The following is a 69,951-nucleotide window of genomic DNA, read 5'->3' as shown; positions in this document are numbered from 1 at the left end:
TCAAGAGGTGCGGCGACGACACGTACCTAGGCTGGCCCAATAGTGCAACGCAGGCCGAGACCAAGATCTGGCCACCGACTAGCTCCTCCGACCAGGAGGCCAAGTCGACACCCCGACCAGAAGGGTTCAGTCGGGGGTGGGATCACAGTCCGACCCCGACCGAGTTTCCTCAACTGGAAATGCACCTTACCGACCACGCCACTCCCCCCAATCGGCACGGTCGGGGCCGCTGGGACAATCGACCGGGGACGCCAGCTCGGTGCGGGCCCGGGGAGCAGGTGGAACGAATAAGAGGAAGTGCCCAAGTCAACTACCGTATGAGGAATCGTACCGCGCCACGCCCTGCGCACGCCCCGCACTGTGCCACCACAACCTACCCGCTACAACGGAGTGGCCTGACGAGGTGAACAGGGACCAAGGACAGTGGCCATACCGTACCCGATGAAGTGAGCCTCAACAAGATTAGGCAGCGCCCGCACACACACACACACACTCTCTCCCTCTGACTTGTAAGGCCGTCCCCTTTTACTATAAAAGGGAACGGGCCCTCCCCGTCTGAAGGGGGTGAGAGGTTCGATAGGCAGACACTTCTACTCATTCTATACGCGCACACACTCTCGAACACATAGCGCACGTTCGAGCCTCCGGTCACTCTCTCCTACTCGGACCAGAGCACGACCAGGTTTCGGACACCCCCTCTCACCCCTCTCTCGTTTGTAGCCCCACTACAAACTTTGAGAACCTAGGCTCAGGAATATAGTCGACCGACCGACCCCGACTGGACGTAGAGCCCGTTGTCCGAACCAGTATACATCCTATGTTATTGTGTGCTAGGCCATATCTGATCTAACGCACGGCAAAACTACAATATTTACTAGTTAGCCAGATTTCGCACCGACAACCGGTGATCGAATCTCTCGGATCAGATGCTGCGAATCTTTTTCCCTTGTTTGAATCCCGATGTTATTCTCATGGAGCCAAAGTTGACCACAAAGGTTGGGTGTAAGTACCACTCGGGAATGTGACATACTCCATGAGGGTCAAGCTTGTCCCCATGAAAGTGTGCTTTGCGTGCTGTCTTAAGCTCAAGGGTCTGGGTACATGCTCGAAAGGGTGGTGCCATGATGGCTATGTATTTTACCCTCGAAAGGAATGGTAAATATTTAACTTTGAGATTCGAGGGGCTACACCCAAAGGGGGCACCAATTTGGTGCACACCATGGTCTCTTACAAGGATGATGAAGGCTCAAGATTATTGAACCCTCAAACTGATTAATATACCAAATTAGTCCGAGGCTCGGGTGCCACAGCCAATGGGTGAACCTAGTTTGTTCACACCATTGATTCTTCAAAGATGAAGCTCTCTACAACTCTGCAGCCTGAAGGAGATCTTGAAGATGGCACTTGGACAAACCTGTAAGCATTCGTTGAAGTTTCAAAGAAAGCTGTCGTTTGACTATGAAGCGCTCAGGGGATATGACCCCCGGGTATCCTCAGTATAGACCTAGATAGCTTCACAACATGATACAATGGCCAACAAAACCAGGTGGATGGTACACATAATAGGTCGGCGTGTACTGCAAGGCATTCAGAGATAGGGATGGAAACTAGTCGGTAAATAGGAAATAGGTAGTTCTAATAAAAAAAGGTCTTCTCTATCATAATTTTGTAGGATTTAGATCTAGAATCAACTTATAACCCTATCTCTTGGACTATATAAGGTGGGCGACCCCCCTCCAAAGAGACCTAGACGACGATCCATCATGCACCATACAATAGAATCCACCAATACGCTATTTAGGTGACCTGAACCTATCTAAATCTTGTATCCCTTTGCTCTTGTGTGTTACCATCTTGCTTTAGACCTGATGAACGTCTCCGAACAATCTGTGACCTTGGGCACATCCCTATTTGGACTACCGGTATGAGCGCCAACAATATGCTTGACTTTGCTCGTTTCATATCAATAACTAGAGTCTAAATATTTTTTTATTGTTATCGGCCTAATATGCTTTGAGTAATCAATTTATGTGGTGCTTGCAACCTTAGAAACTATATCAACAATATGAGAATATGGCCAAAAGATTTGAGATTTATCTTTGGGGCATGCCTACATATGATAATTTGATAATTAATCTTTTTGCTATTCTATGCAGGGCAATGTGTGTGATGTGTGCGGGCATATTGGTGATGAACGCCTCCAAATATGTCGCAAAGGCAGCGAGGGATCTAGTAGACCTCAGTATGCTTTCTTTTCACCATAAAGATTTGTATTAAATAAATATATGCTATGGTCAGACTTGGAATAGACAGTTACTAGGCCTAAATGTTTTTTTAATTCTTTGACTATGAATTATCACTTTGTCAAGAAAAATATTGCCTGCACCTTTGTTCTGTTTTGTTAATTCTAGATCTATGATATGATTGTTATTGGGCACAGTATAAAATAAATTTGTTTCCTTATGGAAAATCTATCACAAATCACATAAAGTATGCTATCTTTTGTCATTTGATTGCGTTCATATGACTTTGCTTCATTATCCTTAAGAGTGTGAAGTGCATGGATGTTCGACAAACTTGTCATAGAGTGTCATCTAGGTCCATGAACTTTCAAAATGCATATTCGGGTCTATAAACTTGTTAAAATATGCCATCTAGGTCCAAAGTGCCTAAAATGCCACTAAGATTCTGACTTGTCAATGTGTGATCTCTACACCGACACGACACATCAGCAATTCTGGGGTATTATGAGAACTTTGGATCTAAATGCCATATTTAACAAGTTTGAGGACCTGAATATGCATTTTCAAAATTCATGGACCTAAATGACATTCCATGATAGGTTTAAGGACTACCCAGACATTTCAATCAATCGTTTAAATGTATTTCAGGAGAGAATGAAATAGTAGTTAGCCTTTTCTTATTATAATTTTACACTGTGTAGGTACTATTTGGACAAAGCTAATTATGTTGCATCAGAAGCAGTCTCGTTGTGTTATGAATGCCAACAAAGGCAAAATGAAGTAAAGAAGGTGCCTAGCCCTATGATCGTGTGCTGCTTGGGGCACAAGTTAGGAGATGTTGACATCGCGAAAGCAATGCCACATTCAGGTCGCAAAGCAAGGAAAAGGCCGCGACAAAATCATTGTAAGTATACTGTACTAAAATTCCTTTTCCTTCTGATATTTTGTTCAGTTGAGCATGTATTGTTGTTATGAATTCTGCCTACTTTTAAAACTTTTGCCGACCCATCTGCTGAGGAGGGTGGCCTCAGACAGTCCAGCTCTGCCGCAACAGAACCTCACTCAATAAAACTGTTTGGGGTGTCAATTGCAGGGAGGCAAAGAGCTCAGCAGCCGAACCAAGTGATGCCTAGTGAAGGCAATCTTGCACTGCCAGAAGAGATGGTGGCAGAGGATTATAACGCAGGTAACAGTGCTGGAATTGGAGCTGGACGGAACCCTTGCAGCGATCGCCAGATTCTGCGTGAGGAGGGTGGCCGTGGACAGTCCAGCTCTGTCTCAGCAGAACGTCCCACAATAAAACTGTTTGGGGTGACCATTTCGATAGGCCCTGCTGGTGAGCCTGAGCCTCCTCAGCCTGATGTGGTAGCTTCAGATGGGATTGGCCGCCCCTGAGGTCGAAGCTAGCAACATGGAAGTGGATATTGAACTGAGCCTTGCCATGCCAGCTCCTGAGGTTGAAGCCAGAGACATGGAAGTTGATCTCGAACTGTGCCTTGGCGTGCCACCGTCGTGCATTTTGTAGCTGTGAAGCTTTGCTCCCGAGGATTTCTGGCCAGTATTCACTTTGATCTGAAAACCGTATTACAGTTTTTGTCTTCCATATATGACAGATGAATGCTTTCTTTAGTTCCTGCCGGTGTCTTTTTAGCTTGTGATAATAAGTTTGTAACGTCGTCTGCTAAGGAGATTTGCATTGCTTCTGAGTTCTTTTATAGATACGTCCGACATGACGGATGAACATGTTTGGTGGATTAATTAAATATGGTTAATGTTTAGCATTTATGTTTTGACCAGACTGAATCAACTGTAATAGGGCACTGTTTGTGCCCTGTCCAAGTGTGGATGGACAGGATATATTAGTAGCTTAATGTGAAAAATGGCATGATGAGAACCTGAGGGAGTCCATGGCAAGCATATACTCAAAAAATTCCAACGAAAATTTGTCCTAAAATTTATTGGGTGACTTGTTTTTTTTGGACCTGTTGTCATCAATGTACTTACGCGGAAAAAAAGAGAGACAGGAATGAAAGGGCTTCGTTGCTTGCTTCGATTCATCAACCTGTTAAAATCTATAGCAGAGCATGCCATGAGGGATCAGTGCCTAACTCCTATTCAGTACAATTTTTTATTGTCAAGATGAAAAGTTTCAAACTTATGCGACTTTTCGTCACAGTTTTTATGCAGAGCAGGACGGTAAGTTCAAGTATATTTTACATTTTGTGACAGCAGCTTAGCTGCTGCGGCTGCTTTAACAGCGCGTCAAGAGGACTGAAGGTAGTCGCAGCCGCTTCTTGTTCAAGTAATGAAGGCTGCAATAATCTTCTAACTCTTTCAGTCTACTTGGTTTTATCCGAACAACTGGTTATTTTTATAAAATTTTAATTTGCTTTAAATTTTTTATAATGTGGTCCTTCTTTCTTAAATGACCTAGGTGGTTAAAGATATGTTTAAAGAGTTCCCCGTTTTAGAGAATCTCTCATAATCCTATTAAATTACAAAGATGATTCGAAATTCCTTAGTGCCCATTTTGTACTTTTGCAGTCTGCTTGTTCAAACTTTTGATTGGCATATGTCGATGTTATCCTCACGTTCTTGGGTTCGACTAAACTATATGGGAAATTCTTGGAATTCCCTTGCATTCAAAATCATTCTTGAAATTCTAGGAATGCCAATAGATGATAAGTATGTGTCACACACTTGGACACCTTGTGTGCAATTATCGGTTAGAGATCCCAACTAAGAATTGGAACCTCTCATTGTAGTGATACGTAGAACGCTCGTCCGGGAGGGACCGACGTCGGGGTGTGCACACTAGCAGTTTGCTCTAGTCTTGTCAAGCAAGCTAGGGCATCCTCTAATAATATTATTGAGACGAGAGAAGAACAACAATTAAGTTTGGTAAAGTAGAGAAAGAGAAAAAGATAAAAGAAAATTGTATTTGATCGGTCGTGTGAACGGGCCTTAGCCCTTGTGTGTGTGTTTTTTCAGTCGAACAGTCGGGAAGGCACTACACCAAACTTGAATTGGGCCTTGTACTTCTTAGCCAAGCACTATCTTACTATTACTAATTGGAGGCTCCTTTTAAAGCCTCCAGGTGAAGCCACCTAGGATTCCTAGGTGGACACTCTAGAAAAAGAGAGAAATCCTAGAAATTCTCACAAAAAAGCAAAACATCCGACCATTGATCGATAGATTCAAATCATCATAGCCATTAAATCTATTATGTTTTCTAAAAAATTACCCACCTATGCCATTATGAAAATAGCCTAAAGTAACCCCTAAATCTATATATAAATTACCCACCTCTGCCATTATATAAAATAAATTAAAGTAACCCCTAATCTTCATCAAAATTGCCCACTTATGCCATTATAAACAATATTTAAAATAACCCCCTAATTTGAACTAAATTGCCCACCGCTATTACTTAAAAACTTAAAGTAACCTGTTAAATTTGCATCTATATTATCCACACATGCCATTATTAAAAATAACATGATAACCCTACGTTTGAATCAAATAACCTTAATTAAAATATACAGCAATATATGATTCTAAATCATCTATATTTTGCACTATTGGTATATGATATAATAATTAAGGTCTATACACGTGATGTGTCACCATTTATAAAGATATAGAGGAAGTGATGAGAATATAGATTTCTATGTTAAAACTGTATTACAAACTTAGGGTTCATTAAGCAAATTCAAGCGCATACCTGCGATGCAAAGTGAAAAGTTAAAGATTATAAATATGGATGAAAATATTATAGAGTAATTACTAACTAAAATCTATCACAATTGGATGAAGATAATAAGTATATATCTATTGTGTTTGAATATTTAACAAACGAGAGGTAGCTTATGGTAATTTTTTTAGCAATGTAGTCCCATTTTTTTTCCATTGGAGACTCCGCATTAGTTCCCATGAGACAAGCTAGAAAAAAGAGAGATAAATTCTCATAAAAATCAAAAACATCAAACACCAATCCTGTAAAATCTAATAATCATAGCCATTGATCTATTATATTTTCTAAAAAGTTACCCACCACTATCATTATGAAAATATTCAAAAATGAGCTCTAAACCTATATCTAAATTACCGAGCTCAGCTATTATAAAAAATAATCTAAAGTAATCCCATAGTCTTCATCCAATTTACTAATACATATCATTATAAAGCATAACTTAAAATGTCATTCTAAAATTTTATCTATATTACCCACGTAAGTTGTTATTAAAAATAACCTAAATTAAACATCTAAATCTTAATCTAATTATCTTCATGTGCATCATACATAAATGTCAAAAATAAACTAATATATGATTCTAAATTACCTATTTATGTCATTATTAATATAAAAATACTAAGTTAAAGTATATACACATGATGAGTGTCACCATTTAGACCATTTATACATGTACGTGAGGAATCGATGAAACATATTGATTTGTATGCTAAACATAATGTATGGAGGATTGGAGGTGCGATACAAAATGGAAAAAGTATGAATATGGATGAAAAAGTGCATATAGTAATTATTAATTAAAAATCAATCACAATTGGACAAAGATAGGTACATATCTATATAAGTATTATGTTGACGTATTGAAAAAAATAAGAGAGTAGTAGGTAATCAATTTTGATTATTAGCTAGGAGTTTAATTTCTAAATAATTTTCAAATACAATAGCTTCTAAAAAATATTAGCCCGTGCGGGAGCACAGGTTGATGGACTAGTTAACAATATTGTAATGGGACTGAATTAATCAAATATCGAATTAATCAAATTAATGCATTATGACCAAATATTATCTACGCTTCAAATTTGACTATTCGTTGTTCACGGAAAAAGTGACTTAAGCCAAATTTAAATGTCCACTGTATGAAGGGAAGCTTTGGGAAACAATCTGCCAGGAGATTGGTTGACCACTTGCTATCATTCCAAGTCATGGACAGGTGTAGTGTGGGCAGGTGAGAGAACTCTCAAATAATCCTACGTGCGTAGACGCCCTGCTCTAGCCGTACAATGCATGTGCGTGTCTCACGCATACGCTGCTGGGGTTGACTTGACTCGTTTGGCGTTTCATCTTTAGGATAACATCCGGCCTGCTATATTCACTCGGTGAATATATACAACCAAGGGTTATAAAGAGTCTTAGACTCTAATCCTAGAAAAAGAGGAGCTTAAAAACACGAGAAAGAAAACTCTAAGATAAAGAAAGATAATGAAAAGATTAAGCTTCAATCTTCTTCATCCATGTTTTAACCTTGTGTTGTCTTTATACAGTACCAATCTATCACATCTCTCATTTACTTAGAAACTTGATGTTGGACTCATCTTGCCAAATCTTATCGCGCAGATAAAGAATGATGATCAGAGGACCTCCAAGGCGACGCCTCCAAGGAGAACATGACGTTGAAGATGCCGTCACCACCCATCCAACGAGCTAGAGTAAGGTTTTCACTTGCTTTTGCTTTATTCGTTAATTTTGTTGAATGCAGCTGAGTCGTTCCAGATTCAATTGTACTCTGAACCCTTGTACCTCCTTCCAAAATTGACTTGGACTGTAAGCGATTCGCGTGTTTGTGGTCCCTGTAGCGTGAATCTGTTGTAGCTGTCGGTGTTCCTCGGCCTTGCAAAATGCCTGTGCACAAGATGCGTGCTTAGGCCATACTGTCTCTGCTTCGTGTCATGCTGCCTGAGCAGCCGTCCGAATGTGGCCTTGCTTTGGCGACCACAATATTGTTTTAACTTGTAGAGTTTTGGAAATTCAAAAATGTAGTCTCAAACCGGTAGTTTGTTATCAGAGAATGTTTCCATAATTACTGAGCTAATATTGTGAAAATCATTCAGCCAATACTGAGCTAATTACTTGGAGAATGAACGGGCCAGCGAGGGAGAGCGGAGCACCGCGTCATCACTGCCGCCGTCATTGGAGAACGAACAGGCCTGCGAGGAAGGGACCACACCCAGCCTGGCGTGCACTGGGCCCCGCGTCTACGAGGCACCGCCCTGCCCCGCCGTCTCCAGGAGCTAATACGGCGGATGATGAGACGATGAACCGTGATCTCAAACCTTTGCGCAATTTGTAGCCCGTATGGATTCCGCCGAATCATCCTGGCAGTTGCCAAACACCGTGATGACCAGGGCATGCGCAAGCTCTTCCTCCCTCCGCGCGATACTGACCGAGCGGTCGATGATCCTCCGGGGCCTCACCCTGGCACCAGGACGGTCGTCATCGCTTCAGGACGGGGGGACAGTCTCGACCGCAGACTCGCTGGGAACGTCATTGATGTCAGCAGGCGGTGCCCGGCCACCACCAGCAGCCCCACCACGCCCACGGCTTCGACATTGACGTCGACTGCAAGGAGCCTCTGCCACCTCGGTAGCCTTGTCCGCCATGGCCTCCCGTGATAACTTGTAGAATTTCTGCACCAGAGTTGATGTGGCATTGTTTTAACTTGTAGAATTTTGGAAATTCAAAAATGTTGTCTCAAACCGATAGTTTGTTATCAGGGAATGTTTCCATAATTACTGAGCTAATATTGTGAAAATCATTCAGCCTCAAAATAATTTCAAGGCCACAAGCTCTAGGTTTGCTTTTTCTATGAATCTCACTCCCATGTGCGGCCCGTTCCATTCTAGCCTAGCTCACGGCCTCACGCTTCATACCCAGATCAGCCAAGGTGCATTTTCCATCAGCCTATAACTTCTGCTTACCTGAATGCTGAGCTCTTCAAGCTCTGGACTCCAATTTATTCATGACAGGGTGGAGGTGGAGAGTATGTAGACATATATTTGGACAGGCAACACCGTTAGCGCCCTGGAGTGGAGGAAATTAAGCAGCCATGCATCCAAAGATTGTGTTGATGTCAGAACTGAGGATGGTTGGCCGACAAACAAATTCATTAATGAAAGCATCCCAGGTTCAGCTTACTAGTTACTACTATAGCTAGCATATAATGTTTGTGTAGCACTCAATAAATCTAAAATAATAAATCACTGGCTATTCATCGAATTAAGAACATCGAGCTTTCATTATTAGTCAGAAACAGTCATTTTCCTTCCAAACGTGCACATGATCTTAAAATGTATCTCCCTACTCATATATAATTTATTATGAATTTAAAGGTCTTATTTACCACTCATGTTGGTCAAATCTGAAATAATTCCAATAAATAGGCAGGATTATATCTAAACTATAGAAAATATATTATTGCATAAAAATGATGCTTAAATTTTTACATAAGCAATGTAGGAAGTAAAATGTTAAAACTAATTGACACGTTCAAAATTTAAGTAAATTAACCACCTCAAGTCTTGCTAGTAACGAGATGCATGACTATGAAGTTGTATTGTCAAACAAACAACAACGGGAAGGAAATGATTTACTTAATTTTGATTTTCTCGGTGAAGCCTTTTTAGAGACATTATAACAATGTTGGTTGGTACCCTGCCAATATTTTGTTATTTTTTTAGAAGTGATATTCAACATTAGAAACTATTAAGTACCGAACAAAACTAGATTCCAAACCATTCCAGCATTTGCATTTTTTTCTTTACAAATTTGCATATGATTTTAAGATGTATCTTTGTACTCATATATAATTTTTTAATTGAAATATCTTATTTACCATTAATGTTGGTAAAATCTAAAATAATTCCAACAATTAGGTAATTAGTTTTCTAGATAAACACCATATGAAATCAAAGTTAAATAAGAATGTCAGATTTGTTTCAGTGAACTCTCAGTTTTGGAACTATGATGTTTTTTTCATGCAAATGATGCCATCAGTTTTGAGGAGGGTGATCGCGGGAGGGTGGCTGGGTGCAGACTACAGTCCTGACACCCACGCAACAAGGATCATTTGCACACCTTTATATATCTCAGTATTTATAAGAGTCCGATTGTAACTCTACCTTGTACTGCTAGTTATAAGTTGATGAAGTCCCAATGTAAGTGGACTCACATCTTTAGAGAGACAAAGATCTATTAAAATCAAACAAGGTTGGACCATGCATAAAACCAAAGTTGGACCCCCTAGCTTGTTTCTGTCACAGCATGGTTGAATGTTCCACATCATTACAATCCAAATACATGGAGCCTGCTGCAAAACAGAGTCTTAAATAATCAAATTATGAATAGATATCCCCAGCTTTTGAAAACAGCGGCTCCTTCACATCCCTCAGAAAAGGCACCCCTAGCATAAACAGGAGCATCTTGACATGAGTGACAAACTCGCCACCTGTCGTTAGATGCTTGGCGTGGAATGCGGCGCCACAGTTGCACGCTATGTAACAAAGCATCTCTAACCACACCGCAACGATCAGCTCCCAACAGTCGGCCGCTTCTCCCATCTTAAGCAAGTCCGAGGCAACCCGACGAGCTCGATCCAGCACGGGGTAGTAGTTTTCATGGAAGAAAGAGCTTTCTTCATCACGGATGTCCTGAATCACCTTCCTCCTATCACAACTCGCACTCTTCTCAAGCAGCCAGCGCGACATCTCGCGCTTTCCCCTAATGACCACGTAATGCCCTTCACTGCCAGCCATGGCACCGCAATCTGCGATGAGGTACATAATGTAGTGTGACAACTCTCGAGCAATGCCTCTGAGCCCGGAGATGTTATCTACATTTTCATGGTGAGGTGAATCACCATCTAAATGCACCTCATGAGAGGAGCCGCCATCTACATTGCCGTGGTGAGAAGAACCTAAATGCAATTCATCAGAGGAGCTCCCATCTACATTCTCATGGTGAGAAGAACCACCATCAAAATGTGCTCCATGAAGGGAACCGCTATGTACTTCCTCATGATGAGAAGAACCACCATGTACTTGTGCTTCATGAGATGAGCTTCCGTCGACATCAACGTCAGCAGAGAGCAAGCATATGTCTGTGACAATATGCCAAAGAAGCACGCTTGACACAAACTCCAAACCTTGGATGTTGCTTACCTGGAGCACCTGCTGAGCTGCACTCTGGTGATGATCTTGCTTTGCTTCAACCACCCATTGCGCCCATTGGCCACTGAACTTGCCAACACCAATATCCCATTCATGCACACGTGGAGTGGCTGCTATGTCCAGCAATTTATCTAGGAGGAGCTTCTTGACCTCAGCTGAGATGCCTATATGTGTGACAGCCTGTTGGCCGATTCCGATCCAACTCATCGTCCGTCGCAACAAGCCAGATTCTTGTTTCTTCTTGATGCAATCTCCGATAATGCTGTATTGCGCCATCTTTGCCGACCACTCTCCTTGTTTTTCTGGATGGAGATGCCTTGCAATGCTCACCATGGCTGCAATTACACAAGGAAACATTCGGCACAGTGGGCATGTTAGTGAACACGAAATGGCTGTCTTGTAAGCCCAACATGACGAGATGAATGCCACAAATATAGAGCACGTCTCCAGTACGATGGCACCTACAAGTAGCACGTAAGATATAATAACAACAGCTGCATCGTGGCCCTTCTGACCAGCCATGCCCTTCACGAACAACCCAAGCGCCGCTGACGTTAGTGCAAGAGTGGCAATCCGGTGGAAACCGCTACAACCTGGGGCAATGTGGAAATGTCGTGTACCGAACTTAGTGTACAAGTAGTCATAGATCAACGAGAGATTGATCTCGGCCAACTTGTACGCCATGTGGACTATGTTCTCCGAAGTTTTAAACACCTCAACGGCCTGCTTGATCTCCTTGATATCATCAGGAAGAAGAGAGATTGAAGGGGTCATGTCCATCAGAAAGTGCAGGCTTAGTTTGAAGCCCTCGACTGCCACATTCAGGATGACCTCAAAATTTCTCTCCTTCTTTTTTGAGATAACAGAACACAGCTGACCGTAAAAGCCCTGGGTGTCCCAGACGGCGTCACTGGATGCACGAGAAACAAGATTCGAAGTCGTTCTACTTGATCCAGGTGCAACTGAGCCAGCCCTTCTAAGTGCCCAGATCCTCTCAGCATATTTAGCTGTCCCGGAGACGAACACGAGCACCATGGGAGCCATGAGCAGTCGATCATCTCCACGCAGTTGCTTGCTGACAACGTAGACGGCCGTTGGCACCTGTGTGGCAAGGCTGAGAAGGTGGCGCTTCCAGAGCGAGTTGTCATCCATGGAGAAGGCCGTCATGGTCTCCTGCCCACCGAGATGGAGCAGCAGGAAGGGTGCCCAGAAGAGGGCAAGCTGATTGCCACCCCCATGGAGGGTGAGACGGCCGAGTATGAAAACCGCGAGGGGGTTGGCGGAAACGTAGGCAAGCCAGAGAAGCACGCTGAGGATGCGGGAGCCGTGCCGTTTGCGGAAGCCAGAGAACAAGAAGAGGAAGACTTGCAGGGAGAAGCTGGCCATCACCATGCACTGGAGCTCCCACTCGTTAAAGAATTCTTGGGCACGTGATAGTGCGCTGATGCAGTGGAAAAGTAAATCAGAGAGTTGAGAAGAAAAATAATTAAACTGACATATATTTTTTTAAGTTTGATTTATTGGCCATTCTGTTTGCAAACAGAACATAAATTCCTTGGCTATAGCAGCTGTCCTCTCCTTCCCATCCCCCCCCCCCCCCCCCCCCCCCCCCCCCCCCCCCCCCCACACACACACAAACACACACACACCATCATCTCCTCCATCATCGACCGCTGCTGCTTCGTACACCTATGTCAATGTCCCCAACGCGCGCGCAGGCTGAGAAGTGGGTCGAACACTGCACTATGATGACCACAAGTAGGTGTGACCCCCGCTGCTACTTCATCCTCCGCTTCCTTGCTGTCCGTGTGCTGGTTTCACCGTGTTTTTGGCGAGGGTATGGGCATGCCCGTACCTTCCCACATACAATCCAAATCATCATCATCCATGCCTGTATTTCCCGCTCTCACGCATGCATGTCCATTTACCAAAACCCACAGGATTATGAGTTAAGCTAATGGGGCGAGGTGATTGGCGTTAAGGATTAATTGACTAGCTAGAATAGCATATATATAGCCAGAGCTAATTTCCTCCCCATCCCCTACCCTACCTATTTAGGATGGATCAAAAAATTTAACCAAATCAGGTGCTGAAGGATTTGGATGTGGGTATTTGGTACCCACCAGATCTACAGTTATCTGGCATGTACCAGGGTTAAAAAATTCGGTAAATAAAATTTATTTTATAAATTTGAAATATTGGGAATATCAGATAAAAATTTCTTTAAATTTTGTTATTTCATGATTTTGTTTGAAATCGGTCCTTAACCCATCATATATCATAATTTTTTATATAACAACAAAGAAATATATAAAAATATCACAGATTTAACACATTAGGTAGTTTCATTATAAGAAATTTTGGTCAAAAAAAGTTTTCATACCTTACCGATAAATGCGGAATTCAGAAATATCGTCAAAATTTCACTAAGTGAACTCTGGCATGTACTATTTGAGATGTGTTGAGGCTATGTGATCTGCATGGGAGCCAAGTCACAATGGCCCTGGTAGTGTTTGACTTCTTTTATTAAATTTAAGAGGACAATAGCAAATGGTGGCAACATTTATCATGCCATAAATTAATTTTTTCATAAAACCGTATACTTAAAACAGAGCGGGAGTAAGTGTTTCCATATCAGCGTGTGGGTGAGAAGTGAATGCTGATAGATAGCAACCTTACAATTCAATTCCAATTCTTTGGCTTAGAAAAAAAATTCAATTTGAATTAAATCAGAAGGGGTCAAGGATGATGCTTCGATGTCCGACCATCTGACCGGATCAATTATTTGTCCTGTCATTTCACTGGCCTGCAGTAGCATGTGCACCTGTAGGTGTCCCCACAGGCGACCCAATACCTGGTCAGTCTTCGCTTGCATGGTACTAGCAATTCCTATCCCATTTATTTCGTTTTCTCTGTCGTCTTGCTCCCCAATTTCTATTTCTTAATGAAAGCAGATGCACTACTCAAGTGCTCATAGGACAATTGGAAGCAAAATGAGAGTTAAAAGGCAATTCAATGAGTTGCTAGGCAACATTATAAGCCAAAAAAGGGATTTTTTTGCTAATAACGATAATGAGAAATCGTCTCAAGAATTTGTTTTAACTGGGTCAGTTGGTCCAAATAGGAAACTCATATAATTGAACCAATAATCTGGATTTTAACGTAACACGTTAGGCACCTGCATCCCTAACCAAGTTGGAACTAGTTAGCGAAGGTGGAACTTGGGTTTTCTAGTACTGTCGCCTCCAGTAGGCCTATCCTACAGCAACTCCGGGAAACTCAACATAACCTCGCCGAGGTCTGCATGGTGCTTGTCAGCTTAGCTCTCCAGCTTACAGAGGGAGGGAGAGTCTCTATGGAGTACTGGTATGGAGAGGCATGCGGGATCTGTTGAATCTCTGACGGCTAAAGAAGGTGTGCCGGCTGGAATTCCGAAGGATGCAACTTTTGCAAATAATAATGATAACACTTACAAAAAAAGTAACATACTGTAATGCTAGTTTTGCTTTGTCACCTGCTTTGAGCTGTGTGATGGACGCCCACTTCTTCGAGTTCTCTGATCGCCCTCATGTCTCGAGCACAAGCAGAGCAGGAAGAGAGGAAGGAAGAAATAGAATGAGCTCGGTTCAATCTTCAATATGTGGTTCTGATTGAAGGAGAAACCAAGGGAAACTGGCAGGTGGCCCCATTTGCAGGCATCATATTATTCAGAGGTACAGTAGAGTAGACCTTGACTTTTGGGCATAAGCATGAAGGATTGTACCAGTGGAATCAAATCACTACCTCGCTACCTATGAAAAAATATGTTAGTGTTTACTTTCATTGCATTATTTGTTCTTATATCTCTAGTATTTTTTTAGATATCTATAATATGATTCTCCCCCTTCAACAAGAGCTATTATATAGTAATAGAAGCACTTCTACAGGGCTCGGTTAGACCTAAACGTTTATCTCTAGAAAACCTGAACTTTAAATTGACCTATTTGTAGACAAACACGTTTTTTATAGGGCAGACGACAACACAGATTAATCAGCGGTAGATCAGAATTCATCGTCACGTATGTTATAGGGTATTTCACTGGCCGAATAACAGTGTGAGATTACGTGGCACTGGTAGAAAAGAGATCTTCCATCCAGCATTTTTACTTCCAATTGTTTTTGGATCCGGGACTAAAGGGCCTTTAGTCCGGGTCAAAGGGCCGCCACCGACGGGAGGAGCTTTAATCCCGGTTGGTAATATTAACCAGGACTAAAGAGCCCCTTTAGTCCTGGTTGTAACGGCTAGTGGAATGAATGGACTTTTTGTCCCGGTTGAAAACACCAATTGGGACAAGAGATTGGATAGATGTTTTACTTTTTATGACAATTTAATATAGAAATTATGTTTTCGAGATTGGATAGATGTTTTACTTTTTGTGACAATTCAATATAGAAATTATGTTTTCATTTGGTGATCGTGGTGGGAGAATCATCTCCATTTATTAATAAAAAAATCATGCCCTGGTTAAAGGAGGAGACACACCATTTTGTCAGCCTGATGACGGCTCGAATCTATAATCTCTTATTGAAATATGAGTGCAAAGTAATGCTTGATTATTATATTGGTTTGGATTTGCATTCTGATCATCAATTTCTCTTTCAACATTTTAACAGTTAATACCCCCTCCGTTCTTAAATATGTGACACCGTTGACTTTTTACTTCAACTTTGACCACCAATATTTATTGAACGAGTTAGTTAACTAATGTAAAATGTATATCATTATGTCTATTGTCAAATGTAATTTAGATTTAACTTGTAGGTTTATCTATTTGCAAAAATTTTTGTAGAAAAGACGAATAGTCAAATGAATAAAAAAAAGTCAACGGCATTATATATTTAAGAACGGAGGTAGTATTAGAGAACTCCCGAATGCATTTTGGTAGATATAAATTAGGAGCATTTGTTGATGGATATAAATTAGAAGCATTTTGACGCAAGCAGAGATTGACACAGAAGTTATATATTGGTGTTCATCAGCAGAAGAAATTACAGGACTCCTCATTCTCGCACACGTGCTGGTGTGTAAAGATAGGATATTAATAACGCACGAGTATTCTTTGCCTACGATAAATTAGCAGCATTGGTTGACGGATGCAACACACCAAGTAATGGTGATCATGTAAGCGCCAAGAAAGTGGACGGACCATCGACTGTTCCTTAAGAACATCCATCGGTTGCCATAGACTCAACCCCAATGATACTCTAGTGCAGTGGTTGCACACATGTTGATACTTCCCATGCCTAGATAGATACCCAGCAAATAGAATTGAAGTAGTAGTGTGAGACCCAGTGTTGGCGTTTTTTTGGCCAACACATGAACACACACGATCGTGCGGCGTGCGGAGGGGCTCGCTGCAGCTCAGCTCAAGCCGGTCTGACCGGTTTCAGGGATCGGTCTGATCGGTTGTCGGGCAGGCCGACGGTAGACCTTTGAACGCTCGCCCGGGAAGGATCCCGTTAGGGCAGGCGCACGCAGGGTTGCTCTAGGATTGGCAGGCCACCTAGAGCACCTTCAAACGTTGTCGAGATGAAGGAAGAACAACAGGTAGTAGATTGGAAAAGTTAGGGGAAAAGAATAAAGGAAAAGACGATAAATAGTAGATTGGTTTTTGTCGATTGGGTTAGATGTCCTCAATCAGCCGAATACCTTTATATTTATATTTATAGGGAGGGAAGGTCTTCCCCACACAGGAGTCAAAACTCTAATACAACTTGTGCTAAATCACAACTCCTACTCGGATTACACAGAGCCAGACCGATCAAACCGGCCTGGACAACCGGTCTGCCGGTCTACCCGGGTGCGGATCTTGCGAAGATCGTATCTCCCTCATCCGAACTCCAAATTGGACGTTCTATATATGAATCTTGATCCACTCGACGAGTTATACGCAATGGTGGAGTCCAATCTTCATTTGGAGCACTCTGATCCAACCGGTCTGACCGGTGGGGTCAGCCGGTCTAACTTGTCTGCACGAGGTGCTGATCTTCCTAAGGGCATAACTCTCTCATCTGAAATCCAAATCAGACATTCCATATATGCATTTCAATCGTCTCGATGAGAGCTACACCACGATGAATTCCAATTTGCAGTTTAGGAACTTTCCTAAACTGTTCTGACCGGTTGGGAGACCGGTCTAAACATGTCTGACCAGATTTTCCCATACGTGCCTATTTTGAGCTCCATATAGTTCATGAGAGGCATCCGCCCATGCGCGTGAGAGGTGGCAGCGGCATACCAAGAGCTCTAAGATCGAAAAGGAAGTCCCACCGCGACACCGCACCCATGTCCGTCCCTCGGAAACACCTGACAACCCTAAGCCCTTCGATCGTTCTCGCTTCCATCCTCTCTAACGCCACCACCCGACACCGTCCCCAATTGCCACATTGAAGCCGTGAATCATCGCCGCCCCGGCGGCATCCTCCATCGATGCCCCCAATGCTGTCATCCATCGACTGCCACCTTGGTCCATCGTCGCCCCAACACCGTCCTCCATCGCCGCCCCATCGCCGTGGATAGTTGCCATCTCCATCGACATCACCTCGTGACGCCATCTTCCGGGGCCACCTAGCCTAGGGTTCCAAGGTGAGGTTGTTTTACTCTTGCGGGTTAAAATTTGTTCATGGCTAGGGTTTCTCGATACCGATTGTGCTAGGGTTAAAATTTCTAATTCAATGTATTTATTTGGATATGATAGATGTTGCCTAAGAAGCATTTGTCGGGTGCTCAGAAAAGAAAAAAAAGAAAACAAGAAGATCAATTCATAGAATCGCAGAGAGGTGCTCTACATAAGTTTTTTTCCAGTTTCAAATAATGCTGAAGTCAATCAAGATCAGGGGCGGGAACAAGTTGCAGAAGTCAATGCCAATGAAGGTGCTACAAAAGAGTATAATTTAGATGATGAAGCTGATGCCAATGATCATACTCAGGCTCCGGGAGGTGACACTTTATAGCCTTCAGATGATACTGAAACTATAAATATTGATGAACAAGAAGATTCAGTTTTGACTATTTTTGATCCTAGAACATAGGGAAATCTTGACAATAGCAAAAAAGATATCTTAATTGAGAAAGGACCTGTCAGAGAAATGGATCTACAATTCCCTTGTGATCCCAGTGGCAAACGTTTTTCTTATGCTTACTACTCCAGGAAATTATCTAATGGTGAGTTTGTTGACAAGAAGTGGTTGGTTTATTCTAAATATGTGGACAAGGTTTATTATTTTTGCTGCAAGTTGTTCAAATCAAATAGAACAAGTCATTGTTAGCATCTGATGGAGTAAGGGATTGAAAGCATCTCAGTGAGAAATTGAAAACACATGAGAATAGTGTGGAGCATTTGACAAACATGAGTACATGGAATGAGCTTCAGCTTAGATTAAGCAAAAATCAAACAATTGATGATGAAATGCAACAGGAAATTACAAAGAAAAAGGATCGTTGGAGACAGATCCTGGTAAGAATAGTTTTTGTTGTTAAGTTTCTTGCTAAATAAAATCTAGCTTTTCGAGGATCAAATGAGAAACTTTATGAGCGTAACAATGGTAATTTTCTAGCCACAGTTGAAATGATTGCTGAATTTAATCCTGTAATGCAAGAACATATTAGGCACATTCAAAGTAATGAAATTCATCATAATTATCTTGGCCATAATATTTAGAATGGGTTAATTATTATTTTTGCTAATGCTGTGAAAAATCATATCTTAAAGATTATCAAAGATGCCAAGTATTTCTTTGTTATCTTGGATTGTACCCCAGATGTGAGCCATGAAGAACAAATAACATTAATTGTGCATTGTGTTAATATGTCAAGTACCATTCCAAGAGTAGAGGAATTTTTCTTGGAGTTCTTACAGGTTGATGACACTTCTGGATTGGGGCTTTTTAATATTTTGTTGGATGCACTTCGATCTCTTGATTTGAACATTGATGATGTGAGAGGCCAAGGTTATGACAATGGTTCCAATATGAAGGGAAAACATCAAGGTGTGCAGACACGTTTGCTTGAAATTAATCCAAGAGCATTATATACATCATGTGCATGTCATAGTCTGAATCTCACTCTTTGTGATATGGCAAAATCATGCAAGATAGCTATTTCATTCTTTGGTGTTATACAAAGGATATATTGTTTGTTTGCACGCTCTACTAAAAGGTGGAAAATTTTGACTGATAATGTTGATGAGGTTTACTGTCAAACCCTTATCTGATACTCATTGGGAGAGTCGAATAAAGAGTGTGCAACCTATCAGGTATCAAGCCCCACAAATAATATCAGCAATGAAGGAAGTGGAAAGAACTTCTACTGATGAGCCAAAAACAGTAAGTGATGCTCAATCATTGGTAACTGCACTTGAGAAATTTGAATTTATAGTTGGTATGGTTATCTGGGATGATATTTTACTACTATCATCATGGTGAGAAAAAAGTTACGATCTAAGATTGTGTGCTTAGATGCTACTCTCAAACAAATTGAAGGGGTCATCTCATATTTTCAGAAGTATAGAGAAGAAGGCTTCAATGCTAGTATTGAGATTGCAAAATCCATTACATCTAGTATGGACATAGAGCCAAAATTTTCTACAAAACGTCAAGGTAAAAGAAAGAAACATTTTGATGAATGAAATGACAAAACTGAAGAATTACAACTTTCAGCTATAAATGAGTTCAAAGTTAGTTACTTCCTAGTTATTGTTGATGCTGCAATTGCTTCGTTGACTAGTCGATTTGAATAGCTAAAGAAATTTGAAAAAAAAATTTGGTTTCTTATTCAACTCAGAAAATTTAAAGTCCTTGGATGATAATGATCTACGACAGTGTTGCACTACTTTTGCAAAATCTTTTTCTCATGACAACAAGTCTGATGTTGAGTTGGATGATTTTTCTCTGAATTAAAAATGTTGCAAATATCTTTGCCAGAAGAATTGATGTCAGCACCTGAGATTCTTCAGTTTGTTGAAGCTGCAAATTGCTACCCGAATGTCTCCATTGCATATTGGATTCTCTTAACTATTCCAGTGATAGTAGCATCAGCCGAAAAAAGTTTCTCCAAATTAAAACTATTGAAAAATTATTTGAGATCAATTATGTTACAAGACAGGTTGAATGGCTTGGCTATATGCAGCATTGAGAAGGATGTTTTGGATGACATTAATCTTGATACTGTTCTTGAAGATTTTGCATCAAGAAATGCCCGAAGATGATTTTTTACAAAGCATTGAAGCATTATATTTTTATTTGAGGTAATCATAATGGTTATTATTTTTAGTTTTTTTTACACTATTGTTATGTTTTATGAGCTATACATATATTGCAAAGAAATTTTTATTATTTGTACTATATCCTTTAGTTTTGATATTAAAAATTAGTTCAGCGGGTCCTTATCTTCTTTGCCCCAAGACCCTTAAAATAGAGCCGGCCCTGATGGCAATGCAATGCACCCTCACTAGCTAGGACCAGAAATGACAAGGGCGTGCACCCTCCATTGGCTGTCGCCACGGCCGGCCATGTTGTCGGAGCGAGCGAAGGCTGGAGTTCTGACAAGGACGCAGACTCGATTTCGATTACGCCGGATGGGAATGGCTGCACACATGCTGATGCTTCCCATGCCTGGACACGCAATGCATTGCTCAGGGCGCATCTACGGCAGATTGAATTGTAGTAGTGCAGTACCCTAGTAAGTAGTGGGCAAGCTAGCAGAACCCAATTTGTATATAGAAGCCAGTGCAAAGACCTGCGCAAGATATGGTGTGTGGCGGGGGAAATAATGTCGCAGCACGCGAGCGGTCTAATGCTGCGGTCCATTTATACAGACCAGTTATTTCAACAATTGAGTAATGAGATATTTTAGATTGATTGAAAAAATTAGAGTCATCCATCCATCCTGAGGAATTGAACGGTAGAAACAAAGGAAGTACCGTGAAATTTATGAAGAGAAGTACAAAAAGTACCAATTTGATGGGACTAAGTAAAAAATAGTAAGAAATTACTATGATGCACATTTAATTATGTGTAAATCTATTTAATTCTTTTTTTACGCAAATAAGAAAAGGAAAGTATCTGCAAGTACCACTGGTACTGAAAACCATTGTAACAAAGCTCGTTAAGTAATTTATAAATTTTCTAGCTAGCAAGCCCTTGCCACTGGAAAAAACCATCCACGCGCTATGCATTTTTGACACCATCACTCTTTGAACGTGTCTGCCATGTCCTTCTTTCTGAATTCAGGCTACATTTTGTCTTCGTACCGTACTGTAACAATCAAGGCCGATTTTTCTCTTGAATAATGCCCTCGCTGACCAGTGTATTTTTTTTGTTTAGTTAGTCGTTTACCATCCAATTCGACTACTTCCGGTACGCACCACATTTATGTTAAGCGTAAGATAAACTGGTTGCGGTTTAATCTGGATGGAGAGTCTATGTAAACTGATTTGAATCTCTTTTAGTCCATTTGGTTTTGTATTATGCTTAAATTGTGCATTGCGCATGTTCATTTCCGTTACAGACATGTGCACACAGCTAGTATATTTCTTTTTTCATGCTTATCTTGCTTTTATTTACTGGATGGATGCACTGACATCCAGAGCTAGAGAAGGCGTGCTGGAATTATCAGTAGACGTGCACGCACTACCACTAAATAAACTAGTTTCGACCTGAGCTTTCAGTACAGCAACTGCTCTACTTGCCAGAATGTTGCAAGAAGGAAGTGGCAATCCCCGAAACGATCACACCCTGCATGAGTTGCCTCTGTGGCCCAACCCTGCATGAGTTGCCTCTGGCTCTTTCTGACTCCTGGCCTGCTGCAAAACCGTGGTGAACGTTGCTGAAACCTTCTCCATGAGAAGCACTTTGTGGAACCTGAGTTATTCATAACTTGCTGTTACATCCCATTCCTAGAAAATGGTTATTTACAATTTGCTTCATCAACGTGTGAATACCACAGGCATTTTGATGTCCAATGAAGTGATGGAGACAAAGCATATATGAATACCAAGATGTTGTACTAGGGCAATGACTCAAGTAGTTGGCTCATAAGCACGGAAGAACTATATATGGAACAGGCTCAGATAAAGGGAAGGAAGAGATGGGGGTGGCCATTATAAGGGCGGATCGGAAATAAGGTCCTAGCAGCAACCTGTAATCATGTTGCTGCATTGATGTATACGTCCTCATACGGCATTGAACTACCAATTAATATTGTTTAGGCTGTGTCCGTCACACGATTTTGTTACAAATGAAGAGCTTTTGTGCCAATTTTGCAAGCAATGCAAGGAGTTGCGCTGGAGGCCTAAGCCGAATAGAGTTGAAGCAGTAGTGTAGACTGTGTAGTGCCTAAACTAGCAGTATAAGGTACCATAGGTAGTACAGAATTATATAGAATCCAGGCAAGGACTACTTTATGAAATGTTTTTGACAAGCAGAATATAATGATCATTAGTGAATATAAAAAATATTAAATTTTAAAGGAAGCTAGGGCCTGCCCGGACCCTTTCTATCGAGGTTTATACTTTATCCCTCGACAGTCTCCTTCACTTGGATAGGGTGAGTGAATAGTTAAATGACTCGTCTGAACATTTACCGCTAGCTGATCCAAATAAGATGATATTTAGTGTGAAACCAATGGTTAAAAATGACAATGCCATCTTCTCACGCCATCTCGTTAAATGGGCCGAGTTTAGCGGGCTGGGCAACACTGGAACAAGAGGGGTAAAAGAAGGCAGACGATTCCATAGTAAGTACCAATGGTGGAATGCAAAAAACGCATGTAGCGTCAAGGCATTAAAACAAACAACTTCAGTTGATTAAACACTGCACTAATTATTGCTTGAACAAATAAACAATGGACCGGCCAGTCAAAACAAAACAGGAGTTTACAATAATCTATTGAGCCGAATCGATCCTGACCCGTCCTAGCTAGCATTTTAATTTTGATAGTATCCAGATTCTATGTGATAGCTCCATATGATTACACGGGATCAGTCCCATCCCTAACAAATAAACTTTAAGTAAAATGAGGAAATCTCTGAAAAATTAAAACTTTCCTCATTATATATAGTCCTATGTGTTTTATTTGTTTACCATTATAGTTTAATTCGAATTCTGTATATTCTTGTAGTACTATGTGAAGATGGGCATGAAACAGCAATAGATGCAACAGGGCAGCGGCAGAGCAAATAATGTAGCCATCAAAATTGTTTATTTAATTTGCACCTTCCGATGCATGTAGCCCGTGTTCAAAATTTTGTATCAGGGCCACTAGGCAAGATAATCCGAGAAATGAGGACGAGAATCCCAATTCACTTCTAACTACTCCAGTTAATTATACCATGTTCGTGGCTAATGACTCCCAGTAAATCATTGGACCCTCCGAGCCCTGATGGGAAGTCCATTCAGGCCTGAACCATCGATGCTATCACGTCCAATGTAATGGTTGGCGACGACAACCAAGTATATGCGGTTCATGAGCGCCAAGGAACCATCGATTCTGCAATATAAGAAAGTTTGTTTTGTAACATTGCCTTCACAAAAAAAATCTTATTTTACATTGGAGGTGATGGCATATAATGGTCCATCAAGCTAGTAATTTTATTTTTTTATTGATTTTGCAATATAAGAAAGTTTGTTTTGTAACATTGCCTTCACAATAAAATATTTAGCTCAGTCTGACTGTGAATCCTTTCGCCCGATTCAATCCGTTCAACCGTATATTGTAGAGTGAGAAAACTATCTTCATGATGCTCGAGTAGGATCTTCTTTGACCTAAGCTGTCACATTGCTCTTGCAACTCATTGCTGCATAGCCGGTCGGATCTAGGGGCTAACTTCTGGAATCTTCCTTGCTGACTTTCCTGATATAAGCGCAACGAAACTTTCTTGTATAGCGACTGCTCCTTAAGAACCTCCCCATGGTGTTTCATTTCCCTGGTTGCACACTTGCTGATATTTCCCATGCCTAGATAAATATCAAACAAATATAATTGAAGTAGTTGGGTAGCAAGCAGAACCGAATTATATAGAATCTAGTGAAAAGGGACAGCAAGACCTTGGTGGGTGAAAAGGAATTATGCTACTTACTGGGCAAGCCTGCTCAGGAGATAAAAAAAATCCTGCCATAACTGTGATGGATTTTCATGTTCAGCAACTATCTTAAATTAAGGTTTCCTTTGACAGCCTGAGGACGGCTCGAATCAATGTCTTATTGAAATATTAATGCAAAGTGAGGGATAAGGGTACCCTCGGGTCCCCACCGACCACGATACTGATCGGCCCTTACAGTTGGGCCTGCTCGACCATGCCGTGCGGGCTAAGGCATGATGTTCCGTGAAGCACAAGCTTGGAGGCCGGGCGAACCGATTCGGCCCGGATATCATGGGACATTTGTTGTAAACCAACTCAGATTGATTTCCTTGTAACAACCGACTAGTATTAGATCCTATCCGATTGCAACCCTAAGTCGTTAGCCTATATAAGGTGGTCAGGAGCGTCCCCCCGAGGGCACGTTAACTCTTCGCACCTGCGATCATCAATACAATCCATCAGAACACAGGACATAGAGTATTACTCTTCGGAAACCCGAACCTGTGTAAACCATACGTCCTTGTGCTACCATTCGAATTCTTGATCTTACAATCTCCTCCGCCTATAAATCTACCACTTGGGTAATCCTCTGGTGGACTGCCGGTCACTAAATCTGACACAAAGTATTGTTTGATTATTGTACTGGTTCAGCTTTTGCAATCTTTTCTCTGTCCACATTTTCATAGTTAATATTCAACGAGGACTCTCACATGCATTTCGGTAAATATAACTTGTACGCATTAGTTGATGGATGTAAATTAGAAGCATTTTGATGCAATCAAAGATGGACAAAGATTACTCAATGCATAGAAGTTATGGCTGTTCACCAGCAGCAGAAATTACAAGACGATCCCCATTCTTATTTATTGTGCATTCCTGTTGAATACAAAGCTGGACACAAAAAGAAACACGGCAAAGAAGTTGGCTGTTGTTCAGACGTGGTGAACATGAACACCAATTGCATCAAGGTACTTCCCAACATGAGCAAAGAATCCCACAATGCCACTTCGGCTCTGCACGGGAACACTAAAGGGAGTTCCTATCCCCCTCGACCAAGGCCCAAAGGTTCGGACATTAGGGACAAATTTTAGTGAGGTTACAACAATGGCACCATCGAATGTCCCAAATGTTCCTGAGATTTCCTTCACAAACTCGGAGTCGGCAAGCTGGATCTGCAAGAAAAAGTAATACAGAAACATCATCAGTCAATTTGTAAGCATAACAATTATTGGGATGCAATATATACCAAATTCCCGAGCGCGCGTCCGCGAAGTCCCGAGCGCTGCCATCTTCCCTATCCGTGTCCGGTCAAGATTCTGGCCGGGGCCGAGCCCGTGGACACCAGTGAGCACACCCTCAGGATCCACTCGACCTCCTCTTGTAATCGCCCACCTCTCCGCCATCTATCGCTCGCTAGAGCGCCGGCAATATGGTCGCTCAGGTTAGGCGTCGGCCAAAGCAAGAAGAAGGCCGAGCTTTTACAGATAGCCCCCCAGGAATCCTGTGATTTCAGAGAATTCTTGAGTCTTGGAGGTTTTACAGAAAAATCCCTATGATCTCTAGTCCTTTTCAATCTAATCCGAACCTTACGCTTTTAAAAGTTCTAACCTTGATCTTTGTATTATTTGCGAGCACTATTCCATGCTGTAACATCCTACTTTTTAGAATATTTAAAAATAAGGATTTTTTAAAATTTTTCTTTAAACCTAATGTAATTCCTTTTCTTAAAATTATTTAACTCTTCTTACCTTAAAAATCATGCATTTAGCTCACATGTGTGTTGCATTTGGTTGCTCTAGAACAAATTCATCCTTCAAATAAATAGGAAACATTTCTAAACATTCACAGGCTACAAACCCCATTTTGGCCTGCTCCTACTGTCAGCCTGGCTCGTCCCCACCTTTCCCACGGTGCGGCCCAGCCCAACAACCACGACTGGCCCGGCCTCCTTTTCCTCCCCTAACCCAGCTCCGGACCCACGCGTCCCAATACTAACAGCCCAAGTTGTTGCCTCCCTTCTTTCTCCTTCGCTTCACCACGCCATGTGACACCGGTGCGTGCTCGCCGTGCCTCTACATGCCGCCACCCACACTTCACCCTGCTCCGTGGCACAAATGCCACGCCACCCCACTCCGCGCCACGCCCCGCTCGCTCCCCTTCTCTCCTCGGTTCCACGCCCTCACCCGTACGTGCGCACCTTGCCACACCAGTGCGCACACCCGCGCTGCCGGTGCGTGTTCACCACCACCCTGCACCCGTGACGTCGAGCGATGCCGCCACCTCCACCCGACGCTACACACCACCCCACCCCACAACCACCACCCCAACACCACTCTCTCGCCTGCTGCCCACCATTCTCCAACCCACGCCTTGCCGTGCGCCCTTGCTTCGCCACGCCACGCGCTCACCATGACGCGCCAGAGCGCAGTCACCGCACTACCGTGCGCGACGTCGCGCCGCCACTGTCGACGGCCAACGCCGCCTGCGAATACATTCCTCCTCTTCCCCGCCACTGCCACCTCTCCCTCCCCTCTGTTGCCGCATTAACGCCGCCCATCATCTCCCCAACCACCTCACCCCCTCCCTTTCCCGTCCCGTTTCAACCCCCGCCGCCATTCCCTGCCACCGCCATCATGTTGTTGCTCCAAGTGTCACGCCGGTGCCCCTTCCCGGTGTTGCCTTTGCCCCTAAGCAAGCTATTTCACCCCTCCTTCACTGCTGTAAGCCACCCCAATCATCTCCCCCTCTTCTTCCTATCCTCCTTGATACCTTCCTCTACCCTGGCGACCAGAACCTCCCCCTTTTGCTTTCCTTGGCCGTCACGGTGCTCCGCCCATCCCCATCCAGTAGCAACAACGTGGCAGCAGTCTCGCGCTCCTCATCACCTATAAATAGCCCCTCGCCCCCTCACCGGCACTCCACACTACTGAGGTGGGCAGGTCCACTATCCCCTAGTGGCCGCGCATCTTCTTTCCCCTCTCCTACTACTCCAACACCACTAGTGAGGTTGCCTTGACCTCCGCTCCCTCCTAGTGGCGTTCTTGTCGCCAGCGACGATCGGAAGTTCCCTACGCAACCCCTGCCCGCGCAACCGTTCGGCCCGATAGGCTGCTTAGCCTAGCCACCGACCCAGTCCACCCCAGCCCGACATTCGCGTTGTCTTCCTCCTCCTCTCCCCCTTCTTCCCCATGCCCGCCGCTCCTTCATCCCCTACGCCGATGCAAACGTCACCACGATGCCCCTCCTCGACCACCTCCCTGCCCCATCCCACACGTGTTGCACTGCCACGGCCATGCCTCACCTCATCCTATTGTCAGAACCCTTCCCACTCCCTCACAACTCCGCCCCACCTCTGCTTGCACGCGTGACATCACGGCATGGCTGTGACGACCGCTGCTTGGATCCCCCTTCCCTGACCCCAATCCCCTGCCTTGAGTCACGCGTCAAAACCACCCTGCCAAATCCCACCACCCAAGCCCCTCACCCCCGCCTAAAAACCATCTCCCATAGCTCTTGGATCGTGGGCCAGAGTGCTATGGCAACGCGCAGAGTGTTGCCTACCTCTGCTCCACTGTTGAGCTTATCCCCTCCCTTCCCTCCTTATCCATAGCCTCAAGCTTACCCACGAGCTCTCCTCGACCTATAAATACGCCCCAATGGCCGATAGTGTTCCCCCTCCACCTCCACTCCACCCACCTCCACCCGTCAGAATGGTCGGACCAAGGCTCGCTGCCTCCACCCGCCGCCCGTGCTCACTCCTAGAGACGGGCTGAGTTGAAGTCAAGGTCATCGCGCAGCCTTCAGACCCTATCCCTGGGCCGCAGTGGCACCCTACCGGTCACTCCTCACAAGCTCTTCACCGCCGCTCAACCCCTTTGCTTGCACACCGCCGATGAAGGCCCTCCGGCCAAGCTGGGCCTCCGATGAGCTCCACCATGCCTTCCTCAACCTCCTCAACCTTCCTCTAACCCTCCCTCCCCTACGAAACCATCGGCGCCATGCCGACCCTAGCGCCGCCGCCCTGTCCCAGCACCGCTGCTCATCGTTGATGGACCCTAGCCAATCACAAGTTCACACACGCACTCACACAACACCCCTAGACCCATCCCGACCCTCAAAACTCCGAGCAAAAGCCCCAACGCTCCACGCCTTTTTGACCTAACCCACCGCTGCTACTCCAGTGAGCTTCGCCAACCGCCACACCCCTCCTTGTACCCCTAGACCTAACCTTTTGAGTTTGACGTAGTATCCTGAGTCACTAGGGCTACTCCCCTCTCAAGACCGTCGCCCGTAGACACCGATGTAAGCTACGCCGGCGAGGCCCTCTGCTCGCGTCGTCATGCTCTGGCGCTCGACTCAGGTGGCGTGTGTACGTGGCACCCATGTGGTGCCTACATGGCTGCCACGCCAGCACAGACCCCACACACCATCCGCACAACCCCATGACCCCACTGCCCCATCAACCCCTTCACCCTTCTATGCGCCCAGTCCTGTGGACCACCCTCACATCCCACGCCCAATCCACGAGACCACTGTGTTGGTCCACAACATAGTAGCATGGGCGCAGTCCACGCTAACCGCAGCGACCTAAGCCCACCTATCAGCCTCACGATCATGATTAAAACGCTAGATCCACCCGACTAAATGCACATAAACTATTATTCTGCCCAATTCTTTATCCAAATATTCCACCAGAATTCCTAAAAACATTAGATAAATACATAAGCTTATTAAAGTAATCCAAACTCTTCTTGCACATATCTAAGGTCTAAAACTAAATAAAATCATTTTTAGCCAATAGAAAAACCCCATTAGTGTACCTTAAATTCTTCCTTTTACATTTCTTAGCTCCAAAAATGCCCAATAAATTCCTAAAAATACTAGGATATAATTTAAACACTACCATGAGCTCATAAAACTCATGTCATAAAACCTCAGCATATAGAAGCTACCCAAATAAATCCATAGAAAACATGTTTCTTTATTTTGAAGATCATATAGAAACTCCAAGATGATAGCTAAAGTCCTAGAAATCCTTAGAGCACACATAAATTCCAAACTTTAGAAAGTATCCCCTAAGCTCTCCCTTAAGCCTAGGTAATCACACCCAGAAATCACATAAAACATGAGAGGAACCACGTTAAATATAAGGAAAACCACATAGAATATAAAGCCGGTTCAACCACGCTTCTTAGAATCCTTCAACCTTATCACCAATCATTCCAAAACCCTCCCTTAATAGTCTTTGAATTGTTACTATTTGGTGATTGATTGTGTGATGGTTTCCTATTTAATAAGTGCCTTAAGCATTCTCCAAAAATACGAAGCTTCGACTCCAAAATAGTCGTTTGCTTAAAGACTTGAATTCTTCGCCCGACAAGCAAGGAAAGTCTTAAGAGCAACCCCATGATCATATTTTTATCCCATGTTTAGCAATATTAAAAGCAACCAAGATAATAATATGGTATTGCATAGCTCATAACCCTTTAAAATATAAGGACAGACATATCCCAAAAACCATGCCCTTACCTCCTCTCCCTTGCTAACAACCCTAGAGATAGCCTTGAAACCAACGCTTATTAGAATCATACCACATACTTTCATTTCCAATTTTGTCTTTGAAAAATACACAAAAGGCGTGAGTTATGGTAAAGAAAAGGAACTATAAAACTTGACTAGCAACCAGATAAGGAGGAATGTGACGTAAGTTGGGTCACCTCACAAGGAGCTCCTATCCAACGTTATCTCAGTCATTTAAGAACCAGTTCATTGAGCAAGTCTTTCCAGTGGGTATAGCCTTCGGGAGTGCCTATTTATGTGAGGACTTGATTCACACCCCACTCCAGTTTAAATATCATGATGCACCTTTTCCCGGGATTGTCCATAAGTGGATGTGGAATGGCCCCTGTTTAGGCCCCAATGTTATCCATGGATGGATCTAGAGGATATCATCCAGAGATGAATGCCAGTGGGTATGAGTCTTGTAGGTTAGTACCACCAAAGGCCTTGGTATGGGCTACCCGATCGTATGGGTAAAGTGTACAAGCTCTGCAGAGCTAAACAATCTATTCGAATAGCCGAAGTTCAGGGTCATGAACTCACCTGGTCAAAACTCGATTAGTGTCACCACTTCCCAATAAATTAGAGTGTGTAGAATAAGAAGACACGTCTTTTAAAGGAACAGGACCCTGACGGCTGCTGCGAGTAACATTTGGGAACTAGCAGGGAGGTTTTGTTTCCCCCTCTAGGGCCGAAACCATATTAACACTACAGCAACTTTTTTTAAAAAGAAAGCCCAAATGATGCTACACTTGCATATAAATTACTTTTTGCAAGCAAACCCTACCCATCCCTTGATTCACCCTACATGTCATTAACTTTTCAATGTTAAGATACTTTCTGAGTACTTCTAGCAAAAGTGCAAAATCTTGCTTATTTTGTTTGGTCTTCTAGGAAGGTAATGTTGTCTTTCCGCTGCATCTTGACTGCTGCTTGATTATTCCCTAAAAGGTGAAGATAACACTGCCATAACTCCTTCTATTCTCTCTTCTTCTCACTTAAGTAATCATTTCGATTAACGCTGGTGCCAGATACTGATGATCCAGGGAATGGCAATGAATTGCTTAAGTAGGCGGTGCCCATAGTGTCTCATCGTCGTCAGTCAACCACTGGAGCACCGCGCGCATTTGTGGCCATGGTGGCAGGTGGGTGGAGCAGATTGTGGCAAGTTGCCACCGGCTGCGGGCGGCGGCGGAGGTTGGCGGTGGCTATGGTGGAGGGGGATTAGGGTTAGGGATTTGGGTTTGGGGGGTTTCTATGACCTATGGGCTTAGAGAGGTGACCAGCAGCAGCGGCAGGCCCGGGTTGTGGGCGGCGAGGTTGGGCGGTGACAGCGCCGCTGGCCGGGTGGTGGAGGACCCCCGGTGGGTGGTGCCTGCGGCGGGGGTGATGAAGAAGAGTAGTTAGGAAGGTCGGGAAAGGGGGCGACGGCGGGAGGTGGGTGGAGCGGCACGACGGCAAGGTCGTCACCTGCCGCCGCAGGTGGTGGAGGCTGGCGGGGCAGTGGTCCTCTGGTGTTGTTAGAGGAAGGAAAGATGAAGGAAGAAGAAATATGAACGGTCGCGCATCAGCACGTGATGAAGGAAGAAGAAAGAGAAGGGGAAGAGATAAGGTGGGCCCCACCATTTGCTGCCGACGCACGGTCGCCCAGTAAGAGCCCCAGTTAAAGTAGCTTGTTTCAGTTGGTTGTGTGTGATTAATGTGGGTCCACTTGTCTGTTTCAAGGGCGTATAGTGATGAAATTTTCCACCAACTTGATAACATTATCTGTAGAACATTAGAAGTACACGACCCTGGTGATAGATGCAATCTCTTAGGATTAATAAGCTTCATACACTATTATGGTTCAATCTTTGAAACAGTTGAAAATCTTAGAGCAAACTCACGTGTATAGGAAATAGGTTATATTCCATAAAATTCATGACACGTACAATTATGTTGTGCGCCACATCTTCAGTTCTATAGACAAGATTTCCACTTCACTGATACTTTTACTATTGCACACCTCACTCTATCGATACTTCTACATCGTGCATTCACCCGTTGGTTAGTAGCCATCCATGGTATGGTTTACATTTCAATACTGATGATCGGAAAAGGTACTTCAAGTAGCACATAAGCTATTTTTTGCTCATCTCATCATTTAATCTGGAAACATGGTAAGGGAGGGTTCAAAATTGTATCTTAGTAAATGAAGTAAGAAAATAGAGAGAAGAAGAGATCAAAAGATCATTATAAAATTATTGGAAATTTGAATATCCCCTTTTCCTTTTATGGATCTCTTAAAAATTAGTTGAAGTTTGTGGCTAATTTCCATCATCGAATTGATTGCTACCAAAAGAAATTTTGTTTCAATATGTAGTCATAGAGCAAACTATGGCTGTTTTGACAATTGAATTTATACAAGTACCACTTGCAGGAGAGAGCCATACAAATTTTCATTTAATTTTGTCATAAGATGGAACTACAAATATCAATATTTTTTATAGCGTCACCGACTAGTATGCACCATGAGGCAAGCGATTTAACTAAGGGGGTGTTTGGATACACCCCACTAAAGTTTAGCACTTGTCACATCGGATGTTTGGATTCTAATTAGATGTATTAAACATAGGCTAATTACAAAACTAATTGCACAGATGGAGTCTAATTCGCGAGACGAATCTATTAAGCCTAATTAGTTCATGATTTGACAATGTGGTGCTACAGTAACCATTTGCTAATGATGGAATAATTAGGCTTAATAGATTCGTCTCGGGAATTAGCATAGGGTTCTGCAATTAGTTTTGTAATTAGCTCATGTTTAGTCCTCCTAATTAGCATCCGAACATCCGATGTGACACCGCTAAAATTTAGCACATAGTATCCAAACACCCCCTTAAGTATCCACATTTCATATGGCCATCCATGGCTAGCAAGGGCCTTATGAGAGGCAATATTTCACTGCGGATCGGTTACCTCGTGACATTGCACGTGTCTATCCATGGCTAGTAAGGGCCTTATGAACTACCAAGTACCAACGCTCTGAGAATTTGTTGACCATGCTCCGATTGAGCATGTACACCTGAAGGTTCCTTGTGAGCCTGCATTCCCCAGTACCTCTACCAGCAAAGCGTGATGGCAATCCTATGCCCAAACCTGCCTAAAGGTTAATCTTCATCGTGGAAACGAAACCGTGGTCAGAAACATTCTGATGCTTCCCATTCTTAGGTGGTAGATGAATATTTCTCGCCGTGTGTGTACATGTATGTATGAGCAATGCAATGCCCGTTGCCGGAGGAGGCGCTATATATGGAACATCGTAGGTCAATTATAATGTACTGGGAGCAAGAGATCTGATCACCATGCAATTGCAGATGTGATTTATGTGCACCATGTGATTTCTGTTCAACTTTGTGGCTTTTAATATAATTTGAGCTGTGTATATGGTATATACTTGGTTGCTAATTCAGTACATTGTGTGTTTGTGTTGCTCACAACGTGTCTCTGGCCCACTAGCCCAGGGCGTTATCATTTTTTCCACGCACCAAAAATATCCGAACCAAATCCACACAAATGATCCTGAATTAACTTTCTTGCTGTAACATTTGTTTCTTATTTCATAATAGCTACACCCACTCTCCGATCTGGTACTTGTGTGTTGGTACCTTAGCCGTTTGTGATTTAGGATGTGCATTTTACGATACAGTGGTCGTTGTGGAGGCAGAGTAGAAACGGAAGAAACAGATAAAGGCTGGGTTCCTCTTCCTTCTCGAGTCTCCGAGCAGCATGCCATGCTCAATCTGCTATGCTATTTGCCAATGCACACGACATGTTTGTAGAAATGTCTAGAAGAATAGCATAGCAAGAAACCTGGGAATATAGCTGCTATTTCAGTAGACAGAAATCCCTGTAGCTTGCAGAGGTAATAGGAAACATGATTTGGTATTTTCCAGGCTTCCTTGGCCGTGCCCTCTTTCTGCTAAAATATGTTGTTCAAAATAACGCTGTTCCACTTAAATCTTGTGTACGAATGTACTGCACAAGACAAGGTATCAGCAAAGGATCTGGGTATTGAGTGATGCCTCAATAATTGTGTGGCCCTCATCTTCCTGATCCAGATAGAAGATGACCCATCTTGTAGCAGACTTTAATCTTGAGCCCAAATTTCCAGTTCTTTTGTGCATATGAGCATTTGAAATGATAGGGTGTGACGTATCACTTTTCTCTGACATATCACTTTTCAATTTATGTTATGTATTTTCTCTTACATATCACTTTTCAATTTATGTTATGTATTTTCTCTGACATATCACTTTTCAATTTCTGAACCTCTTTTGGAATGATAGGGTGTGACATTAGATGGCTCCGGACATGAAGTAGGGATGGAGAAGAATACCAGCTAACTGAATATTCACTATTCAGGCAATCTTCAATTCTCAAATTTGGTGATTAATTCCCTTCTTAGGCACCCACCACATTATACAACTGGCATGACAGTTTCAGAACTGAGGCCATCGACAGTATACCATGCTGAGCCCTGGATACAAGGTTTGATTCATGGACTTCAATGTCTATGATGACTAACTGCTCCTGTTATACAAATTACGGATGTGCTCCTGCATTCACTGTAGTTGTTAATAAAAACAATTCCCATTAGAAAGGAGTTTATGAACCGACAGATTCAACAAGCATGATCAGTACGACTGTCATGCAAATAACTGGGAAGACAGAATTATCATGTGAACATGTATGTATGTTTTTTTGGTAGCGGGGTGGGGGGGGGGGGGGGGGGTCATGCCCGCTTGCTGCTTCCAAATAGGTTGCCTGTTTTCTTTTTGAAATACAGTTATTATTTTGTTCAAATTATGCGTGCCCCGTAGCAACAGGTTCTCTTTATTTTGAGTTGGTATGTTGGAGTTGTGAAATCAATTATTAATGTGCTGGATATACATATTCCTCTGTATCTTTAATGCTCTATTTATGTTTGCTCTTCTCAACCATGTTCACATTCAATACTGAATAACAGCTGTACAAGCAAAAATGGATGGAGGAGATGCAAAAGGTGTAGCAAATATTTGGATGGTGAACAATCTCTGTGCTCAAGCAACACAGATTTCTCTGGTGGTCATACAGCAGTACGACGCCAGGGAAGCTGAACTCCTATGGCTGCTGAGCAGGCAGTGAACCTGTGAGCTCATGCAATCCTAGCTATTGATTTTAACTTAGCTACAAAACTGAAGTTTTTTGAATGTCGGTCTTTTTGAGCCTGGCAATGCATGCAGCAGCATGCAGGTACCTTGAGTTCTTGACCTGCTGAAAGTGAGTTGCTAAGATTCTTATGTCGTTATAAGATGGTACATAGTTATGCCATACTGTTCACTATATGGATCCTTCATACCTTCTTCTCCAATGTGATCTGACATGGTGGCAGACGCGGCGGAGAAGGTCGCCGGTAATGTTGACGACACGTCCCTGGCAATGAAACATCTCAAGGAGGCCACCTCGAAGATTAAGATGGTCATCGATGCGATCGAGGAAGATGCTGAGAAAGCTGAGGCTCTGATTCAGAAGGTTAGTTTAATTTCGCAGTACGTTAGGCTTAGATTGCGTACGGTAGCCTACTAATGTTGCCATTACTTAAAGCTCGTGGTACAGTCTTGCAAGTTATCCTGAGCTGCGATTTTATATATTGACATCGCTTTCTTTTCCTTGAGCTCTTGCACTATTGACTGGTTGGACGGATGGTCAGTTGGTAGTGTGAGAGTGGTGGTCATGCTGTTGGAGACATTGACGACGGGAAGCGGCAGCAACGGAGGTTGTCAAGAAGTGTTGGTGAGCTTGCTGATTCCTCACATTCCAAGATAGGCATATGATTGCGTTATACTATATGATAGTCAAGAAGTGTGGCTGCCTAGCTAGAGATGAAGTTGAATATAGAAAAGAAGCAAGGGATTGTACTGGGAAGAGGCAACTCCAAGGATGTATTAAATATACTATTTGCGTACTACTAGGATGTATATATAGTAGTGCAAAACCATGTTTAATTTCGGTATTGTTGATGTTTATCAAATTTGAGGATTCAATAGAAGGTCGGAGATTAATCTCATCTCAACGAAATCTTCATTTCGGAAAGTTCATTCAGTCACCCCTAGGTGCACGTGGACAGTTGTTTGCATGCACAAAAAGTACACGGCAGCTAATAAATTTTCAAGGTCATATAAGAAAAGCATCCAACGGATGGTACATGTCAATCCTCGTGATCGCCACCATTGAAAGAAACTAATTAGGGAGGACACTGATGCACTATCTGTGAGGGCCAACACTGACGTGCGTGGGCATAAGAGCTGACGCAATGTCTTTGTGTGCGTGTGACTCATTCAATATTCATTTTCCTTCAAAGCAAGTTTAGTTGTCACGATGATGCGGTTGCCATTTATCATCAAAAAACACTCTGTTACCAAAGGTACGAAAGAGCCTAGATGCTTCAGGACTCATCACCAGTTAAACCTGCGAATGCGGATCAAGCTCAGGTGACGTTCACAGGCATTGGTGGAGTTGCTACCTGAGAGGATCACCGAATGTGAGGCAGCATGTTCCAGATGGGATTCCGAGGACCTTTTATCTGGGCAGTAAGGGGTGTTTGGGAGGAGTGGGCTAAATTTTAATCCTGTCACATCGGATGTTCGGATACTAATTAGAAGGACTAAACATAAGCTAATTATAAAACTAATTGCAGAACCCCTAAGCTAAATCACGAGACGAATCTATTAAGCCTAATTAATCCATCATTAGTGAATGGTTACTGTAGCACCACATTGTCAAATCATGGACTAATTAGGCTTAATAGATTCGTCTCATGATTTAGCCTAGGGGTTGTGTAATTAGTTTTGTAATTAGTCTAGATTTAATACTCCTAATTAGTGTCCAAACATTCGATGTGACGGGGGCTAAAATTTAGCCCCCTCCTCCCAAACGAGGGTTAAGTATCCTCGCTCGCGGGAGGGGGGACTCTTTTAGTGGGTACACTTTGCAAAGAACACTTAAGTAAAAAAAAACTATCATAATAAGCTTCTTCATGGTTTGGTCATTTGCCTTGTTTAGGGGTGGTTGGGAGGAGGGGGCTAAATTTTAGCCCCGTCACATCAAATGTTTGGACACTAATTAAGAGTATTAAACCTAGACTAATTACAAAACTAATTACACAACCCCTAGGCTAAATCACGAGACGAATCTATTTAGCCTAATTAGTCTATGATTTGACAATGTGGTGCTACAGTAACCATTCACTAATGATGGATTAATTAGGCTTAATAGATTCGTCTCGCGATTTAGCCTAGGGGTTCTGCAATTAGTTTTGTAATTAGCTTATGTTTAGTCCTCCTAATTAGTATCCGAACATCCGATGTGACAGGGCTAAAGTTTAGCCTCCTCCTCCCAAACACCCCCTTTGTCTGGTTACTTCGGACTAAAACATAGAGGCCTCTGCTTTGTTTCATTAAAATTACAGTAGCTGAAGATCTTTCGCACAGATATAAATTTGACGTAATAGTGAGGCATAGACTGTGCAGTTAATGCTAGAATGTACCGGTGGAGTATTAGAGTGCGTTTGGTTTCGAGGATGAAGTGGGATAGGACAGGACGATCCCACTTCGTCCCACGTTTGGTTGGGAGACAAGTGGGACGAAGACACCCCTACTAAGGAATATACTGCCAAGATCCGGGATGACCCCGTCCAACAAAATCGAGCGGACGGGCTCGTCCCACTTCAACGTCGTCCCCTGCTATTTGACGTGAGGGAGCAATGGCGAGCGTGAAGTCGTCGCCTGCCGTCTGACGCTCCCTCCATGGCTGGCGGGGGCAAGCTCTGTGGCGTGCCCTCCATGGCCGGTGGGGGCAAGCTCAGCAGCACACCCTCCATGGCTGGCGGGGGACAGCTCCACGACGCGCTGTCCATGGCCGGTGGGGGCTAGCTTCGTGGCCCTCCACAGCGGAGCCGGCTTGGGGAGTGTCGTTGTCAAGATTTGCGGATCGAGACTTTAGACTAGTAAATTTCTTTTATGCGCGTAAGGCTTCGGATGGTGGCGTGGGAGACATGGGGTTAGACTGGTTCGGGCAACGGAAGGCCCTACGTCCAGTATCGAGAGTTGCTCGTGTTACTCATGCGGGGTTCTGTAGTAGGGGTTACAATAGTGCGAGAGAGGGAACTGATCCCAGGTCTCTTGAGTGCGCTTGTCCTCTAAGTGAGTGTGGGTGTGTTCTATTTGCTTGAGAGAGAGTCCCCGGGGGTCCTGATTTTATAGCGCGAAGGGGGAGCTCGGGGTTACAGATGAGCCAGGCGCCAGGAGAAGTAGAAGGGATAAGCCAAGTAGAATATAACATAAGGAGGGGGTCCCAGGACCGTCGCTCTCGCTCCGGCCTCCGGTCCCTGACAGCGCGTCCGTCGAGGGAGGGTGATTTCTTCCAGATCCTGTCGATGATCTCCCTGGTCACCGTTGCTGCTGAGCACGATGATGATCCTTAGCCTTGGCATCCGTAACCGCCGGGGAGGAGGGCCGATTCTGTTACCCTGCTGATTACCGTAAGACCCGGACGTCGCATCCCTGTCATCGGGAGCGCGGGGCGCGAGAGCAAGCGGAGCGCTCTCCTGTGCCGTTCGGCGTGGGTCATGAGTACCCTGCGGCAAATCAGAGGGAGCCGCGGCCACTGCAGCTCGCGCCGCACGGCCGCGCATGGGTATTCGTGACCGGTTACGTTGGGGACGCCACTCCCTTTCTACTTGACAGGGCCGCGGCGCATTTATGGCGAGGTCGATAGGGGGACCCACGAGATCGGCACCCTGATCCTCTAGTCCGCGCCCGAGGCGGATATTTGTCTTGTGGACCTGAGCGAGTCGACCCCCGCGCCCAGGGTCGGACGAGGTGGAGTTTTCGCTGTGGGGGTCGGGCGCTCCCGACCCCGGCCCTCTGGGTCGGGCGAGGCGGAGTTTAGTCTTCAAGGGGTCGGGAGCGTCCGACCCCAGGACTCTGGGTCAGGCGAGGCGGATCATGGCCTCTCCCTCCCATATTGGGCTGACGGCAATTTTTCCACCTTAGATGGGCCTGGGCCTTTAAGTTCTGTTGATTTCATGGGCTAGGGGAGATCGTTGATATTTACCCCCAACAGTAGCTCCCAAGCCTGTGGTGGAGCGGGAACGCTCCTCCACAGGCTGCTGTGGTTGCCAGTATGGGATCCTCTCGGTTGATCCGGGGTAGGGGGAGCTGTTCGGATGGTGTTGACCGTGGGGATTAATTGGATGACTCATCCTGTGCGCTACTCGGCGTGGGGGGACTTCTGGTCGTTCCCTTCCGTCCGCGAGCCTTAAGTTAAGACCACCCGCGTGGCCTTAGGTTGCGAGGCCAGCCCCCGAGCCCCCGCGCGTTGCAGGGGACCGGTCGGAGGTTGGGTTGACTTTTGTTCGTTCACCCTCAAGCGTCTGTTCACTAGGACGGAGGGGGCGAGCCGTGCCACGCTATCCTCGTCGGACGAACTGTGGTGCTCTTGGAGCTACTAACGGGTTGATTCGAGTGGGATCCCGGTCCCCGTTCGGGGGGGGGGGGGGTCCGGCTAGGGCCAGGCTGGTGGCGTACCCCAGGCTCCGGCCGGCCAGTTCATATAGTTCCCGAGTCCGTTCGGTCGGATCCGGGGGCTCGTTGCCTTTCTTTGGGAAAAACCATGAACTTTGATGCTGGTCCGGACTCGAACGTGAGCTTGAGACGCCCGGGGCCGTCGCGCGCCCGGGTTACGGTCGCTAGCGGACCCGTCCCTTCTCACCCCTCACTCGGGGGCTTGCTGAGGCGGCTGTCGAACCCGCAGCGGGCCAGCCTTCGAACCTCTGGATCGTAATGGGCCGTAGGGGCGTTTTCAGCCCCCTATCCCTCTTTACCTTTCGGTGGGCCTTGGGCTGAATCGTTGCGGGTGTCGCGTCTTTGGCCGAACGTGGGGGACGTCGTGTGCGTGTCTTCCGGGAGACGGAGTTGCGGAGGGCGCCGACCCCCGAATCAAGGAGGAGAGGATGTTTCTGCGGCAGATCATGCGCGCGGTTTCCAAAAAGAGAGCGGGCGTGATGGGGGCATACCTGGCGCCACATTTATTGCGACAAGGGCGTCAGTTCTGCTTCCTTCGCGCCTTCCCTATAAAACGAAAGCTCCGCCTCGCTGGTTCCGCCCGCCTTCTGCTTTCGAGTATTTTCGCCTTCCTAGCTCGCCCTCAGCTCATCCGCGCCCGCTTCATCTTCCTCCACTCAGCGCTACGCCCTTTCTCCCCATCCCCCGTCGAGTTCCTTCCTCCTCCGGCGATAGGATCCTGGGCGATTTCCCACTTCAACTCCTCGCGCGCTGAAGGCCTAGTGAGGAAGGGCCTCCTCTGCGAGAGGACGAAGGTGGGCGAGTGGGAGCTCCCGAGGTTGGAGCAGGCGCCGACGCCGCCCGCCGGTTACATCGTCTCCTTCGCCCACTTCCACGAGCGGGGGTTCGCGACTCTGCCTAGCCGCTTCTTCCGCGGGCTCCTTCATTATTACGGGCTTGAGCTGCAGCACCTCAACCCCAACGGGATCCTGCACATCGCGGCGTTCGTCGCGCTGTGCGAGGGGTTCCTGGGCATTGAGCCCAACTTCTCGTTGTGGAAGTATTTTTTCACGGAGAAGAGGGGGAGCCATTAGCGATTGCCCCCGGTGCCGATAGGGTGTGCCGGAATCCACCTCCGCAATACTCGCTCCAAAGAGTACATGGCGATGAAGACCGCGGCATCCCACAAGGGGTGGCACAATCAGTGGTTCTACGTGAAGAACTACCCAAACTCCCCCCTGCCGGAGTTCACTGGCCGTACTATCGAGGTGGCGCCGGAGATGTGGGCGTACGGCCCGGTCGACAAGGAGAAGAAGCGGATCCATGGCCTGCTTCAGGCCATCGAGCACTTGAAGAGGAGGGGGTTGACCGGAGCCGGAGTCATCGGGGCGTACCATGCCCGGCGGGTGGCGCCGCTGATGCTCCGGGTCCGTTCGCTCGCCGACATGACTCCGAGTGCGTCGACTGAGGGTACCGTCCTGGCGACGGGTGCGCTTGTCGCCTCCGAGATCTGACAGCGGATTCGGGAGGTGCTGGAGGACAAGGACGCCGACTACCCGGTGCCCGGGCACCCTCCGATGCGCCCAGACAAGGGCTTCATCGACCTGGTAAGGAATTTGTGCGCCGACCTTCTTTTTTCGTGTTTCTTGGTCATTGCTCTGACGCGGGGCCTTTTTGTGTTTGCAGGGCATGATGACCCAGATTGTGGACTCGCGCCCGCCGGTGCCAGAGGACGCCGATCGGCGGTTGCAAAACCGTCTCCTTACTGAGGAGCAGAAGCGCCGCAAGGACAAGGAGACGACGAAAAAGAAGAAGAGGGCCGCCAAGGAGTTCCAACGGCGGCGGCGAGGGCAGGTCGTGTCGGACGACGATGATGATGACGATGACGACGATGAGGAGGAAGATGAGGAGGATGACGAGGAGGAGGAAGAGTTTTTCCTATCCCCCCGGTCGAGCGCGCTCGTTATTCGGGAGGCGCGCTCATAAATGGCCGCGAGGGATGAAGCGGGCGGACCGTCCACCCGGGGCTTGGTCCCGCAAAGCTCCGGGGCCATGCCCTTGGGGTCGGCGTGGAGCGCCCCCTAGGAGTCGGCGCGGAGCGCTCCCCAGGAGTCAGCATGGAGCGCTCCTCAGGAGTCGGCGCGGAGCGCTCCCCGGGGGTCTATGGAGCCCGCCCCTGCCGTCGCGCCTGTGGCCCAAGAGCAGAGGAGCGGCGGCAAGCGGCCGCTGCCGGATACCCCGGGGTCGGCGTCCAGCTCGGAGGCGAAGCGCGCGCGCCGTCCTTGCTCTGGAGGAACGTGAGTTGGATTTCCATGCGAACCTCGCTCCTTCCCCACATTGCGTTTGTTTCCGCTAACATTTGTTGATTGTTTCGCAGCGCCGGCCCCCGTGGCCTCATTCTGCAGCTGGCGCCCAAGAAGGCGCTGCGGGTGTTGTCCGCCTCTGCGGAGCGAACCGCGGCCCTGCCCGCGGTGAGCGGCGGGGTTCCTTGTGAGGTCGCGGGTCCCACCGCGGAAGTGGCCCCCATGACGGCGACCGGTGGAGTGGTGACGCCATCGGGCGCGGGAGAGGGCGTGGACCCTGCTTCGCCTTCCGCTTCCTCGGCTGACCCTGCGGTGCAGAGTGTCGTTCCCCGGTGCCCTCAGGCCAGGGAGGTGATCGACCTCGACGCCGACGAGACGGAGGGAGCGGTGACAACGAAAACGGGGATGGATGTCCCTGCGGCCGCGACGGGGATGGCGGTGGCGACAGAAGAGGGAGAGCCTGCCTCCGTGGCCACGGCGAGGACGGCGACGGTGGGGGAGGTTAGGACGCCCGCCCCGATGGTTGCAGCGGAGGAGGCGGGGACTTTCGCTCGGGAGGTTCCAGCGGAGGTGGCACCAGCGGCGGAGGCGGAGGTGCCCGCTCCAGAGGCTCCGGCAGGGGTGGAGGAGCCTGCCTCGGCAGTTGCGACGGAGGGCGAGGTGGCTGCGGGGACACTTGCTCCGCCGCCTGCGTCGGAGGCGGTGGCGCCGTCGGGCGGGCCCGCGGCGGCCCCGACGGCGGCAGGTGCGCACGCGCCGGGACCGTCAGCGAGCCCGGCGGCTTCCGGGATGATGCAGCCCGGTTCGACGGCGGCGTCGGGATCGGCTCTTGCCTCTGCCTCGGCCGCTTCCGTTCCCAAGGCGTGGAGAGGGTCCGTCCTGCGTTGGACGTCTCGTGAGGACCCGCCGAGACACCTCTTCACCTTGGATAACGCTGCGGAGTGGCACAAGTGGCAGGCGGTGCAGGGCGGCCTCGCTAACGCCCGCGTGGCTCTGTCCTCGGTGTTGGGGGAGCTGGACAGCGTCGTCCTCCCTGGTAGCTAGGTACGATACCTTTTCCGTTAGTGGATGAATCCTTTCTGTTGCCTTACCACTGATGGCGTATTGCTTTGCAGGCTCTCTAAGAATGCGGTCGGGGGAAATCTGATTTCCTCCGGCTGGAACGGGGGCTCTGGGAGCGCTTCAACTTGGAGAGGCAGCGGACCAGGGAGCTGACCATGCAGGTCGCCGCCACCCAGCAGGTCATCAACGATCTGGAGAGGCGCGAGCAAGCGGCGCAGGAGGATGCGCGGCGGGCGGAGGCCAAGGTCCAAGCTGTCGTCGATAAGGCCCACCTCGACCGTGAGGAGCTCCAAGTCGCTGCTGCCGTGAGGGCCCGCCTTGATGCTGAGGAGCTCGTGCGGCTGAGGGGAGATCTTGATGCCCTTCAGAAGATCGTCGAGCGCATCCGGCGCGAGCGGCAAAAGGCCTGGCAGGAGCGGGACTTCGAGGCGGCCCGGAAGGGCGAGGCCAAGAAGATGGTGGCTCAGCTTGGCGCGGAGGTCGGTCAGCTCCAGGCGCAAGTGCAGGGGCTCCAGACCGCTGTGTCCCAGGGGGCCGACCGAGAGCGTGAGCTGAAGGCCCGGTCCGAGGGTAAGTCTTTTCTTCGTTTCTTTGTCTCTGTGGTGTCGCAGCGGTTTCTAATTTGGTGGATCTTTCCCGATGGTCCTTGCAGACGAAATCACCCGGTTGAGGGAGGTGCTTGACGCGGAGCGTGCTGAGCACGGCGCCCTGCGGGATGCAGTCCGCATCGTCTGCGACGGCCTCGGCGTGGTCCAGGGGGAGGGGACGAGCTCGCTGACGGCTCGTGTCCTCGGAACGTACCGCCGGGCCCGCGAGATCGCCGTGGAAGCGCTCCACACCGGCGTGCGGCGAGCCTTCGGGGTCTTCAGCTCCCACTACTCTGGCATCAACTTTGCCGGGATGAGCGGAGGATACGCCGCCGGCTACTCCGAGGCTGAGCTGAAGAGATCGACGCGTCGGTGTTCAACCCGGCGGAGGCTTTGGCGAAGCCCCTGGAGGATGAAGCCGTCCCTCCCGAAGATCCCCCGACGAGTTAACTGTATCGGGCTGGCGCCCAAGTTGTAAATACGTTAGTTCCAGACTTATTTTGTGATGGCCATGGAGGCCTTTTTTGTAACTTGTCATAAAAAAGTTTCCGATCCTCTTTCTTGTTTTCTGGACTTGGAAAGTTTAGAGCGTGTTGTCGGGCGTGTCAGTAAGTGTTGATGGGCGAAGGCACTGTAGCCGCTGGGGCGTAGGTTTTTCACAATCCGATCAGTCTTGCCTGAACACCGTTCGTGCGCTCTCTCCTTTTCATGCCCGAAAGTTCAGAAGGAGGGTCGGCTCAGAGAGAGAAAGCATTTTTGGGATGGTGCCAAGTGGCTTGAGCCGGAGCCCCTGATAGCCCCCGAGGGATATGCGACCCTGGAGCGAAGCCGGGGTCGGATATCCCTAAGTTTGACGAGAAAACTTGAACGAAACGAGCTCGGAAATCTTTTTTCCGTAAAAAACTTTGAATTTACATAAAAGTTTATGTACAGAACTTGGAAATGGAAACTAGGGGTAGAAACGCCTTAGCTATTCTATGTTCCAAGCATTGCTGAAGGTCTATCCGTCGGGGGTCGCTAGCTTGTAGGTGCCTGGTCGCAGTACCTGCGCGACGATGAAGGGACCTTCCCACGGAGGACTCAGCTTGTGCTGACCCCTGTTATCCTGGACGGGGCGGAGCACCAGGTCGCCAACGTTGAAGGCTCGGCCTTGCACCTTGCGGCTGTGGTAATGTCGTAAGGCCTGCCGGTACTTGGCCGGGTGTAGCAGGGCCACATCGCGTGCCTCATCGAGCTGATCTTGTGCGTCTTCGAGCGATGCCTGGTTCCTTTGTTCGTTGTACACCTTGACCCTTGGCGATCCGTATTCCAGGTCGGTGGGCAAGATGGCCTCGGACCCGTAGACCATGAAGAACGGGGTGAAGCCAGTCTCCCGACTGGGGGTTGTCCTCAGACTCCAAAGGACTGCGGGAAGCTCGGCGACCCACCATCCGCTAAACTTTTTGAGGCGGTCGAAGATCCGCGGCTTGAGACCCTGGAGTATCATGCCGTTGGCTCGTTCGACCTGCCTGTTCGTGCGGGGGTGTGCCACGGCCGACCAGTCTACTCGGATGTGGTGGTCATCGCAGAACTAGAGAAATTTCTTCCCGGTGAACTGCGTGCCGTTGTCGGTGATGATGGAGTTGGGGATTCTGAAAAGCGGTGGATGATGTTAGTGAAGAACTGTACCGCCTGCTCGGACTTGATTTGCATGACCGGTCTTGCTTCGATCCACTTGGAGAACTTGTCGATGGTGACAAGCAGGAGGGTGAAGCCCCCGGGCGCTTTCTTAAAGGGCCCGACGAGATCCAGCCCCCAGACCACGAAGGGCCACGTGATGGGGATGGTCTGGAGCGCCTGCTCGGGCAGATGGGTTTGGCGCGCAAAGAACTGGCACCCCTCACAGGTGCGGACTACTTGGGTGGCGTCGGCGACCGCCATCGGCCAGTAGAAACCTTGCCGGAAGGCGTTGCCAACGAGGGTTCTTGGCGCAGCGTGGTGGCCGTAGGCTCCGGTGTGGATGTCCTGAATCAGTGCCTTTCCCTGCTCGATCGGGATGCAGCGCTGGAGGATGCCAGTGTGGCTTCTCTTGTAGAGCTCTTGATCGATAATGGCGAAAGATTTGGCGCAACGCGCAATCCTACGGGCCTCCGTTTTGTTCGCCGGGAGTGTGTCGCGGACGAGGTAGTCGAGGTATGGGGCTCTCCAGTCGGGTGGGGGGTCGGCCCCCACCGTGGGGTCTGTCGTGATTTCCATGACCACGGGGTCGAAGGGGTCGGCTTCTGGGATTGAGTTAGGCGAAGCGGTGCCGACCCCATCATGGCTGTCGCCCGGGCCTGGGACAGGCGGCGCGCTGCCGACCTCCCCTGGGTCGGGGTCCGAGCCCGGAGCCGGTGGCGCTTCGCCGACCCTCGCCGGTTCTTGGTAACGGATTGAGGGCTTGAACTGGTCGCTGACAAAGACACCGTCGGGTACGGGCATTCGGCCGGACGCTGCCTTTGCCAGCTCATCGGCTGCCTCGTTGAAGCGCCTTGCGACGTGGTTGAGCTCCAGCCCGTCGAACTTGTCTTCAAGCTTACGAACCTCGTTGCAGTAGGCTTCCATCTTGGGGTCGTGGTAGCTCCACTCCTTCATGACTTGTTCGACGACTAGCTGAGAGTCGCCCCGGATGTCTAGCCGACGGATGCCCAGCTTGATGGCGATGCGAAGCCCGTTGAGGAGGGCCTCGTACTCGGCGACATGTTGGACGCAGGAAAGTGGAGGCGGATCATGTACCTGATGCGCACGCCTAGAGGAGAGATGAAGACGACACCCGCTCTGGCACGGGCCCTCATCAATGATCCATCGAAGTACATTGTCCAATACTCCTGCTTCTTCGGTGCCGATGGTGTTTGGATCTCCGTCCACTCCGCTACGAAATCGGCGAGTACCTAGGACTTGATGGTGGTGCGGGGGGCGTAGGTGATGCCCTGGTCCATGAGCTCGAGCGCCCACTTCGCGATCCGCCCCGTGGCGTCCTGGTTCCGGATCACTTCGCCTAGTGGGAACGACGAAACAACCGTTACCAGGTGGAAGGTGAAGTAGTGGCGCAGCTTCCTCCTCGTGATGAGGATAGCGTAGATGAGCTTCTGGATCTGTGGGTAGCGCGCCTTGGACTCGGACAGGACCTCGCTAACGAAATACACCGGGCGTTGCACCTTAAGGGCGTGTCCCTCCTCCTCTCGTTCCACCACTAGGGTCGCGCTAACCACCTGGGTGGTCGCCGTGATGTAGAGCAGGAGGGGCTCGCCGTCGATCGGCGGGACTAGGATCGGGGCCTTCGTCAAGAGGCCCTTGAGTCGGTCAAGTGCCTCTTGGGCCTCGTCGGTCCATTCAAAGCGGTCAGTCTTCTTTAGGAGTCGATAGAGAGGGAGCCCCTGTTCGCCAATGCGCGAGATGAAGCGGCTCAGAGCCGCTAAGCATCCCATGATGCGCTGGACTCCCTTTATATTTCGGATTGGCCCCATGTCGCTGATGGCCGCTATCTTCTCCAGATTGGCTTCGATGCCGCGTACGGAGACGATGAAGCCTACCAGCATGCCCCTCGAAACCCCGAAAACGCATTTTTCGGGATTGAGCTTAATACGCTTGTCCCTCAGCCTTTCGAAGGCTAGTTCGAGGTCAGGGATGAGCTGGTCGCCCTTCTTGGATTTGACTACAATGTCGTCGACGTAAGCCTCAATGGTCCGCCCAATGAGATCCCCGAAACATTTCAGCATGCATCGTTGGAACGTAGCCCCCGTATTTTTGAGGCCGAATGGTATCTTAACGTAGCAGTAGGGGCCGAAGGGGGTGATGAAAGAGGTAGCGAGCTGGTCAGACTCTTTCATCGCGATCTGATGGTAGCCGGAATACGCGTCAAGGAAGCTAAGGGTTTCGCACCTGGCGGTTGAGTCGACTATCTGATCTATGCGTGGCAAAGGAAACGGATCCTTTGGGCATGCCTTGTTGAGACCGGTATAATCAACACACATCCTCCATTTCCCATTCTTTTTTCATACAAGAACAGGATTAGCTAGCCACTCAGGGTGGTACACTTCCTTGATGAATCCGGCCGCCAAAAGCTTCTGGAGCTCCTCGCCGATGGCCTTGCGCCTCTCCTCGTCGAAGCGGCGCAGACCTTGCTTTACTGGCTTGGAGCCGGCCTTGATGTTCAAGGAGTGCTCGACGACTTCTCTCGGAATGCCGAGCATGTCCGAGGGCTTCCACGCAAAGACGTTGCTGTTCGCGCAGAGGAAGTCGACGAGCGCGCTTTCCTATTTGGGAGATAGGGTAGCGCCGATCCGCACGGTCTAGCCGTCGGAGCTGCTGGGGTCGAGGAGGACCTCCTTGACGCCTTCGGTGGCCTCGAAGGAGGTGGCCGACTGCTTGGAGTCGGGCTGGTCCTCGGTGCTCTCTGCGAGCTGGACTGCTAAATCTCCTATGAAGGTGATGGCCACGGCGTACTCGCAGCAGTCCACATCGCACTCGTACACCTTTTGGAAAGACGTGCCGACGGTGATGACCCCGTTGGACCCCGGCAGCTTGAGCTTGAGGTAGGTGTAGTTGGGGAATCCTACCACCTCGAAGGTGAGGACCTCCTTCCTGTAGTTGGAAGGGGTCCCGAAAGTGACGGGCAAGTCGATTTGCCTGAGTGGCATTGCCTGTTTCCCCGGCACGACGCCGTGGAACGGCGCCTTGCTGGGGCAGAGGCAGGAGCGATCAATCCCCATGGCGTCGAGGGTCTCAGCGTAAAGGATGTTGAGGCCGCTGCCTCCGTCCATGAGCACCTTGGTGAGGCGCGTCGTGCCGACGATGGGGTCGACGACGAGAGGGTAGCGTCCCGGATGCGGGACGCGTCCCGGGTGGTCAGACCAGTTGAAGGTGATGGCGGATCCGGACCAGTCGAGGAAGGCCGGCGTCGCAGGTTCGGCCGCGTAGACCTCACGGCACTCTAGCTTCTGACGGCGCTTGGAGTCGTACGCCGCCGGGCCGCCGAAGATCATGAAGCAGCCGTCCACCTTGGGGAAGCCGTCTTCCTTCTCCTCGTCGCCCTTCTTCTCCTCGTCGGGCTTCCGCTTCCGGTCACCTTTCACCGGATTGCCTATGAAGTACCTCTTCATGAGGTTGCAGTCCTTGTAGGCGTGTTTTGCGGGGAACTCATGGTTGGGGTACGATCCCTCGAGCAGCTTGTCGAAGAAGCCGGGAGTGCCTTCTGGGGGTGGCTATCCTTGCTTGCGCTCAACGGCAGCCACGAGGGGAGCCTCCCGCCGCTGCTTGCCTTTCTTCTTCTGCTGGCGGTTGGAGGTGCCCTCGTCAGCATCCTCCTCCCACTTTGCCTTGCCTTTGGAGCGGTCGAAGATCCCTCCAACGGTCTCTTCGCTCGAGGCATAGCTGGTGGCAATATTGAGAAGCTCCTCCATGGTTCGCGGGCCCTGGTGCCCTAGCTCGTGGACGAGGGGTCGGCAGGAGGTTCCCGCCAGGAAGGCCCCTACGACGTCAGTGTCCATGATGTTGGAGAGCTCAGTGCGTTTCCTGGAGAAGCGTCGGATGTAGTCCCGGAGGGACTCGTCCGATCCCTGGCGACAGCTCCGGAGATCCCAGGAGTTGTCGGGGTGCCTGTACGTGCCCTGGAAGTTTCCTATGAATATCTCCTTCAGGTCGTTCCAGCAGCGGATCCGTCCCGAAGGGATATGTTCCAGCCAGGCTCGTGCCGGGTCGGCCAGAAAGAGTGGTAGGTTGCGGATGATGAACAGGTCATCGTCCGCCCCGCCGGCCTGACATGCGAGCCGGTAGTCGCTGAGCCATACCCCGGGGTTCGTCTCCCCCGAGTACTTGGCCACGTTCGTTGGTTGCCTGAAGCGCGGCGGAAACGGCGCGTTCAGGATGCGCGCGGAGAAGGCCCGGGGTCCCGCCAGGTCGGGGCTCGGGCTACGGTCTTGTTCGCTGTCGTAGCGCCCACCGCGGTGGACGTGATAGCCGCGATCTACCCCATCCTCCCTGTCCGCGCGGGAGCGCCTCCGCGCATCCAAGCTGTCGCGGGCGTCGCGGACAGGGCCGACACGTCGGTGGACGGATCGAGCCCCGCCTCCTGCGGGCGGTGGTGTTCGCCGAGCTTACGCGGCCTGGTTTTCCCCAGGGGGAGGCTGGTGGATAGACTCCCCCCACCTCTCCAGGGGTGCATCGAGCGTCGCCCTGCTGGCGTTTTGCCCGTGTCGCCGGGACGCGGAGCTTTCTGCTTGTTGGACGGTGGCGCGCTCGAGTAGGTCGTGCACCTCTTGGCGCGCCCGTCGCTCCTCGGGCGTCGCCGGCTCGGGGAGTCGTCGGAGTAGGGCTGCCGCGGCAGCGATGTTCTGGCTGGCGCGAGCGAAGAGTTGAGGGCGTTCTTCGTCCGCGCAGATGCGCTGCTGGATGTCGCGCGCCCGTTGTCGTGCTCCTCCTTCGTGGCGGGGGCACTCGACCTCCTGGCGGGACGCCGCAGGCGCCTCCGGCTGTTGAGATCACACCGGGGCCTTGCCCAGCGCCCCAGTCGTAGCCGCGGTGCGCGGAGGGGGAGTCCTCTACTTCCCTTTGGCGCCGTCGTCGTTGGACCCCTCGGAGTGTACGTCGGCCATGAAGCACTCACGCGAGGGGTGGTGGCTCCCGTTGTCGGAGCCGGCGTCGGAGATCGTCCTCGCCACGCCTGCGAGCTTGTTGCTCGTGGGCAACACGGTCATGGATCACGTCAAGAGGCGACCGTAGGTCACCGTGGCATTGCGCAGCCCGAAGAGCTGACCCCCTGGGAAAGGCCTTCAGGCGCGCGCCTGGCCGCTCGCTGCTGTCCCGGCGGCGGAGACGGGGATGGTGGGGCGAGCGAGCAAGACGAGGAGAGGGATCAGCTCGATCCCCTCCCCAGTGGCGAGGAAGTCCAGGCTCCCAAAGCGGATCAGGGAGCCCAGGGCGAAGCTGGCGTCGTGGCTGGCCATCTGAAGCCGGGGATGTACGCGCAAAGGTCCCCTACCTGGCACGCCAACTGTCGTTGTCAAGATTTGCGGATCGAGACTTTAGACTAGTAAATTTCTTTTATGCGTGTAAGGCTTTGGATGGTGGCGTGGGAGACACGGGGTTAGACTGGTTCGGGCAACGGAAGGCCCTACGTCCAGTATCGAGAGCTGCTCGTGTTACCCACGCGGGGTTCTGTAGTAGGGGTTACAGTAGTGCGAGAGAGGGAACTGATCCTAGGTCTCTTGAGTGCGCTTGTGCTCTAAGTTAGTGTGGGTGTGTTCTAGTTGCTTGAGAGAGAGTCCCCTGTCTCAGGACCCCCGGTCCTCCTTTTATAGCGCGAAGGGGGAGCTCGGGGTTACAGATGAGCCAGGCGCCACGAGAAGTAGAAGGGATAAGCCAAGTAAAATATAACATAAGGAGGGGGTCCCAGGACCGCCGCTCTCGCTCCGGCCTCCGGTCCCTGACAGCGCGTCTGTCGAGGGAGGGCGATTTCTTCCAGATCCTGTCGATGATCTCCCTGGTCGCCGTTGCTGCCGAGCACGATGATGATCCTCAGCCTTGGCATCCGTGCCCACCGGGGAGGAGGGCCGATTCTGTTACCCTGCTGATTACCGTAAGACCCGGACGTCACATCCCTGTCATCGGGAGCGCGGGGTGCGAGAGCAAGCGGAGCGCCCTCCTGTGCCGTTCGGCGTGGGTCATGAGTACCCTGCGGCAAATCAGAGCGAGCCGCGGCCACTGCAGCTCGCGCCGCACGACCGCGCATGGGTATTCGTGACCGGTTACGTTGGGGACGCTGCTCCCTTTCTGCTTGACAGGGCCGCGGCCCATTTATGGCGAGGTCGATAGGGGGACCCACGAAATTGGCACCCTGATCCTCCAGTCCGCGCCTGAGGCGTATATTTGTCTTGTGGACCCGAGCGAGTCCGACCCCCGCACCCAGGGTCAGGCGAGGCGGAGTTTTCGCGGTGGGGGTCGGGCGCTCCCGACCCCGGCCCTCTGGGTCGGGCGAGGCGGAGTTTAGTCTTCAAGGGGTCGGGAGCGTCCGACCCCGGGACTCTGGGTCGGGCGAGGCGGAACATGGCCTCTCCCTCCCATATTGGGCTGACGGCATTTTTGCCACCTTAGATGGGCTTGGGCCTTTAAGTTCTGTTGATTTCATGGGCTAGGGGAGATCGTTGATATTTCCCCCCAACAGGGACGCACGGGGAGGATTTGCCGGCGAGGAGAGCCAGCCTGGGGTGGCACGAGGAGGGTGCCGGCGGTAAGGGAGCCGGTCGTGGGGGTGGCGCGGGGAGGGTCGGCGGCAAGGGAGCTCCGGGGATGGGGAGGAGGAGACGAGCGGACAGCAGCCGGCGTGAGATGAAGTCGGAGAAAAAAAATAGAAAAAACACGTAGGAGAATGATAGGTGGGACCCACCAATTATTGTATCTAACGTTGTTAAAATCACTATCCATTCCATTTTCTTGATCTCTCGTACCAAACAATGAAACAGGACCATCCCATCCTATTTCAACCAAACACTAGATGGAACCGTCCCATCCCACAAAACTGGGACGGGACCGTCCCGTCCTACATTGTCTCCCATCCAAACACATGCTTATTGTTTGATGCTAGAATGATGATGGATGCTAGAATGATGATGGAGGCTGTCACCTTCTAGCATTAACGGCACATCACCTTTCACGAGATTAGGACAAAAACCGCATGGGAAATTACTTTAAGAGGCAAATATACACCATATTAGCATTTTAATTAAATTTAAATGCCCTCCCATTATAACTGATTGGTTAGATTTGTAGTTCAAGATAAAAAGAAAAGATTCAATATCTACTGCAAGTAGGTTAGTGTTGCAGGAAGTTCACAAATTAGTATTGGCTGGTTTCATTCAAAGATTCAGAATCTAGCTAGCAATGTATGTACAAACCAAAAGATGGTTCCGTAATTAGCAGTGGAGCTCATCATATAAAAGTAGATTTGTCAGTTATACACAAGCAAAATTGTGCAAAGATGCAGAGCTGCCATCGAACTTTCACAGCAGTTGTGCCGAAACAAAAGTTGATATTGCCCGATCTTTAAAATATACATGATTAGAATTATCAGATTAATTTTTCTTGAGTATACAGTCATTGGGAGAATAAATTTGTAGATTTTACTTTTTTTTAAAAATGCATTATGCAAAAGAATGAGATAAGAAATCCGTTCATCATTGTAATCTAACAAAAATACAACAACTTCTTTTCCTTTGGCCATATGCTGTCCGTTCTTTTGCATGACCGTTCATCATGCTGCTTTCTGATTGGAGAGCGGTGCCTGGAAATTTGCTGATACTTGGCACTCCTATATAGTTCTAATTATTCATTCTTGTGTGGGCGCACTTAGATATATATCTACCACGCAAGATATAGTTGCAGAGTGCGTCGGGAAACTATATCTACAGTACATCAAAAACTATATGAGATCACTATCGTGTGCTGGCTGTCATAGGTGAATAATTAATGTATTTACATGCTTCCCAGAGCACCATTTCAAAAAAGCATAATTCACTTGCTAGTTGATCAAAAAAATGTTAATCAATTTGGGTTTAAAACACATCCTCTTCGATAGACGGGAAAAATAGCATTTTAGAAAACATGGTTCGGCGGATTCAGGACATTTTACTCTTTAATCCAAAACATGCTGATATAAAACGCAGTGCCATTTTACTCATTTGACGCCGTTATAGTTGTTCTTTATGTGCTTCCTCAGAGTGGTCTTTAATTTATATGAATTGTATATGCTTCACAACATTAGACTCGAAATGATCATATGAGTTTTCCATTTCCAACCTAAGGTTGATCTAGTATTTAACATCCCACCTACAAAGAGTTTTTTAACCTAGATGTAATCCTAACAAAAACACCTCTAAGAAAGGTAATGCACTCAAGTTGCAAAAGTATTAAATGCGAAAATGTAAAGGAGTTGATTAGGAATTATACAAACTCAGCATGCCATTTACTCCATCGTATCGGTAGCTAGGCAAATGCGACCGCTAGTTCATGTTAAAGCTCCACCAAGGATATGCACGCAGTCAAGATTTTGGGTTTAGCACAAAAGCTCTCTCAAATCCGGATGTGAAACTTGCCACAAAGGAGACTCTCACCACTCCGTCTCCTCCAGCAACCTTTATGCCATATCCACTATGGAGCTTATCCACAGAGGATTGGGTCTCTTCATCCCATGTACACAGTCTTCATTCGTGATCCACACCAAGTCGGATTGTCGAAGACATGCCGGCGAGCCACCAATAGCCTAATGCCGGTCCACCAAGGTTAGAAGGTTGTTTCACTCCAAGAACAAGCATAACGCAGCAACACCATTGTCTCTCTTACTCTAGGCCTAATCTAGCACTAATCTCTCTTTAAAGTTGTGCTAATTTTCTTGGATTATCATTTTAGCGTTTTTGTAATATGGATGTGTCTTCAATGTATGTTAGAATTTCTTGGACGTTTGCACACTCCAGCAAAACTCTAATCTAGCTAGTAATGGGCATATATAGCTCAAACAGCCTTGTAAGCATCATATGCTATGACAATTACATTTGGGCAGGTGTTGGATCATCCGTGCCCCTTAGGAACCACAATAGTTGTTGGATCCCTATGTTCAAAATTCCAACGATGCATTCGATGGGTGTGGGAACATCCGGTGGTACTATATCAACTCTAATTCGCCTCTAGAACATTTAGACATCACTGGACATTTATCTGATGGAAACACCAATGCCGCCTTTCCCTAGCCGTTGGATCTTCCACTGGCTACACCTTTTCTTTTCCCCAATTCATGACAAACTGTGTTTGTCCCTTGCATACAAGAAGCATGACCTCGGATCTTCTGGTGGTGAAACTCCACAAATTCATTCAATGCATTACACCGATGGTGAGTGGATCATCCGGTGCAACTGCATGCACTTTCATCTCCAGAAATATCCACTTTAGGAAGAAAATACCTTCCAACACTTGGACGCCATAGAATTATTCTATTTAAATAGTTCACATATTAAGGACCCATACATATGACTTTGTTTAAACAGTTGAAACTTGAAATGTTGTGATCTCAATCTACTATGTACACTTTTTTTATCAGAATGAATATGTGGAATTTCTGAATACTTTACTACTAACATGCAACCAAACAATTGTTTTCTCGACATCAATATTTGCAAATTCAATCATTCATTGTATAGATGCTTCTATTATACTCACTATCGTTTAACTTTTATTACAGAAATATTAAGTGTCAAATTATCTGTCAAAAAATATTAAAAATGTTATTATTCTGAATATAATAAGCTGCAACCATTATAAGGGTTGTTCATACCAGGAACAAATGGTATATATGGTTATGAAAGCTGATGGCTATGAAGCGCCACTTTTTGCCCTTCTATTACTAATGGAGAAAAGGAAAAAACAAATCATGCACATTACATTTATGTTGTGTTTTATTCAATTATGGTCAATACGATACTGGAGACCCAAAAAAATATTATCAGATTCAGTATGTCAACAAACTAATTGTTTCCGTCAACAAGAAAATAAAAGCTTTGACATGAAAGGACAAACATGTCTCGCACAGTTAGAGCTGTAGGTGTTTGACTCCTTTAGTTATCGGAAGTCCCAACATGGCTGTTTTTTTTATGCAAATTGGCAGGAGCTCTTCCTTTCATTGTAGGCACCTGCAAATTCTTCTTGTTGCCACACACAAAGTTGACAACCAAGAGGCCTACCCCAGTTGGTTCCCAAGGAATCTCAACCTGGTCCAATAACAAAAGTTGTAGATTTCATTAGTAGCTTTCAACATGTGCTGGTTCCACTCGAATCGGATTAGCTGTTGAAAAAGTATTCTTCAAAATAGTTCTGTTGTCCGGTTAAGAAGTGTGGGTGCAGGAATTTATTTAGTTAGGTTCAGAACTTTTCATAGTCACCTGAATGTTTTCTATCAGCGAGTGATTCCTTTTATTATATAGACTTGCAGTCATTCTAGACAAATTTATAAGTGTAGTTTGCTCCAAGGATTGAAGTTGTTCAAGGTGTAACGCCGAGATCTCGTGAAGGTTAAGTGCATGACAGACCTATGTGATGGAAAAATTTTCTTGTTGATTGCTTGGCCATGCCTTTCGACTGTATTGTTAAATGTTCCGCATACGTGATATTCAAATTTCTTGCTTATACTCATGTTCCATTATTCAATATTCAAGTTATTCATTTATATTCAATTCATGCTCCAATGGATCCATATCTGAAATTTTGGGTTTTATGTTCCTTTGACTTAATGCTAAGGACGTAGTTAGGTTGTGTCCATTTCAGACCAAAACTACTATTGGTTTCTTGTCAACTGTTCATGGATTCATGTGTTGCATTGGTTCTCCCTATTCTGAAACGTACTTGCTAAGTGTTTTTAATCATGCTTGTGTTTATTTGGTTTTTATGTACTACTTAAACACATCACGGATGGGAAGTGGGAGGAGTAGTATTTCTCCGTAGCATACCTTTACCTTTACACATGCTTATTTCATTCATTAAAATAGTAACTAGTTAAATTTAGTTCACTTGCCATTAGTGGAGGGTGAGACGGTCTTGCCATCGTGTTTACTTATTGATTTCTTATATGTTATCCTTGTGAATTTTAAGTGATTTGCATGTTTCACGTTAGATTTGCAGGGGAAACTCTGATGGAAGTTTTAAGAAATCCTAAACAGTGTTCTTAGATATTTTTCTTGGAAGTCTCCGGGCTTTGTGAAAAATCCGAGGTGTCACAGAAATTTTCTTATATGATTATAATTCTCAAAGCTAGCTTACAGCCTCCGAACTTGTCCTTTTTCGGAATGGGTCTGATGATGAAACACTACCAGTACATTGTTGCCAATCCATGGAACACTGTGGAACCAACTTGAAGCTTTTCACTAATACACTCAATGTGGCACAACTACACGAGCACAGGAAGTATGGGCAGACAAATCAGAACCACGAGTTGTCCTAGAGTTCATGATTCCTCCCACACCTAGCCAATGTTTTTCAAAGAGTACAACATGTTTTCAAAGAGTAAAACATGTTTAATGCTGGTGCAGGAGAAATGATGAAGAAAGGGCGTAGGCAACAAATAGAGCTGACTTTATCACAGGCATTATAGTTAGGAATTAGGATGTTATAGGGGGTATTATGTGAGGCAGCACAAAGTCATGGTTCCACGAGCAGGTCAGTAAGTTAAGGCACGGGCCAAACAAATTGAACATTATTCGGGTTCTTGTTTACGTACGAATCTATCAAGAGTCAAGTCAGATATATATGCATTGTATTGACCCATTGACTATCTCTCGCAAATCAAAAGATATGCTTTTACCCATTAACGATGCTCATGAATGAATCATCCAACATTAAGTTAGCATCGTCTGTCCCTCCTTTTTCGATGAGGCCTGAAGCTGCCTTCAGTTAAGCCCATGCCCACCTGGCACTGAACTAGTTACTCAAAATCATGACATTAAAAAGGGCTTTGGTATGATCGAGACGTGCAAATCCATACCCACAGAAAATGTTTAGCTAGATGAATATAGGCTTCTTACAGTTGTACCAACGTAACTCAAGAAAGAAGATCAGTTCTTAATTAGTTAAAGGATAATAATTTAGTCGCGAAACATTTTGTAGAGTTAAGCCTGTGCTTCTCACTGCGCTCCAAAATGTCCAATAAGTTTGTAGCTCCATTATCAGGCGTATAGTGACAACGCCGACAGAGTCAACTTGGGAGCTCCTTTGGCACTATTTTCCTGCATATTCTTGTTGCAGCTACCCTAGCTACATATAAATCTGTAGCCACAGATCTTCGTGTTAGGAAATTATTCCAGTTATTCCGCTGCACACTGAGTTCACATCCAGGTTGCATCTTCTTGATTTCCAAGTCTATGGACTTCTGCATTTACCTAGAGAAGATTCCCTGTATGCCATCAAAAATTTAGCCCGTCACTTCTATGCCATCCAAATTTAGTCCATTTCTTGAGTGCCATTGAAAGTTTAACTTCATCCCCTGTATGCAATTACCGTCATCAAAAGACCCTGCCACCTTTAAATGGTTCACCGTTTGTCCAATTTTATCCATTCCCATCGCTAATCCAATATACAAACACCGTCCGCTACCCATCCGTACATCCCCATCCTCTTCCCCCAAATCGGCAGCTTGCTGACCCTAGGTGGAGCCACCAACGCGGGCCCTCGGTCGCTTCCTGTAGCTTGCCCGAGCGCACGCTGCCGCCGGCCGACCACGGGCCGCTGCTTCTTGCCGTCTCCACTGCCAACTGCCTGCAGTAGCCACGTTCCCGTCGCGCCCGAGGACGACAGGCACGGACCACGCGCTGCCGCTGCTCACCGTCGCCGCGGCCGCCCGCGCGGCCCCTACCGCAGCGCCGCCCACAGCCCCTCGTCTGCGCCACGCGCACTCGCTACTCCCCGCAGCCCCTCCCCTGCGCTGCGCCGCGCGCTCTCACTGCCCGTGCGTGCCGCCACTCGGCACCAGGAAACTTTTACTTCTCCAACAGCGGCTTCGCAATGAACCTGTAACACGGCTACACCAAAATGCCAGCAGGCACAGGGAAGTCCGGAGGTGCAGGCCCTGCTCAGCGGAATGATCGACTAGTGGGCGGAGGTTCTGGGATTCAAAAGCTAAAGAAATTGGGTGCCTACCGAATTGGACGAAATTCGGAAAATTTCGGACCGGGATTCAGTTGAATTGACTATTCAAAAATTCATGTTTTTGACAAAATTTGACCGAATCTGACTGAATTTTAACATACATTTATTTATCCTTGTGACTCACAAAGATTATTGCAATAAATAGCAAACCAAAACCAAATGAAGCATTGGACCTGGCTAAAAGTACTCGCAACAAATCAACGAAGAAAAAGATCACTGGTGCCGGCTATTGCGCTGCAGCTCTTGATGTGCCATCATCACCAACACTGAAGCTAGCACCAGCAGCACAAGATCGAGCCATCCAACGACCAAAGATTGGACAGGAAATGGAGGGGAACGAGCGGAGGTGGTGATGCCGGAATCAGACAAAAAGAGAAGCGAACTGAGAGGAGGCCGGTGGGGAGATCGGATCCTGTGCCTTCTGTTGGACATGGCTTGAACAGCAGCCGCCACTACCAGGGAGAAGAGGAGGAGGAAAAATAAATTTTCTAGGGTTTCCAGGATGTGTTCCTGGTTTTATACCCATGGGAGGTGTTTGTAGGCTGGTTTCAACGTTGAGCTGGGCCAAAAATTCAAATGAAGCCAAATGTTTTGACCGGTTTGGTTTTGTCTCGGGCTAGGCCGAAATGGACGAATTTCTCCGAATTTCGGTCCATTCAACCCAAATTCTATAACCCCGCGGAGAGAGAGGAGGCAGAAGATAATGGGGGAGAGAAGAGCAGACAAAGGTTAATGGTCTAATTTAATAAGAGCCCACACAAACTAATAATGTGTTCGGTGTTATAGTTTCCATAGAAAGTTTCTTGTTGACGTGGCAAGCTCACTAGAAGATGTGACAGTATTATTCTTGTTCTTTGGCTGCAATGAGATAAACGGTTCATCATCTCTTCTCTTCTAGGGGTAATATTGTCTTTTCCGCCTTCACAATATTAGACAGCAGTGGCATAGGAGGGATGATGTTAAATTTCCAATGGCATTGACGGGATGGCCTAAATTTTGATGGCATAGAGGGGATGAGTTACCCTAGTGCTATGTCATATGTGGATGGGACTTATGAACTACCATTTGAACGGCTAGTGGTATAGGGATCTACTGGCATCAACTCATCAGCAATGTTTTCTTCCCTGATCCGTCTCATTCCTACTAGGGATTATGATTGAGCCACGGTTCTTGAGAGGATATCAGCTGGAAGGTATCTAGGCATCCAGCAAGAGAATGCCATGAGTGATTTTTGCAGTGTCGCCGAGATCCATTAGTGTCCACATTAAACCAAGCTTTAGACATAAATGAGGACAAACATGAGAGGATACTATGATAGCATCAACATCGGATTCCTGCTTCTCTTACTTTCTTCGCATACTTGTTCTTGACAAGGATTGTACATACAAATTGTCAAAGAGTTCTTGACACCTTGCACACCCAACTAATGCTTTTTTATGCCACGTGACACAGGTATATGTAATTGTAAAATGCCTGGTGAGTGATGCGCTGAATTATATTTATATGTTGGAGTAGCAGCACTGGTAGAGAAACGAGCAGTAGTCCCGGTTGGGAAACCTCACAGATCTCAGTTTTCCCAACCAGAACTAATCATTCGGGACTAAAGGGTTTTCAGTCACGCTATTTTTCACGCGAAATATGCGTGCGCGCGGTGTGTGGGATTCGAACCCACGACCTCAAGCCTCATGTGTAGCTTCCTTACCATCTCAACTACACAGCACATTTGACTGAGTAGGGGATACAATACTTTTGTAGTAACTAGTGGGGACCCTTTAGTCCCGGTTGGTGTTACCAACAAGGACTAAAGTCCTCAGAGGCTTTAGTTCGGGTTTATAACACCAACTGGAATTATGTCTCTATGGACTACGAAATTTAGACCTGGGATTATTCCCGGGTCCAAAAATAATCGAGATCTTTGTTGAGGATGGAATTTCCATCAGTACAGTATTGGAGCATGAATGCTTTAAGGCTATGTCCATTGCATTGTATCATATCATTTTGTCCAAATCTGACATGTTCTTATCTATCCTTAAATATAACAAATGTGGCTTGAGCGGTGGAACTTAAACGTTAATAAAGCTAGGAATTACTTTACTTTTTAGGAAGAGGAAGTGCCGTACCCCTAATAAATATATAAATATATGAAACTGAAAGTTTACAGAGAAAGAATATTGAAAAACAGAGAAAACTAGGGATTGTAAAACATTTTTTCTCAAATGCAAGTTATCCAAGAGTTCTATAGATACCTCCTACACCTAGCTAAGATAGTCAGTGCAACTAAATGTGGTTGTGATAAGCCTCTGTGGAGCACTATTAGATAATGCCCCATCCGTGTCGACTCACCCGCTTCACTCAATGCATGCTGGTACCAAATGTCCATCTACACCGACACGTTCAATGGATATGAAATCTACTTGTATCTTATGAAACAAAAGTATTACTTGACTTGCCGATCCCTCTCATTCCTATCTTGATATGGACATGTGTACATGGTCTGAGATGATACATAGATAATTGCAGCAGTTGCTCTGAGATGCTCTTACAAAGAGCAAGGCCGAGGTAGTGAAGGCCATAAAATCCCAGATATGTGATAACTGGAGAGGTAGTTGACGGCGGAGCCATTATATACAGCACAATCTATTACCAGCCTGATGTTTTAAGAAATGTGCACTCGCATCCGGACAAAAAATTCGCTAGAACCAGCATGGAACTCCAGTTAATAACAAAACGAAAGCTATGTTTATTAATGCGCATTACATCTCTATTTTTCAATTAGAGGACCAAACATAGGCTTGCAATGCACAATAAATCTGCAGTCACTAATATATGTGCACGGAATCATTTACTTAAGCACTGGACGAGCCTTGTAAAATGTGTAAGCTCACGGCTCCTGAGCTGCAGCCGTTTAGTAAGAAGAGACTACGCCAGTGACCACGGCAGTGAAGATGAGTTTGGCAGAAGGGTAATGATTGACACATTTCTCGTGACACTGATCCCTCGCATTCCTACCTAGGAGTGTAATAATTGAGCAACGACCAAGACGGTAGCAACGCAGCTCGAAGACATCTAATTAACAAAAAAATACACAAACAAATGTAGTTGCTCCAATATGGTCTTATAAAGAGGTGAGCAAGCGGTTGTACATGGACTTTAAAATCCTAGATTATGGAATGGAGTGTTGGTGAATCGTGGGAAATGATATATATAGGCTCATCACTTAAAGCTATGAACTATTGAATTTGAGATTGCATGGCCGCATTTGCCATTCATGCTATACTCTAGTACTGATCGTCCAACCATATAATGTGAGTTAATTCTAACATAGGATATTTCTCTGAAATATTATCCACATTGATTTCTACATTTAAAATGTATGAAGCATATAGTTTCATTTTGTTTTATGAACCTAAATCTTTTGATAGTGCATCTTCTCTACCAAAGCTTAGTTTTAGTTGGTTCTTGCTGTGTTAATTTTCTAATCGTAAGCTATAGTTTAGCAATGTTGTTTTGCCATGTTTCATGTTTTTGATAATAAATATGATATTAATTTTGATTAATACTTATTTACTCATCTTTTCCAATTAATAGCTAATTAGGTTTATACAACGATATTCTTTAAGCAAGTGTTAATATGATTAACATCAAATTGAATGAGTTTCTAATTATAACTTGTTTTAGTTCAACACAACATATAAAGTTATTGATTAGATGTTATTACATATAGTTTATTTTCCAATTTCAATGTTTAAATGGCATAAATTGTACATGAATATTTATAAATAAAAGTTGACTAGGAACACCATCTTTTCAAATACAAATATAATTTGAATTAACTCTCACTTAGGATATTAAAAGTATCATTTACGTGTGTTTTCTAAATAAAAATAAATGCAACATATAGCTCTTGTCTTTTCCTTTACAACCAAAGTTTCTCCAATAGATGTGTGTCTTCAATGATAGCATAGTTCTTAGTGTTTTATGTGCCTTTGTGATCTTAGAATCGAACCCTATCATTAGTATGTTCTTTTAAAGGTTTTCTTTGATTGGTGTATTGTTCTTAGTTGTACTTGTTTGTTTGCTTGTATGTTTGTGCCGATGATTGCTTGGAGTAGAAGGATCGGTGTTCGAAAGATTTGAAAATTAAGAGTTTCAAGAGAGCAAGAGCTGAAGAGCAGTAAGAATAACTTTTCCTTGAGGAAAGGCAAGTGTCCCTAACCACCCTTTCTGTCTATGCTTATTTATACTACCATGATAATGTTAATTGGGACACGGAGAACCACCAGGAAAACAGTGTAACCACAAGGACTATATGTCTCTGGTCTTGGCTAATTAATTAGGGACTTTAGTTTGGGGTAATCTAACCGAAATGGCAAGAGGGGAGGCATTGATGGGGTACAACCCGGCCCTCAGTCTGATCTGCTCTATGGTAGCTTCGCAGTCTTGAGACAGGTTTATACTCTGCTTTGACCTGAAACCTTAGCGAGTTACCACTTATTAGGGAATCTTTGTGAAGGCCTCGAAGCGTCCCGATGCAGTCACACCTTGCTAGTGTGATGAGTGCCTAATCAGCACAACAAGGTTGGGTCTAAAGTTCTTTTGAACTTTTACGCGACTTGTGGGTAAAGATGTATAACCTCTGCAGAGTGTCTAAAACTGATACACAGCCGTGCTCACGGTCAAGAGTGGCCTGGACCCTCACATGATTAGTTGAACTTGAAGATTGACTTAAATCATTTATTCTGGTTATTTCTTGTGGTCTTGCTGAGTACCAACCATAAGTGTACTCATCCTTGCTTACTGCTGCTCAGAAGAGAAAGACGTGTGAAGTTTTTCGAAGATGATGCTGAGTTCTAGGCACACGCAACCCCCAGTCGATTGCCTATGAAGTTTGGAGCCTCCGTTTCCAGGATTAAGCTGTATATCTCTAATAGATTCGTAAGTTATTATTTATATTCCTTTACGTAATACTGTTACTGTTGTTCACTGATGATGTCACTATGAAACTAGATCCTGGCATACATATAGGTAGGACTTGGATTTGTTTTAAAATTAGGTATGACAACAATTTTGCAATGATGCCACCAGCCACAAATTTATCCGGCAGCTCACACCTGACATTTGCAAGGTCCTTTGCAAGAGCCTGTAACTCATGAGCCTGTTCAACTACATAATAGTCATCGATCATCTTCTAGTCATAGAACTGTTCCATGATGTATAGCTTACTCCCTGCATCAGATGTCCTGAAATTTGCCTGGAGTGCATCCCACAATGCTTTGCCAAAGGAAAGCAACATGTATGAATCGATCAAGTTCTCTCCAAGAACATTGATCACAGTCCCTCTGAACAATGTCTCAGTAGACATGTACACACTATCCTCTGCAGAGGTGTGCAGTCCCACCGAATGCTCCTTGGTAATGAACCTCACGTTCATCACCGTGAGCGACAACTCAAGTCTGCCAACCCATCTCTTGCAATTCATTCCATCAAAAACATTCAGTTTCAGCAAAGCCAGCAACCGAAAAAGCCCAATCAAGGTTTTTGATTGTTGGAATTAGAGGCATTTTACGGTTCATTTTATTTCGAAACAAAACATAAATCATGACATAAAAGATAGCATAAGCAGGAGCATGATCTATTATATCTGCTGTGAACATAAAGCAGGCAATGGATACCATGGAACACAAGATATGAACTGGAAAGCTCATGAGGAAGTACCCTGAGGCGGGGCCAGTTTCAGAGGAACCGAATGCACCGTTACCTGACATCGTTAGTCGAGCCTGTTTGATGTAGTCGATCAGAGGTTGATGCCGTACATATGATTGCAGTGCAGGTGCGCCTCAAGGAAGTAGATGTGCGCACGAGCAGTCACACACGCAGCTTCGGAGGCCTGCTCTTCCGGTGAAGTTCATGCACAAAGATCACCGGAACAGGGACAACAAGAACGCAACACAATAGTGGAGGAGCTCTGGTGGTGTGTGTAACGCGCGGAAGACTGAGAATGAGCGCCTCACTTATAGGCACCTTGAGACCTTTGAGCATTTAGGTTAATGCAGTGAATTCGGATCATCAAAGGACCAGTTACTAGTAATGGATGGACCATCAAAGGACCGGTTACTAGTAATGGTCAGCCAAATAGTCACTAATCGCCATCAACTAGAGTCAGTTACTGATCATCAACCGTGATAAAAAAACTGCAAAACCTGACCAAACCTAGCCCACACCTCACGTTCACACTCGTCGCGTCTCGTCTGGGCGAGCGAGCGCGCGCGTGGCAATCCCTCATCCCTTTCTCAACTTCTTACTAGGTGCAGCAGGACTCCACCTTATAAGTTGGTTAGGACCTTGTTAGTTTTATTCTATTTGTATCTATCACCACTAATAGACCTTGGGATTTATTTGATAAATTAGATAATGTGCCAACAACCCAATTATTCTAACAGAAGCTAGGCTACTACCTCTCTGCTTGAAGTGGCAAGGTCAATGGTACTGTCTTCTAATAAGCTTGTCACTACGTATGTCATCACCGAGCTGTGGAAGCCTGTTGTGCTCTGTTCGACCTCTGCCGCTCCACCTAGCACGCCGTAATGTGATAGTGCGTCAACTTCAATCAAAGAGGTCAATCATGTTGGACAAGTCGAATGCAGTTGATATATTGCTCGTATCTACTCAATCACAACAGGCATGCTTTGACTTCCTGATCCCTCACATTCCGATAGCTTTGTATTTGCTTACATGATTGAGCAACGGAGGTTGACAAGGTTTCTAGGAGGAAGTGGTGCCAGATTCCGATAGCTTTGTATTTGCTTACATGATTGAGCAACGGAGGTTGACAAGGTTTCTAGGAGGAAGTGGTGCCAGTTTTACGATGAACCATGAATGTGATGAGTCAAAGCACAGTTGATCAGAGATCTTATTATAAAGAAGTGAGTAAGGGGCTGTGTGGTGCGAAATTGTGGCCAAGGGGCTGTGTAGTGGGATAGTGTAGCATTCGTAGGTGGTTGGTGCGAGAGTACAGAGATTCATCAAAGGAAGATGCAAATAAATCGATTGATATGTCAACTTGACCGAAAGAAATAATACGATCATCATTTATGTTACGTCAAATAGCCTGCTTTATCAGTACTTATCTAGATCAGGTAAACTGCAACTAAATTTATTGATACCTATGTTTCACAAAAAATATATCTATTATTTTCTTCGGAAAGAGCCTATATATATTTATATGACAACAGCACACTCTGATTATGGACAATGGTTCTTTAGTTGGAGGGAATCCCCTTTTCAGGGGAGCAAGCAATTTTGCAGGGTGTTCACCGGCGGAACGAGAAAAGGTTGGAAGCCAAACCTGGCCACTGGAAAACATTGCAACATATATATCTAAAAGACACAAAAAAGAACACCATAATAAGTAAAGAAGGAAATTAAGCATTTCAAATCTATTACGTTGTAGTAGATGAATTTTTTATGTAAGACTTTAGCTAGATGCAATTGCATCTTGATGAACATTAGGTCAAGATTCGTTTCGAGGAAATACTAGTAAATGGACTGGACAAAACAATTGATGAAAGAAGTAGACATCAGGATGTCATTTTCCATTTGCAAAGCAATCAAATGGGAGCAGAAAAGAAGCACAGTGAAATGAACAAATGCTGCAGTCTAATTCAAAATTTAGAAATTTATGTGAAATGACCATTTATCATCTTACTCTGCAGTTCCTAGCAATTGTTAAGGTGGTGAATAGTACAGCTGCACAACAATGGTTAATAGTACAGCTCCTGCAACCTGGAGAACTTACAAATATGGAGAAAAACAGTTTTACGTCCAGCAACGTGAGCTGAACTTTATATGTTATTCTTTACAAGATTAACTCAATGCGGTAGTAAGGAAATAGACAATACACGGGTATACATACAGTTACCCTAAATATTATGTAGGATGGACACTACTAGAAAACGTGACATCGGTCCTCAACAAAAATCGCGAAACAAAGTTCAGGGTCTAAATTTCGTAGTCCCCGGACTAAAGGTGACCCAGGCCTGCACGGGTGACTTCAAAAGGAGAGTATCTCCTACTTAATTAAATGTACGTGCTGTGTAGGTGAGATAGTAAGGAAACTACGCGCAAGGCAAAGAGGATGCGGGTTCGAATACCACGCACTACGCATGCGCATATTTCGCGTGAAAAATTGTGTGACTTGTGACTTCCTCATAATTTAGAATAATTTGGCGCACAATTTTTTATTCTAGATTAGTATTACCAACTGGGATTAAAAGATGTCTTTAATCCCGAGTGAGTTACCCAGGACTAATGTCTGGACCTTTAGTCCTAGTTGAGAAATTTATTTTTTTAAGGTTTCCTAACCTAGACTATAGGTGAGTTTTCCAGTGGTGGAACTGAATGACATTGAAGATCGACTTCATCAGCTTCAATTGCATGTAAGGTTTTAGGCGCTTAACGCAAACACGACCCTTCGATGCTGAGTCGAGAGTGAACCAATTCAGTGGGCCTTTGCTTGTGTTCGAGGTGCTCGTCACTCCCTTATCCAAGTTGGTCTGGCCGAACTATAATAAATTGCAAGTGGAAATGACGATGTTGCCCATAGGGCTAATTAAACCAATATTGAGCAACAAAACTATGAACCAAGATGGATTTATCAATTTTTTGTTTTTTATATTCAGTTCGGTTACCCCTTGATCTAAACCTTGGAGTTAAGTTGGAGTAGCGCGTGCCGATCTAAGATGACCGGGACCTGTTTAACTTACCGAATCCTCTTATTCCTACCTAATCCTAAGCTGGAAGAGCCATATATACATGTGTTTCAGTCTTCTGCAGTGCATGTGCTTGATGTGATACTAGCATCATGAGACCTGAAAAGGCAGCTGCGTGGAGATGAGGAAAATATGATAATTGAAGGTGGTTGGTTGGATATAACAATGCGATTCGCTGATTAAACAGGGCAAACTAATGGTATATGTAAATCCTCCACCGGTTCAACACCATGATTAAATGCCTGTCATTGAAGTAATGCTATTTGGGGAATTATTCATTGGAAACCACCTCCTCGGTGAAAATGTTAAAACTTCCCTAAAAACCATACTTAGAAGTCTCCTTAAAATTTGAAACACTGCATATCTATAATCCATCCATAGATGTACCTAATTTGTTACAAAAGTTGAGACGCAAACTCGTTTAGTAAAAGTCATATGAAAATGAAAAATTAAAGTGCATGTGCACTAGAATACACGTGCCCATGAATTTTGTCTTATAGTGCACATCCACTCAAAATTTGTGATTTTTGTAAGATTGTCTACATTGATTTTGCATCTCATGTTTCTTGATGAAGTAGATCTATAAACACACAACAGATGTGCATCATTTCAATATTTTTTAGAGGGCGTTTATGTTTCTACCGAGAAGGTGGTTTGGACCGAATATTTATTAAAAGCTTTTAAAAGAACCTCAAACATCCAGTTATCTCAACGAGAGGGCTAACACCATTGTCTTCTACTACAGCACTAATCCCTTAATTTTGGCATGTAAGCATTAAAAATCATCCTCAAATATAAGACATTATAGGTAGATTATCATCAAACATAAGCATGTAATGCTAACTACTTTTCCTTTCCTTCCTTGTAATGGAACACCCTGCAATTTTTTTGTGTTTTTGCTTTGGGGCCAAGTGGAACTGAACTGGACCATCCAATTTTAGGTTGTAAATGCATTGAGGACTAGTGGGACGGGTTCATCTGCGGGATATTACCTTCTGATGCAGGATGAGCTCGTTCCTTCGGAATGAGCGGACACGGACATCCCACTTTATCCCCATGTCACTCCATCTCAGCTCTATTGTGGGTGGCACTAACAAGGCTGGTTGTAGCCTCGCGCAACAAAGGGTGGCACGTGCTGCTGGCCAGGACACGGAGGAATAGGCGGTCCGGGGCTGAAAAATCTGGAGGATAATAGGCGGGATCCTTAAATGGAAGATGGAGCCTACTAAACATTTTTGCCAATGGTGTTAAAAACATCATCCATTCCACCAATCTCCCCAAGCAAACAAACGATTGGGACGGACCTATCCAACATTAACTAAACATTAGACGGGATCATCCCATCCAAAACATTTGGGATGGGACCATCACATCCCACCTCATTTCGGAACTAAACACATCCTTTGTTTACAAATCTCTAGGTAACAAGCTAATGGAAAGTTCGTCAAGGTGGAAACCCTAATGTTTGAGTAGGATTTGCACGACTAATTCTCAAGTTGTAGTTGGGATACCACTTCTGATTCGGAGCTGATTTTTTTTGCATATAACATGACATTCCAAGGACATAGATTGGATAGAACGTGTCATCTCTTACTTGTAGTTTCCTAGTCCAGGCCAATATGACTATAACTTTTTGTTTTATTTCTGTTATACTGCTGAACAAGTGTGTTACCTAGTAGTAGGACTTTAGGAGGCTAGAAACCTGTAACTCGATCATGTTTATTTGAGTTTCCACTATATATATGTTGTTGTTCTAAAAAAGTTGAGCTTACGAAATTTGTATACCAAATTTGTATATAAATGAGAAGTGATGCTAGAATCAACAATAGTTGCAGGCAAATATCTTAGCATGTCACTGTTGGTAAGTCATAAGTGATAGCTTTTTGTTTGTCACCTTTAACAGGACAACAGTGATCCATCTCCAGTGACAGACAACATACAGGTCACTAATGAAGTACAACACTATCACAAGTGATGCCAGATTACTTTATATAACCTTTTTTTACCTAGCATGATGCACCTATGTTGACTCCGGTAGTCCATAATATATACCGCCTAGTCTCTTGGATGCGCACATAGCCATGAGTGTGCGTGAATGTATCTATTACGAAACTATTGTTGCATGAGACCTGAAGAGGCATCGGTTTCTATGAACAAATGGAGCGTGGTATTTTCCTTTCATATCCTCTTCTTCATGTTATATTCCCAGCATATTTTACACTAAAAAACCCCATATGAGCAGCCCGGCCGGCCATGCTTTCGTGTCAGGACATCGCCGGCAAGAGAGATAAAGCTGCAAACATCCATCGTATGGTTGCCAACCTCATTAGGCACGTCAGCACAGAGTTCTGGATTGCTTTTATGGTCTCAATTGCCACAGCAGCACGGCACGTCACTTTGCCAGAGGACTCCTTAACTTCCATAGGAATGGAAAGTCACAGTGGACACGTTGTGTGGAGTTCAGGTCTGCTGATACCAGCTTGGCTAGCAGGGTTTGGCTTCCTGATCTCTCTCATTTCTAGCTGCACCAAGGCATGTTATTGAGCCACTGTGGTGGATACGGCAGCAGCACTGCTCGGAAGCTTGGAAGACATGGAGCAAGAAAACATAAAGACCAGCGTGCCAAATTTCTCCAAGACGGTGTTATAAAGAGCGAGCAAGGAGCGAGCGAGCGGTCTACAAAGTCCAGGATTATGGTATGACTAGAAAGGTGTTGGGTGGTGGGAGACGATCTATATGTAGACTCACAAGTAATGGCGAAGGTCCAACTATTTGATGTCTTGAGTGCAAGAGCTGACTTTATGTTCTCTCAACAAGATTTGACGTTGACATAAAATTCTCATGTGGACAGTTACACTTACGGCACATATGCACCCGAGAAACCTTGACTTGCTAATAAAACAGTGTGCACACGTATCGGGTCCTGAACTCATTGACATGTAAGCATGGAGAGTTCCAGTTGTCAAAAATGAATTTAGGTTTTCTAACGTGCATGAACTATATGTTCGTATTTCTCAACCAGAACCGAATTTTGGGTGTTGATGCACAAGAAAC

At 46.2% G+C, this 69,951-nt stretch overlaps 2 protein-coding genes across 2 annotated transcripts; both read right to left on the bottom strand.

Moving 5' to 3' along the window:
- Nucleotides 1–10,245: 10,245 nt before the first annotated feature.
- LOC117847321 (uncharacterized) lies at nucleotides 10,246–14,940 on the bottom strand. The gene is made up of 2 exons (XM_034728511.2): nucleotides 14,734–14,940; nucleotides 10,246–12,660 (listed from the first exon to the last, which is right to left on the bottom strand). Exons 1-2 carry the CDS (start codon nucleotides 14,787–14,789, stop codon nucleotides 10,389–10,391), a joined length of 2,328 nt encoding a protein of 775 aa, XP_034584402.1. The 5' UTR covers nucleotides 14,790–14,940; the 3' UTR covers nucleotides 10,246–10,388.
- Nucleotides 14,941–25,269: 10,329 nt separating this feature from the next.
- LOC140222295 (protein GOS9-like) lies at nucleotides 25,270–25,740 on the bottom strand. The gene is made up of 2 exons (XM_072292458.1): nucleotides 25,624–25,740; nucleotides 25,270–25,509 (listed from the first exon to the last, which is right to left on the bottom strand). Exons 1-2 carry the CDS (start codon nucleotides 25,738–25,740, stop codon nucleotides 25,270–25,272), a joined length of 357 nt encoding a protein of 118 aa, XP_072148559.1.
- Nucleotides 25,741–69,951: the final 44,211 nt, after the last annotated feature.

Source organism: Setaria viridis, chromosome 3, assembly GCF_005286985.2.
Source record: "Setaria viridis chromosome 3, Setaria_viridis_v4.0, whole genome shotgun sequence".
In the NCBI taxonomy this organism is placed as follows: domain Eukaryota; kingdom Viridiplantae; phylum Streptophyta; class Magnoliopsida; order Poales; family Poaceae; genus Setaria; species Setaria viridis.
Note: the sequence above shows the minus strand (reverse complement) of the source record. Positions and strands in the feature narration are given on the sequence as shown.

Bases quoted from the DNA above. Each gene is read 5' to 3' on its own strand.
- LOC140222295 (XM_072292458.1), bottom strand. From the start codon at position 25,740: ATGGCGGAGAGGTGGGCGATTACAAGAGGAGGTCGAGTGGATCCTGAG. The intron at 25,510-25,623 runs GCAGCGCTCGGG...TTTTTCTTGCAG, and splicing joins GGACACGGATAGGGAAGATG to ATCCAGCTTGCCGACTCCGA.
- LOC117847321 (XM_034728511.2), bottom strand. From the start codon at position 14,789: ATGAGGGCGATCAGAGAACTCGAAGAAGTGGGCGTCCATCACACAGCT. The intron at 12,661-14,733 runs GTGACAAAGCAA...CCACTGCATCAG, and splicing joins CATCACACAGCTCAAAGCAG to CGCACTATCACGTGCCCAAG.